The sequence below is a fragment of the Rutidosis leptorrhynchoides genome, chromosome 11 (assembly GCF_046630445.1).
Source record: "Rutidosis leptorrhynchoides isolate AG116_Rl617_1_P2 chromosome 11, CSIRO_AGI_Rlap_v1, whole genome shotgun sequence".
NCBI lineage: Eukaryota > Viridiplantae > Streptophyta > Magnoliopsida > Asterales > Asteraceae > Rutidosis > Rutidosis leptorrhynchoides.
The window spans coordinates 382,079,446-382,151,534 of NC_092343.1; the positions used below are offsets into that span (position 1 = coordinate 382,079,446).

At 33.9% G+C, this 72,089-nt stretch overlaps 3 protein-coding genes and 1 pseudogene across 3 annotated transcripts; 1 reads left to right on the forward strand and 3 right to left on the reverse strand.

Moving 5' to 3' along the window:
• Window positions 1-3,524: 3,524 nt before the first annotated feature.
• On the forward strand, window positions 3,525-5,654 carry LOC139876858 (splicing factor U2af small subunit B-like; annotated as a pseudogene).
• Window positions 5,655-11,836: 6,182 nt separating this feature from the next.
• On the reverse strand, window positions 11,837-13,941 carry LOC139875992 (uncharacterized). The gene is made up of 6 exons (XM_071863289.1): window positions 13,752-13,941; window positions 13,292-13,533; window positions 12,978-13,199; window positions 12,311-12,403; window positions 12,113-12,217; window positions 11,837-12,031 (listed from the first exon to the last, which is right to left on the reverse strand). Exons 1-6 carry the CDS (start codon window positions 13,939-13,941, stop codon window positions 11,837-11,839), a joined length of 1,047 nt encoding a protein of 348 aa, XP_071719390.1.
• A 304-nt stretch (window positions 13,942-14,245) lies between these two features.
• On the reverse strand, window positions 14,246-28,553 carry LOC139875993 (uncharacterized). The gene is made up of 5 exons (XM_071863290.1): window positions 26,585-28,553; window positions 15,811-15,868; window positions 15,373-15,726; window positions 15,169-15,274; window positions 14,246-14,917 (listed from the first exon to the last, which is right to left on the reverse strand). The coding sequence occupies exons 1-5, from the start codon at window positions 28,551-28,553 to the stop codon at window positions 14,246-14,248; spliced, it is 3,159 nt and encodes a 1,052-aa protein (XP_071719391.1).
• A 19,687-nt stretch (window positions 28,554-48,240) lies between these two features.
• On the reverse strand, window positions 48,241-50,408 carry LOC139875994 (uncharacterized). Its single transcript, XM_071863291.1, has 3 exons — window positions 49,538-50,408; window positions 49,022-49,385; window positions 48,241-48,877 (listed from the first exon to the last, which is right to left on the reverse strand). Exons 1-3 carry the CDS (start codon window positions 50,406-50,408, stop codon window positions 48,241-48,243), a joined length of 1,872 nt encoding a protein of 623 aa, XP_071719392.1.
• Between the last annotated feature and the right edge of the window lie 21,681 nt (window positions 50,409-72,089).

Consider the following 72,089-nt stretch of genomic DNA (forward strand, 5'->3'; position numbering starts at 1 on the left):
CCGCAAATCTCCTAAACATGTATCTTATATCGTTGGAAAGGTATTTTAACAAGGAATACAACTAAACACTTTTCATAGATCATAACCGACAATTTCCAAATCGAAAACATCATCAAAGTTCATCATTTTCAACCAAAAATCAAAGAAACGCATTTTATGATTCGGGAACTTTTAACATACAAATGATATGCCGTTTTGAAGATAATAACGCATACATTGCAACTAGACGCATATTCCAAGTTTCAATAAACATTTACTACGTCAAAATCACTAGCCACATTATCGTTTCAAAAATCAATTTCGACACAAATGAGACTTATGATTCACTAATCAAACGCTAGCATACATCACACCATTTCGAAGCTATTTACGCATACAATTTAACTAGTTAACTAGCATACATTCAAACAAGTGTCTCAACTAGCATTCAACCGCATCAAGTTCCTACCAAAACGATAATCGATTCACCAAAAACACATTTCATGTTATTGAGCTAGTTTTTCATCATCCAACATATCAAAACGAAGCTAATGAAGTAACTAACACCTTTAACACATACCCTTTATCTTATAACATCATTTGAGCAACCAAAACTCAAGATTAAGCTAGACCCATTTGGGTGTTCATGTCATATTTTCAAAACACGAAGAACGAGCATACAAATTACATACACGACATCCCTACGAGCCATAGACACTAATTAACCACTTGACAAGTCTAAAAACGAATTTAACAAGTTAGGGTTTCATGAGAAATTCTTACCCCATGCCATGAGACTAGTATCAAATCGAAGAGGATGAAACGAGGATTCCAAAAGTACAATTTGTTTTGATGTTTGATTCCTTGCTTGAATTTGGATGATGATTGAAGATGATGAATAATTTAGGATGGGAGTTTTTGGTTGAGAGAAAAGAAGAAAGAAAAAGAAATTAAATGTGGAGGATGGTGGAGAAGTAGTTGACTTAGTCAACTACTAGTGAGTAGTTTGGCCATTTGGTAAAAATGGTCCCTCAATTTTAAGCCGGGTGCGTAATTTAACCAAACGAGATATTTTAAAACGCTAGAGTAAACGAGTGGTGTTAAAATTGAATAGCGGAAATATTATGAACGTTAGTCAACGGAAACTACGAATTTAAATAACGAAAGATATTATAAAAAAAAAAAAAGAAGACGGTGTTAAAATTAAATTTTAACGGAAAAACACGGGATGTTACAATATACATTTTAACTGAGTCGTTAAGTCATCGTTAGTCGTTACATGTAAATGTTGATTTGAAACCTTTAAGTTAACGATCTTGTTAAATGTTGTTAACCCAATGTTTATTATATCTAATGAGATGTTAAATTATTATATTATCATGATATTATGATATATTAATATATCCTAATATGATATATATACATTTAAATATCGTTACAACGATAATCGTTACATATAAGTCTCGTTTCGTAATTCTTGAGTTAGTAGTCTTGTTTTTACATATGTAGTTCATTGTTAACACACTTAATGATATATTTAAATATCATTTTATCATGCTAAATATAGTGAATCAATATCTTAATATGATACATATGTATTTAGTAGACGTTATCGTAACGATAATCGTTATATATATCATTTCGAGTTTCTTAACTTAGTAATCTCATTTCTTATGTATATCACACATTGTTAATATACTTAGTGAGATACTTACTCATCATAATCTTATATCAACCATATATATATGTCTATATATATACCACAACATGTAGTTTTTACAATTTTGTAACGTTCGTGAATCGCCGGTCAACTTGGGTGATCAATTGTCTATATGAAATTTATTTCATTTAATCAAGTCTTAACAAGTTTGATTGCTTAACATGTTGGAAAGATTTAATCATGTAGATAACAATTTCATTTAATATATATAAACATGGAAAAGTTCGGGTCACTACAACATTACCCACCTGTTAAAGAAAATTTTGTCCCGAAATTTTAAGCTGAGGTAGATGGAGGAGTCGGAAAAAGCTGAGGATACTTCTGCATCATTTGATCCTCTCGTTCCCAAGTAAACTCAGGTCCTCATTTGGCATTCCATCGTACTCGAGAGATCGGAATCTTGTTGCGTTTCAAAGTTTTGACCTCACGGTCCATAATTTCAACAGGTTCTTCCACAAACTGGAGTTTGTCATCAATTGTAAGTTCCTCAGGTGGTATGATAAGTTCAGGTGCAGCAAGACACTTCTTCAAGTTTGACACGTGGAAGGTAGGATGAACTGAGCTCAATTGTGCTGGTAGATCCAAACGGTAAGCAACGGGTCCAACACGTTCCAAGATTTCAAAAGGACCAATGTATCGTGGGTTCAACTTTCCACGTTTTCTAAAACGAATCACACATTTCCAAGGTGCAACCTTCAATATTACACGGTCGCCCACGTTGAATTCAAAGTCTTTACGTTTACGGTCAGCATAACTCTTTTGACGATCACGGGCCGTCTTAAGTCTAGCTTGAATCTGGGCAATCTTCTCTGTTGTTTCGTGGACTACCTCGGGTCCGGTGATTTGCTTTTCGCCTACGTCAGCCCAACAAATAGGAGATCGGCACTTGCGGTCATACAACGCTTCAAAAGGTGCGGCATTAATACTCGAGTGATAACTGTTGTTGTACGAGAATTCGGCTAACGGCAAATGCCTTTCTCAGGCCTTTCCGAAATCAATGACACATGCACGCAACATGTCTTTCAATGTCTGAATCGTTCGTTCACTTTGCCCGTCGGTCTGTGGGTGATAAGCAGTACTCATGTCGAGACGGGTTCTCATGGCTTCTTGTAAGGAACGCCAAAATCTGGAAGCAAAACGGGGATCGCGATCTGAGATGATCGATAAAGGTACACCATGACGAGATACAACCTCTTTGATGTATAAGTGAGCAAGTCTCTCCATCGTATCAGTTTCCTTCATAGCTAGAAAGTGCGCAGATTTGGTAAGGCGGTTAACAATAACCCAGATGGTATCGTATTCGCCCACCGTCTTTGGTAGCTTGGTGATGAAATCCATTGTTATTCTTTCCCACTTCCATTGCGGGATTTTCGGTTGCTGAAGTAACCTAGAGGGCCTCTGATGCTCGGCTTTAACTTTCGAACAAGTCAAACACTTACCAACATAAGTTGCAACGTCTTTCTTAAGATTCGGCCACCAATACTGTTCTTTAAGATCGTGGTACATTTTACCCGCTCCGGAATGAATCGAATATCTCGATTTGTGCGCTTCATTAAGTATAAGGTTTCGTAGATCTCCATAAAGAGGTACCCAAATTCTTCTGACATAACATTGGAGTCCAGACTCTTTAACCTCGAATCGAGAGACAAGAATGTTCAAATGTTCATGAAATATATTCTCCTCCTTGAGAGCCTCATCTTGAGCTACTCAGATTTGGCTGTTGAGATTCGAATGGATGGTGATGTTCAGTGCTCTACACGTAGAGAGTAATCTACAACATTGGCCTTGCTAGGATGATAAGGAAGTTACGTTGGTAAGCGTCAGCTAAATCAAAAAGGATAATTGATTTTGATAAAATAAACTCACACTCTCCCCCAAAATCACTGGAACCCTAATCCTAGCCGCTGCTACAACGTAACAATGGCGGAGCACTTGGCGTCCATTTTCGGTACTGAATAAGATCGAGTGAACTGTCCTTTTTTACTTTAAGATCGGAGCTTGTCGCCATGGAGATCGATGCTCAAGGCTTCACATAAAACCTAGCATCAGCGTCCTGATAGCATCACTCCTGGTGTTGATCCCCAGGGCCAACCTCTCGATCCTAGCAAAATCCAGGATCACTTTAAGGTTCGTTATCATTTTAATTCTTAATCGTACAAGTATACGCAGAATTTTATTATTGTTGTCTTCAAATTAGTATGAATTTGATACGTCTTCTTTTGTGTTTGGTAAATTTAATATTTAGTTTATTACAGTGAGATATTATGATGATAGATGTACAATTTTAAAACCCTAGGTCTGTATAGGTGTGGTTTGCAGTTATATCATGAATCTGTGTGAGGATAGATGCTTGATTCTTCAGGAATTAGTATATAAATGTGTTGTACTAACAGAAATTGGATTATGAAGCTTTTAACTGCTATATTAGATGTTGTTTTGACAATTCTATTGTGGTATAGGCCACAATTTGAGTTCGCTTATGGCTTTTTGTTATGCGCTGAATTCGATCTTTCTTATGCAAGGTCTGAAACAGTTGAATACAGTATATACTTTCGCTGTTGAATTTCAATGATTCTAGCCAAGTTTAAGAATTATGTTGATTATGCAGGACTTTTATGAAGATCTGTTTGAAGAGCTGGGGAAGTATGGCGAGATTGAAAGCTTAAACATATGTGATAATTTGGCTGGTCTGTTTGTAACTAAACTTGAATTGACTATTTTCTGTTTAAAAAACCCATTCTAAGATGAAATTATCTTGTTATGTGTATAGGTGGGAAATGTATATGCACAGTTTAGGGAAGAAGAACATGCTGCTGTCGCTCTTCAGAATCTGAGCGGGAGGTATTATGCTGGTACAAACATGTTCTTTCTTGTTTGTAGTGTTAGTATATGATTCTAGTATTGTCTAGGTTTATAAAAGTTCAAAGCAGTTATATAAGTTCGAAGATAGGGGTGGATTACGATTGACTCATAACAAATCAATGTGTTGACATCTATGCATACTTATTTGACACTAGTATTCGTATGACCTTCTGTTAACTTAAGAATATACTTATGATTTATGTCGTTTCAGTATTTGCTGATCATTAACTTTTTATGGTGATGGATAATTGTATTATTCATCTTTTTACACACTGAATTAGTGACCTGAGATCACTGATGTTATGCTTGTTTTCTTTATAAATATTTGTAACATAAAGCTTATCTTTACATATAAAGAATGAGTGATACACTTGAATATGATTTGTTTAACATGAAATATACTTTTTTCTTCAGGCCGTCCAATTATCGTTGACTTTTCTTCAGTGACCGATTTTCGTGAAGCTACATGTAGGGAGTATGAAGAAAACGTATGCAATCGAGGTGGTTATTGCAACTTCATGCATTTGAAGAAGATTAACAAGTGAGTTGACTTTTATATAACATCCACACTTTTAACAGAGATAAAGAACAAGCTAAATCGGGCCATGAAACCGTCACTAGTAATGAGAATAGTGATAATGTCAATGGTGATTTACGTAATGGAGATCGAGATCGTGATCAGCTGAAGCCGGAACAAGGAGACGAAGGTTACGATTACTGATCAGATTGGAAGCTATTAGGTTTGTTTGCTTTACCTGTTTTTTTGGTTATATGTGTATGTGAACGAGTCTAAATAGATGAAGAATATGAATTAAGTTTTGAAAAAATAGTACCCACTTAGAAGATATGGCTTACGGTCGGTTTTCAACTGTGCAGGAGTACAGGGTACAGGTTGACTGGTCAAATCTATTTTCTACTTTTCTTCCAGTTATACCCTTTTAAAAATTGAATAAAGATTATAGGGGAAGACCGAGAAAGAATCACTAGCTGTGCCTAAATGACTGAATTGCCATCTTTAATAAAATTTTAAACGGTAAATGGACGAGCGTTACCACCTCCAGGGAATAGGTTATAACATGTGTTATGATACACACAGGGCTTTTCTTTTTAAAAAAAAAAATTGAGATCTTACATAATTTACTAGTTTTGCAGGTTCAGGTTTTCTGGATGGGTCCTTATGTTTTTTTTTGCCGTTTACCATTAATATATTCATATAGGTTATCTTATCTTCATCTCTTGGGTTATAATGTTTCATGAAGTGAAGTGAATTCGAGGTGATCAGAATACGAATGCCCGTTTTAAAGAACTAGTGATGGTAAAGTTAATTACAAGTTGTTTTGTATTTGGAATATTTTGTTGATGTTTTCAGAATTTTTTTTATATACTGCTTTTGTATGCTTTCACTTCATTTTAATCAACAATTTCAGTTTGATTTGTGGTTTCTGTGAGCTATTAACATATAGCTGACAAAATATGATATTTGGGTTTAAAACTTATGGTAAAAGTTGTGAGATAAAACCATTGAAAGATTTGACATTATTGATTTTTTTAGACTCGTTAATCCTTTCTATTACCCAAGCTATATTTATTCTTTGTTGTTTTTGCGAGATGGTTGTGTTGAGAAAAAAAATGTTCATAATTTGTTTGAAGAATTTGAAGTTAGTCTGACGTCAAGAAATCATATAATGTGTGTTTTCTATAGTTTTGAAGGAAAACCATATTTCATATTTATGTGGATCTATTTTGGAAAGAGTTAAAGTTGGAAACGTGTTTTTACAAATTCAGATAAAGGAGCAACAAAGATTAATTATGTTTTTTTTTTTAATACTTATTTGGATTTGGATGCATTCCAAGTCTTGTTATGGAGATTTGAAGGAATTTGATAGGAATCGAGTTATGGAATGGAATGGAATGGAATGGAGTGGCTGTTGTATTTCTAATAGTTATAGCAAACTACTTGTATAAAAAGTAATTGCAACAATATTAGTGATTATGTAATAGAAATGTGAAATTTTATTTAATAGATGCAAATGTATTAACGATAATAATCAAAGATTATGAATAGTCATATGATTAATCTGTGCCTAAGCCACTAGGCCAATACCTAGACTTTAAACAAAATTAAAAAGATTATTAAAGTCAAAAATAGGCTACGAACTTACACAAATGTACCAATGTCGCTCACAAACTCATTTCCGTTCTACTGTCGCCTACAAACTTATAAAAAATGTGATGATGTTAACATTTTGTTACCGGTTACCTGCTGAACCGGTAAAGTTAATTATTTAACTTTTTTTATTCATTTTATATGTCCCGATGTCGCCCATATACTTTCAGTTGTGTTCCGATGTCGCCCATATACTTTCAGTTCTGTTCTGATGTCGCCCATATACTTCCAGTTCTGTTTTGATGTATCACCGACGTGTCATGACTACTTAGAAGCCATTAGCCACGTATCAACCATTTTGGTTGACGGTTAAAAAAGGTATTTTGTTTATATTAGCACATTTTTTATAAGTTTGTAGGCGACAGTAGGACGAAAATGAGTTTGTGGGCGACATTGGTACATTTGTGTAAGTTTGTAGCCTATTTTTGACTTTAACCCAAGATTCAATGGATACCTTCCTCACACAAACACACTCAAAATGTCAGTAGATCACGAGAAATTTTTTTTTTTTAAATTGGAGCTTTAATGTAAAAGATATACAAATCTCATTTTACTTTGATTTCTCCCATATATATATATATATATATATATATATATATATATATATATATATATATATATATATATATATATATATATATATATATATATATATGGGAGAAATCAAAGTAAAATGAGATTTTTATATCTTTTACATTAGAGCTCCAATTTAAAAAAAAAAAAAATTCTCGTGATCTACTGACATTGTATAGATTCATAAATTTTTTGTTTTCTTTTTCAACAGGAGCTTAAAATGCATGTGATGTATGTTAACGTGTTTTGAGATTTTTTTGAGTTTTTTATTTTAGAATTTAGCCCGATTTAGAGTTTAGGGTTTAGGGTTTTCTGGTTTACTCCGTAAACCCTCAACCCTAAATCCTAAACTATAACCCCTACACCCTAAACTCTAAACCGTTCGTATTTAAAACTCGATCTAAAACCCTAATTTCTAAACCCTAAACCCTAATTTCTAAACCCTAATTAATAAACCCTAAACACTGTTTTTTTTAATCAAAAGTCAATTTTTCTTTGTTTTTTGTTAAGATGCATCTGATGCATGAAAAGCAGTTAACATGCATCAAACAGCGGATAACATGCATCAGATGCATCTTAACCATCCAGTTAAAAAAAAAAAAATCTGAATCTACACAATGAAAATAGACACCAGTGATTTTGTTTTTTTAAATCGAAGATGTAGAAAAAAAGATATAAAAATCACAAAATCACTTATCCTCTTATCCCACTTAGCGCTGAATCTCTCCCATATATATATATATATATATATATATATATATATATATATATATATATATATATATATATATATATATATATATATATATATATATATATATATATATATATATATATATAGTGGTAGGATCAATGGGGAAGTAACCAATTAGGGGAACCGGGGAAAGAAAAAAAAATTCATTTTTAAAAAAAACTTTGTTCACGAACATTATAGACTGGATGAATATATGAACATTTAAAAAATACACTTTGTGACAAATGTTTTTATTTTGACGGGAAAACGCGAGTAGGTCAGAAATTTCTGCACAACGTTAAAGGACATAGTGACGATCGGAGGGCCATAAATCCTAAACCGTAACTCGGATTAAGACGAGTCCTATATGAAAAGTTATCTACTCGAAAATTTCTATCTAAAAATCAAGGTTAGAACAGCCCAGGTCTACTGGTCTATTACAGAAACATCAGATCAGTAGCTTTTGGACAGAAACAGTAGGTTTAAAAGGGTTTCGGTGGTCTTGGTGCTTGATGTTCATCATGGTTCTCATCCTTGATGCATATAGCTTCAAGTGTACAACTCATTGATGTATCTACATCATCTTAACCAAGTCTTGACCATCATAACCCTAGTGCAAGTCTAAGACATGAAGCACAACTCACTTAAGAGTTGCATGTAGTTTGATGAACCAAAGTTACATCAAAGTCTTAGGTTTGACACTTACATGAACTATAAGACTAATAATAAGTTACAAACTTGAAAATGAACTTATGAAATCAAGATCTTAAAATGTAGAACATAGTTCTTAGTTAGATCTTGAAGATCCAAGACTCAAAAGTCTAGAAAAGCATAAGTATACAAAGTTATAATTAAAAAGTTTCCTTTATATGTTCTTGAACTTTAAAGTTAACCTTAAGTTCAAGATTAATGAGATCAAAGTTAACTTGTAACATCTGACCAACAAGAACATAAATCATGAAATTAAAGTGCAAGAATGAAGTAGTAAACTAAGTAAACAAGTAAATTATTCATGGTTGTTCATACTTTAAAGATTCAAACCAAAGTTTGATCTTTAGAAAGTAAACTTTAAAGTTTACTTCATGAACTTCAAGTATGTCTTTCAACCATGAACTTTATAATCTTTTGAAGCAAATAAGGTAGAACATAACTAGATAGATTATGTTCTTGTTGTTCTTGTTATAACAAGATAAAAATGAAGAATAAACTAGGTAGTTTGATTCTTGAAAAACAAGTAAGTAAGTAAATAAACAACTACTAGTAATCAACATAAGTAACAAAAGATTTAAACAACAAAGAATGATGATGATGAAGAGTGCTAGAAATCGGTTTTACAAGAAGGAAAGAAAGGAAGAAACTTCAAGTTTACTTACAAGAACTTAGAGAGAAAAAGTGAGAAAGAAAGTTGCAAGTTTGTGTGTGTTTGTGTTTGAATGAGATAAGCAAGTGAACAAGTAATGTAAAAAGATTTTGAATCCCCTCTAACCCTTTGAAGGGTCATGGTTCTGCAGCAAAAAAAGGGGGGTGGCTAAGTTTAATGGTTATTAGCATGTAAAGTTCATAAAGGTGGTTAATGGGTGGAGTTACATGGGGAACACATGCAAACTAGATTCCTATTGTATGAAACTAACTAGTTACAATTTAAGGTGACACTTACATGATCTTAGTGGACTAACCAAGTTCATTAATAATGTAGGGTGGGCTTAGAAGCCCAACATCAAGAGTCCATTACACTAATAAAGCCCAAGTTCACTTAAAAGCCCAAGTATGTATGTAATTAACAAGTTAATCCGATTAAAAGCCCAAGTAACTAACTAATAACCTTAGTTAATTAAAATGATTAATAAAACTAATCATGAATGCAAATAATATCTTAAAATATTATTCGTGAAAGTTCCGGGTGTCACAAAGACGTTTCGGGCAATTAAGGTCAAGTACGTTAAGTCATGGCAACATGTAAATGTAATAACATACATTCGTTTTATCACACGTATTAATAATAATAATTATTAATAAAATAACATTGGAAATTCCAGGGTCGTTACAGTTTAGAAATTTAAGGTTTAAGGTTTAGATTTAGGGTTTGGATTTAGGATTTAGATTGAGTTTTTAACACGAACGGTTCAGAGTTTAGGGTTTTGGAACACTAAACCCTAAACCCTAAACTCTAAATCGGACTAAATTTTGACAAAATGTACTTCACAAAACATGAAAAAAAAAACGTTCGAAGATTAACATTCTTCATGATTAATATTATCTTGAATGTAATTTTTGTCGATAGTTTTCCCGCCTAAATAATAACATTCATCACGAAGTGTCTTTTTCAAATGTTCATATTTTCGTGTGATCTTGATGCCTGAAATTTTTTTTCGAAAAAAACAAAAAAAATAAAAAATTTGCTTCCTCCCGCTTGGTTACTTCCCCATTATATATATATATATATATATATATATATATATATATATATATATATATATATATATATATAGAGAGAGAGAGAGAGGCAGGATCAATGGGGAAGTAACCAATCGGGGGGAAGCGGGGGGAAGCAAATTTTTTTTTTTTTTTTGTTTTTTGAAAAAACTTTGTTCACGAACATTATAGATTGGATGAAAATATGAACATTTAGAAAAGACACTTCGTGATGAATGTTATTATTTTGGCGGGAAAACGATCGACAAAAATAACATTCAAGATAATATTCACTACAAATAAAATTACATTCAGTGGCATACAAAATGTGCCACAAAATGCTTGAAAAGTGCCACAAAAAGATGTTTCGGGAATGTGTAGCACACAAAAAAGTGCCACTACAAGTGCTACCACTAAAGACCTTTAGTGGCACTTTTTGATTGTGCCACACATTACAATCAGGACATTAATGGCACTTTTTGATTGTGCCACACATTACACTTGAGACTTTAGCGGCACTTTCTGGTTTTGCCATTACACGTTTGCGGATTCTAGTGGCATTTTTTTGGTGTGCCACTGTATATATCTGAAGCTGTAGTGGCGCTTTCTGATTGTGCCATTACACATTTTGTGGACTTAGTGGCATCTTTTGGTGTGCCATTATACATATTATAAACTAATGACACTTTTTAATTCTGCCGTCGTAAACTGTCATTAATGGCACTTATATTTTGTGTCACTATAAACAAATATGATTTTGTGATAAATTATTTGTGCCATAAAACTTGTCTAATTTAGGAGTTTCTATAGTTTTAATGGCATATATTGTTATAAGTAATTAATAGACTTTTTGCCACTGAAACATTTAAATATTTATATGATATAATATATAATATATTATAATAAAAATATACCAATTAGAAATTTATTACGATAATAATAAACCTTGAACTTGCATATAAGAAAAGTTTGATGTTATTGCAACAATGTTGTCAAAAATTCAAAATAGATAAATAGCTCAAACTTAAACTAGTCAATATGTGTAACAAGGTAAAAAAAACCAAATCTACCACATAAACCATAACTAGAATATAGAGTTTAACTTGCAACAAGACGATTCATAGCGACTTCAAGAAGGTGTTGAGGTTTAGTTAAGTGGAGGAGAGTTGCTTGGATTGGATGAAGATGTATCAGGGATCTGAAAATAAGATTATGAAAAGCTATAGTATTGCATTAGGTAAATATGAAATAACACCCGTAGTAGGAATAAGTTTACCTGTATGTTCAAAGTGCTAAGTACTCCAGATAAGTTTTCATTTGGAATATGCTCTTGGAAGAGGTTTACCAAGACGCTCACGATATTCTTTTGATGAGCCAACTCAGTTTTTAGTTATTGCACATCATCTGAATCAGTAGAAGATGAATTACTAGATGAAGCAAAACGACTCTCTTTTACTGCCGGCATCCTTCCTACACATCGATTATACCCCCTTTTTTCCGGACCTTTCACTTTTGAGTAGTCATCATTGGAATAATCAGATTCTTGTCCATTTGTTGAGTCCCTCGGTAAAGCTTGCAGTGAAGCCTACATTAATTAATAATTATATTAACTTGAAAAAAATGTAACTATATGTGCATATGTATAAATATATATATATATATTTACCACAACTTCAGCAGCCTTATCATCCACAATAGTTCCATCTTTACGAGTATGACTCTTAATGTAAATTTCTCCTCGTGTTGGGTATTTACCATTATTTTTTAAGGCCTGATAAATAAGAATCAATACTGTGACGTATCCATCATAAAGCATATAACTAAACAAGAAAATAATAAAATTAATAATAAGATCCAAGTTTACCTCTTCGTGAGCAAGTCGGGCAAATGATTTAGTCCCGGTAACATGAGGCTCGTGCATCATTGAGCGACTTCCTTTCCTTACCTCGCACATATTCTATGAACCATACACATTTTTTAAGAAAAGTTAACAAATGCTTATAGAAAAAGTACATCTGAAACACATGTTGAACTTTCAAACAGTTTTATACGCTTTCAGATTCTCTTACAGGAGTGTCTAATGTTCGAAATACAAAAACATTGAAGTATCGATTGTAAAAAAGGAACACACAGTAGGACAATTATTTGATTTTATATCTCTGAATATAAACTGCGATTACTACTCTCTTAACCTAAAAAGCATGAAATCTACTTCTATTTAAAACTTCAATAAAAATAATAGAAAGCGATATTCTAGGACCACTTGTTTACTTGGCCCATGTTTAACAGATCATATTCCACGTTCCTATTAACTCGGTCAAATCTTGTCACATTTAAAAATTGCTCCAACAGTGTCATATTAACTGATAGAAGTTCAAACGTAGACCACCAATATTTTAGGTTATGGCAAAGATAAACTTAATTAAGGATTTGCAATAGCACAAACATTTACCATCATTGTATAACACCGTAATAGAACCCTTACCTATAATGTAGAAGTCTAAAACCAAGTAAAAGACGAAAAAAAATACCTGGTGTTCCGGAGTAAACCAACTAGTCGCAAGTTTTTTAATTTGTTCCGGGTTCACCCTATTATCCTTTGTAGCTTCATTCACAATTTGATCAATGTCAAGACTCTTATCAAATCCTCGTGCTTTTAGATTACCTTTCCAGGTCCTCCACTTTTTCCCCATGTTTTGCATAATCCATTTCTTGATCCCACTTGTTTCAGCCGGATGAATTATAAATTTTGCCTACGAGTGACATTAATTACCTTAATTTATATAGATGTATGTATGTATATGTCAGTAGTGAAACACGGAGAAGTAAGTTAAAATTCAAATACCTTAACAAGGGTATACATGTCCTCTTTATTTTGCGGGGGAACCTTTCTCCAGTCGGGATATTCAATGCTAACATGTTCAGCCATCCTCACAAGTGTTCCAAGGTATTGAACGAGTTCATTTCCTTCATCTCCTACTGGTTTCCCATCCTTGTTAAATGTTACTCGTATTTTTTGACCACTTTTCATGTTCCATGTCTCAAACTTTTGAGTAGGACCTCTAGGCTTCTTCCGAGTAACTGATACTTATGAATATATAATGCGTTAAAAATTTTAATCTACAAACGAGAATAATCAGTAGCCAAATTAATTACATTTGCTCATGTTATCAATGTGTAGCACATTAATTACATTTGTGCATGTTACTAATATGTGAGAGCAGGCTAACATATGACAGTGTTTATTTCCGAGTTTTGGGAGTGCCAAACAAAAGACGCAAAATGCAAGTGGTAGGACTACATACCTTGTTCAACATTTTCCTCATTGTTAGACGCATCATGAACAGAAGATTCTGGATTACTATGATGCCCTCCTTCAGAATTTATCGCATCAGCTTGAGTTTGAGTACTTTCACGTCCTTCAGTTTCGTTGAGGTGCTGCTCTTCTACAGGGTCATCACTAGAAACAATACAAAGTCTCTTGCGTTTCGCCATCCTGTGAAAAAATTTATACACAACATATTGAATTAAAGCACATGATATAAACAAAATAGTTGTAGTCCTAGCATAGTTGCTGCAAAAGAAACTATAAATATCACATTAGCAAACAGTGTGCTATAAGATAAATAATTAAACTATGTGGAACAAATAATCTACTAGAAAACAATGTCCAATAAAATTCTACAGAACATATTACTATAAGATTACTCTATTATTATTTTCTTTGAGGTAGCTTAGGATCCATCTTAACTACTTATATATTAGAAATAAATAATCAATAACTAATATCACCAAATATTTAGTCATTTTCATTTTCGTCATCACTATTGACATCAAGATCCATTTCTTCTGTAACGTCCATCCCATCATCACCATCATCCCCAATTCTATGCAAGTTGGGTACAACAGATGTGCTATTATTTGGATACCCTATAACCTGATCATCACCAGCTCCCATGTCAAATACATCTCTAAGTTTTACATGTCTCACAACCTCCCAATCTTTATTCTTAGGATCTATGGCATAGAACACCTTGTCAACTTGTGATGCCAAAACAAATGGATCATCAGTTATATTAGCGCCGGTGTGTGTTTTGTAGGAAAAGTTCACCAATTTCACACCATCAACTATCTTGCAGCCTCTATTAATATCGACCCAATCACATTTAAATAATATTACTCGTATAAGTCCAGAGTAGTTTAACTGGATAATGTCATTCAATTTCCCATAGTAGTTTACCGTGCCATTGACAGGCCTTCTATCCCGACTACTAGCATAACTTGCACCTTCCACAGTAACAACTACACCACTATTCTGAGTTTTTAGATACTTCTCTCTTTTTTTCGTGTGAAACCGGTAACCCTTTACAAGATAACCTGAATATCGTTTCACTGTTTTAACTGGGCCACGCGCAAGCCACTTTATCTCTTCGGTGACTGATTGATCTCCTTGCACTTCCATACGTGCAACCTGTAATAAATATTACTAACATCATATTCACATAGCTATTACGCACAGACACAGACACAGACACACACACACACACACACATACACACACACACACATACACACACACACACACACATATATATATATATATATATATATATATATATATATATATATATATATATATATATATATATATATATATATATATATATATATATATATATATATATATATATATATACATACATAGCATGGGATCAAAATTACCCTTTTCTGAAACCATTCACTGAATTGTTGGCAGTGAATCTTCTCAACTTCATACTCAGGTATCCGACGAGATCGGGTTTGTCTCTTAATTAGCCCTTTATGTTCCCTACATATATATATATCATCTCTAAATTAATAGGTGACCTATAAGAAAACAGTTAATATGTAAATATACAAAACATTTGTAGTCATGATTTATCTTACTCTCGAAAAGGTGTAACTGAATCAACATTAAAAAGCACATAACGATGTGCTTGAGCGAGTGAGATCTCATCAATTGCTGAATTTGAAGACCTTTTTCGAATTGATAATCGAGAACACGATTTACGTCCTAATGGTCTGCCAGGACAAAAATTGTTGGATTCCTCAAGCTCATTTTGCTCATTTTGCTCATTATCATCAACGTCATCATTCCTAACAGATCTAGTAAAGATGGTTTCAACTCCTTTGAGATATCTAGAGCAAAATGTCAAACTTTCTTGAGCTAAGTAACCTTCAGCAATTGAACCTTCAGGATGAGCTCGATTGTTCACATACGACTTAAGAGTAAGAAGGTCCCTACACAGTTAGAAAAAAATAATCAATTCACAATTTTAGAAAAATAAAAATATTGTAAGAAATGTTTAAAAACTCATTATTTACCTTTCAATTGGGTACATCCAATGAAAAGCTACAGGACCTCCAAGTTTCACCTCCTTGACTAAGTGTATCACCAAGTGAACCATCACAGTAAAGAAGAATGGCGGGAATATCTTCTCCATTTTGCACAAAGTGTCATAACCCGACCTTAACCATAAGGACGAATACAATAACATATGATTTCATCACGAGGTATTGACCTCTATATGCGACATTTTTCAAAAACAGCATTCGTTTTTACAATACAAACCATAGCTTTTATTACAAATACAAGGTTTAGACAACTTAATAATGATTATCGTTTACCGATAATCTTAGACTTAGAAACTTTACATGTGATAATAACAATACGACCTCCAACATATTTTACATTACAAATCCTCCGATATGCAGTTTTATTTTTGACACAAATATGCATACTCAAGATCTTGCTTAAATTCAACATGTTGCAGCGGAAGCTTTTAGTTATCACCTGAGAATAAACATGCTTAAAACGTCAACATAAAGTTGGTGAGATATAGGTTTAAAGCCGGAAGCGTTATGAATATAGACCACAAGATTTCATATATAAACGTTTTAATAAAAATATTCTAAGTTATTGAGCACTTGATAACCATACTTAACATTTAATCAACGTCGCATATTCCCTTTATTATGAAATCTTACTACACCGTACCAAGTGTAGTCACCGAAACGAAGTACTGTGCAACCGTTGAATACTGGTCGTCCAGTCCGGTTGGGGTTGTCAGGCCCGATAGATCTATCAACAGGATTCGCGTTTACAATACCTCATGTAAATAGTAGTTACCAAGTTACAGGGAAGTATGCCAGTGGTACAACTCAACGTAGAATATATTTTTTAATCACTTGTGTCCATAACGTAAATCATAAAATGCATGTATTCTCATCCCGAAATATTTAGAGTTTAAAAGTGGGACTATATACTCACTTTTGTCTTGAAGGTATTTAACTCGACTTGGTCTCCGATAGATATCACGAACCTAACCATATATATATAATATATCAACATATTTTCTTTTCAAGTAATCGTTACATATATATATATATATATATATATATATATATATATATATATATATATATATATATATATATACTTTTAATACTTTTAATATTTTTTTTAGTCCGTAGTTAGCAGTCCGATGTTAGTGGTCCACAATTAGTTGCTTAAATAAAATAAATAAAGACCCCATCGTATTCGTGTTGATCAGAATTAATCTTGACCCATGGTACCATGTTGTCAAATGACGTGTTGCGTACATAAAGTACCGTGTTGTCAAATTACGTGTTGCGTACAATCATGAGGTCTTATGATTAATCTTCTCGTGTTGTTTACGGGTGGTCCTGAAATATATAAAATAAAATCATAAGTAAATATATATTAAATATTATGTTAATTAGCCAAGATATGATTAACCCGATTTTGTCATAATATGATATATTACAGGTCTTGAAGTGTTTTTAAAAATCAAATTAGAAGGATCTATTTAGTTTGCGAACAAGTTTGAAATCACTCAAACTATGTTCTTGTTGTTAAAATTTTATAACACAAAATAAAATAGCTATATAAATATGAATCGAATAAGGTTATGAATAAGGTTTCTACCTCAAGTTACTTGGACAAAGCTACTGGAAAAGGTAAGAAAAATCTTGGAATCAAAAGAGTGGTGGAGTGGGATTGAAAGATTGGAAGTAATCTCCTTGAAATCGGATGACTATATTGATACGTTCTTGAGTAGGTAAATGAAGAGAGATTAGGGAGTGAATTAACTCGAAAGAAAATTGGAAATGAAATTGTATGTGTGTGTGTGCAAAATAGCATGATTATGGGATGGATATATAGGAGATTTAGTTTGTTTTCTTGCACAAAAGTCACACATGAGGTTAAATGGCTGGTTCCCACATGTAACATCATGTCTAGTGGCTGATCATTGAAGTTTATTGTTGGTATATACCAATAGTAAATACGTATAGAAGCTATGTATGATACAGTTACATATACCCTTGATATACTTGTAGAAATTTTGAGGAATCGGAACGAGAATTCAAATATGGACGGGTTTATAACTGTAAAAGAGGCTCAAAACTGGGCTTTTATTTTTGGGTCAAACCGGGCCAAAATAAAATTTTAAGACATTTTTAATAAAGCAATGTTAGCCACCCCTTGGACCCCGCTTATCGGGGGCGCTGCCCCCGAACCCCCGTCATAATCAAGATAAGTTCAAACAAGTGTGCACTCCACACTTATCAAGATTATTTTGGTTACAAATTAATCGCATTACACTTAAATCATATTGGTGACATAGATCACCAACACATTATATATTGTAAGTATATATGTCAAAGAATGTTACATATAGTTATCGTTTTGATAACTTAAGTTAGTGGTCTCAAAGTATACTTATAACTCATTGTTGTTAGTTCACAATGAAATGTTAAACCATCCTTAAATCATGTTAAATATGTATAGATATGTACATATACATAATCGTATAATTATCGTGTGTTATATAGTTCGTGATATCATCGGTCAAATTGGACGGTCAAACGTTGTGTGAAACTCTTTTCAAAAACATAAGTCTCAACAGTTTGGATTGCTTATCATGTTGGTAAGGTTTATTTTATGTAAATATTAATCTCATAAGTATAAAACGATCGGAAAAATCCAGGTCGTTACAGTACCTACCCGTTAAATAAATTTCGTCCCGAAATTTTAAAGTTGTACCTATTTTGCGTTGTCCGGAAACAAATGTGGATACTTTTGTTTCATCTGATCCTCTCGTTCCCAAGTAAACTCGGGACCCCTTCGAGCATTCCAACGAACCTTAACGATTGGTATGTTGCTCTGCTTGAGTCGTTTAACTTCACGGTCCATGATTTCGACTGGTTCTTCTATGAATTGTAGTTTCTCATCGACTTGGATTTCTTCAAGAGGAATGGTGAGATCTTCCTTTGCAAGACATTTCTTGAGGTTTGAGACGTGAAATGAATTATGTACCCCGGTGAGTTGTTGTGGTAACTCGAGTCGATAAGCTACCGGTCCGATGCGTTCGATGATCTTGAACGGGCCTACATACCTTGGGTTCAGTTTACCCCTTTTTCCAAAACGTATTACACCTTTCCAAGGTGACACCTTTAGCATAACCATGTCACCGATCTGAAACTCTAATGGTTTCCTTCGAACATCGGCGTAGCTCTTTTGGCGACTACGGGCTGTTTTCAATCTCTCCTTGATTTGCACTATCTTCTCAGTAGTTTCATGGATGATCTCGGGACCAGTTAATTGTCGATCTCCTACTTCATTCCAACAGATAGGGGATCTACACTTCCTTCCATACAGTGCTTCGAATGGTGCAGCTTTAATGCTCGCATGATAACTATTATTATACGAGAATTCTGCTAATGGTAGATATTTATCCCATCCATTTCCAAAATCGATCACACATGCCCTGAGCATGTCTTCAAGAGTCTGAATTTTTCTTTCACTCTGCCCGTCAGTTTGCGGATGGTATGCGGTGCTCATATCCAAACGGGTTCCCAGGGCCTCCTGTAGTGATTGCCAAAACTTTGATGTAAATCTACTATCACGATCGGATATAATGGAAATAGGTATTCCATGCATTGAAACAATTTCCTTTATGTATAATCGTAATAGTTTCTCCATTCTATCCGTTTCCTTTATAGGCAAGAAATGTGCAGATTTGGTGAGACGATCAACTATTACCCAAATGGTGTCATAACCCCAGGCAGTCTTAGGTAACTTTGTGATGAAATCCATGGTAATACCATCCCATTTCCATTCTGGGATTTCTGGTTGTTGAAGTAACCCTGACGGCTTCTGATGTTCTGCTTTGACGTTGGAACAAGTTAAACATTCCCCAACATATGTTGCAACATCTGTCTTTAAATTAGGCCACCAATAATGCGTCTTAAGATCTTGATACATTTTTCCAACTCCAGGATGTATCGAGTATCTTGTCTTATGTGCCTCATTCAATATCAACTTCCTTAATCCACCCAACTTCGGTACCCAAATACGGTTTGCAAAATATCGAATTCCGTCTTCCCGCATAACGAGATGCTTCTCATACTTCTTCATTATTTCATTTCCTATGTTTTCTTTAGTAAGAGCTTCTCGTTGAGCCTCTTTGATTTGTGAGTTGAGATTCATGCGAATTTTTATGTTCATTGCTCGTACTCGAATTGGTTCCCATTCCTTTCTGCTTAGAGCGTCGGCTACTACATTCGCTTTCCCGGGATGATAGCGAATCTCACAATCATAGTCGTTTATCAGGTCGACCCACCTACGTTGCCTCATGTTCAGCTGTTTCTGATCGAAAATATGTTGAAGGCTTTTATGATCAGTAAACACAGTGCATTTAACTCCATATAAATAGTGTCTCCATATCTTCAATGCAAACACTAATGCCCCCAATTCTAGATCATGCGTCGTATAATTCCGCTCGTGAATCTTCAATTGTCGAGATGCGTATGCAATAACTTTCTTTCGTTGCATAAGGACGCAACCAAAACCTTGTCGCGAAGCGTCACAATATATCTCAAAATCATCGTTCCCTTCAGGTAACGATAAAATAGGTGCCGTGGTCAACTTCTTCTTGAGTAATTGAAATGCACTCTCCTGCTCAACGGTCCATTCGTACTTCTTCCCTTTTTGTGTTAACGCTGTCAATGGTTTAGCTATTCGGGAAAAATCTTGAATAAACCTTCTATAATAACCGGCTAAACCCAAAAATTGGCGTATCTGCGTTGGTGTCTTAGGAGTCTCCCATTTTTCAATGGCCTCAATTTTAGCTGGATCAACCTGAATTCCTTTGCTACTAACAACGTGGCCAAGAAATTGCACTTCTTTCAACCAAAATGCACACTTAGAAAATTTGGCGTATAACTGTTCTTTTCTTAACAATTCTAATACCAACCTTAAATGCTGCTCATGCTCTTGCTCACTCTTGGAATAGATAAGAATATCGTCAATGAAAACGATAACAAACTTATCTAAATACGGACTACAAACTCGATTCATGAGGTCCATGAATACAGCTGGCGCATTAGTCAACCCAAACGGCATGACCAAAAATTCATAATGACCATAGCGTGTCCGAAAAGCAGTTTTCGGAATATCTTCTTCTTTGACACGTAATTGATGATAGCCCGATCTTAAGTCGATTTTCGAGTACACACATGATCCTTGTAATTGATCAAATAAGTCATCAATTCTCGGTAGTGGATACCGATTCTTGATAGTTAACTTATTTAATTCACGATAATCTATACACATTCAAAAAGATCCATCTTTCTTCTTGACGAATAAAATCGGAGCTCCCCACGGTGAAGTGCTCGGTCGAATGAAACCGCGGTCCAGTAATTCTTGTAACTGGCTTTGTAACTCTTTCATCTCAGATGGTGCAAGTCTATATGGAGCACGAGCCACTGGTGCAGCTCCTGGTACTAGATCTATTTGAAATTCTACAGATCTAAAAGGAGGTAATCCCGGCAACTCTTCAGGAAATACTTCACGAAAATCTCTTGCCACAGGCACGTCGTTGATGCTCTTTACTTTTTCCTTCATTTCAACTTTATTAACATGTGCTAGGATAGCATAGCACCCTTTCTTCAAGCACTTTTGAGCTTTCAAACAACTAATGAGTTTTAGCTTTGAGTTACCCTTCTCTCCATAAATCATTAATGGCGTTCTATCCTTACGAGGAATGCGAATTGCCTTCTTGGCGCACACAACTTCAGCTCCTATTTTGGACATCCAGTCCATGCCGACTATTACATCAAAACTTCCTAATTCTACGGGTATCAAATTAATCTTAAATGTTTCTCCGGCTAAATTTATTTTACAATCACGGCAAATTTTATCGGCTTTAATTAGTTTACCATTAGCTAACTCAATCATGTACTTAGCATCTAAAGGTAATGATGAACAATTCAATTTAGCGTGAAAGTCTCTACACACGTAACTTCTATCGGCACCAGTATCAAATATAATAGATGCGGATAAGTTATTAATGGTAAACGTACCCGTAACAAGCTCCGGGTCTTCATACACCTCCCTAGCATTAATAACAAATGCTCTTCCACGTGCAGATCCGTTATTCTTCTCTGGATTCGGGCACTGACTCTTATAATGACCCTGTTTCCCACACCCATAACAAGTAACAGTGGCCAAGGCAGTTCTATTTGCATTGGTGGCAGGAGTCTTGGTACCGTTTGTATTTGTAGCGGGAACCCTACAATCTTCGGCAAGATGACCTTTTCGATTACAATTGTTGCACACCACATTACAATAACCAGAGTGATGTTTGTGGCATCTGTTACATAAAGGATTTCGTCCCTTGTAACCTGAGTTCGAACCGCTACCTGCACCTTGCGTGATTTCTTGTTTCTTGTTGGATTGTTGATGATTACCTTCCCACTTTCTTTTGTTTCCCGATGTCTTGACATCGGTGTTCTTATCCAGAATAATCTGGTCCATCAACTCGTTCGCCATGGTGATAGCTTCATGAATAGTCTTGGGTTTGGATGCTGTAACATTTGCCTTGACCTTTTTAGCAAACCGTCTTTGTACAGTTCAATCTTCCGTTCTTCGGTTGGTACCAATTCGGGACATAGCAAAGCTAATTCCATGAATCGCTGATTGTAGGTGGTGAGTTCAGTACCAACAGCTTTCAGGCTTCGTAATTCAGCTTCCAACTTCCTAACCTCGTTCCTTGGACAATATTCGTTGATTAGCATTGTTTTGAATTCTTCCCAAGGAGTATCATAAGCTACATCTCCTCCTACGGCCTTCACATAGTTTTTCCACCATGTGAGTGCACTATCTTGTAGGGTGCACGATGCATACTTGGTCATGTCCTTCTCAATACAACCACTAATTTTAAACACAGACTCAATCTTTTCGATCCACCGGGTTAAACCAACCGGTCCTTCTGTTCCACTGAATGATGAGGGCTTGCAACCTTGAAAAGTTTTGTAAGTGCACCCCACACGAGGATTTGGGTTAACTGCAGCACCTCTTGCAGCCTCGACCCATAACATTCTATCGTTCACTCGCTGATTGATGAGTTCCTGGATTTCTTGTTCCGTCATTCGGTTCAATCGCGCCATAATCTTCAACAAGAATGAAAAAAAATAATTATTCACATGGAATATTATAGATGTAGTATGTATTTACAGTACATCGTAGCTTATTAATAATATGAACCAGTTATTATTATAAAAGCCTTTTCTTCTTATTAGCGTTTTATAATTATATCTAGGGTAGTACCTACCCGTTAAAGTTCATACTTAATAGCTTAGTACAAAAATCAATTACTACCACCCAAATAATACTTAACCATGGAAAATTATTGCATTTCACACTTCACTATTTTACATATGCTTATCTTACATCAAAAATTAAGTAAACCACACTAGTAATATTATTCAAAACATTATATGATCCCATGGTTTAAAACAACAGCGCATCTTTTAACCCAAAGTGTTTGTGTTCAAAGAAATCGCTTAAAGGTTATCCTGGTTGTCTCCCTGCGTTTTGGCTGAGGAACCGAAGAACTGGATGTCGGGATAGAACTAATAGGAATAGCGGGAATAGGTGTGGAAGTATCTGGTGGAGTTGGTGCCACAACATCCTCTCTAGACTCGGGATTTAGATTTTCCATTTCAGTAGCCTTTCGTTTCTTTCCTCGTTCGAACTTGTCTTTCGTAATTTCCTGTATTTCTTCCTCCTCAGGATCACTTTCCGGTTCCTCTTCAATTGATTCATCCGGAACTTGTGAGTCTTCCCCAAAGGTATCGTTTTCATCATCAGATAGATTAATGACTGGAACACCATCTGAAGAGTCTGGTTCGGAGTCGCTGAATGTGATAATAAGTTCTAAGCCAGACATCTATCACATAACAACTAGCACGTTAATATCACATAATATTTACATATTAATTTTTAACCAACAAGGATAAGCAATAGTTTTCGAAATCAAACACGGTCAAAGTCCAGACTCACTAATGCATCCTAACAAACTCGATAAGACACACTAATGCAAATTCTCTGGTTCTCTAAGACCAACGCTCTGATACCACATGTCATAACCCGACCTTAACCATAAGGACGAATACAATAACATATGATTTCATCGCGAGGTATTGACCTCTATATGCGACATTTTTCAAAAACTGCATTCGTTTTTACAATACAAACCATAGCTTTTATTACAAATACAAGGTTTAAACAACTTAATAATGATTATCGTTTAGCGATAATCTTAGACTTACAAACTTTACATGTGATAATAACAATACGACCTCCAACATATTTTACATTACAAATCCTCCGATATGCAGTTTTATTTTTGACACAAATATGCATACTCAAGATCTTGCTTAAATTCAACATGTTGCAGCGGAAGCTTTTAGTTATCACCTGAGAATAAACATGCTTAAAACGTCAACATAAAGTTGGTGAGATATAGGTTTAAAGCCGGCAGCGTTATGAATATAGACCACAAGATTTCATATATAAACGTTTTAATAAAAATATTCTAAGTTGTTGAGCACTTGATAACCATACTTAACATTTAATCAACGTCGCATATTCCCTTTATTATGAAATCTTACTACACCGTACCAAGTGTAGTCACTGAAACGAAGTACTGTGCAACCGTTGAATACTGGTCGTCCAGTCCGGTTGGGGTTGTCAGGCCCGATAGATCTATCAACAGGATTCGCGTTTACAATACCTCATGTAAATAGTAGTTACCAAGTTACAGGGAAGTATGCCAGTGGTACAACTCAACGTAGAATATATTTTTTAATCACTTGTGTCCATAACGTAAATCATAAAATGCATGTATTCTCATCCCGAAATATTTAGAGTTTAAAAGTGGGACTATATACTCACTTTTGTCTTGAAGGTATTTAACTCGACTTGGTCTCCGATAGATATCACGAACCTAACCATATATATAATATATCAACATATTTTCTTTTCAAGTAATCGTTATATATATATATATATATATATATATATATATATATATATATATATATATATATATATATATATATATATATATATATATATATATATATATATATATATATATATATATATATATATATATATATATATATACTTTTAATACTTTTAATATTTTTTTTAGTCCGTAGTTAGCAGTCCGATGTTAGTGGTCCACAATTAGTTGCTTAAATAAAATAAATAAAGACCCCATCGTATTCGTGTTGATCAGAATTAATCTTGACCCATGGTACCATGTTGTCAAATGACGTGTTGCGTACATAAAGTATCGTGTTGTCAAATGACGTGTTGCGTACAATCATGAGGTCTTATGATTAATCTTCTCGTGTTGTTTACGGGTGGTCCTGAAATATATAAAATAAAATCATAAGTAAATATATATTAAATATTATGTTAATTAGCCAAGATATGATTAACCCGATTTTGTCATAATATGATATATTACAGGTCTTGAAGTATTTTTAAAAATCAAATTAGAAGGATCTATTTAGTTTGCGAACAAGTTTGAAATCACTCAAACTATGTTCTTGTTGTTAAAATTTTATAACACAAAATAAAATAGCTATATAAATATGAATCGAATAAGGTTATGAATAAGGTTTCTACCTCAAGTTACTTGGACAAAGCTACTGGAAAAGGTAAGAAAAATCTTGGAATCAAAAGAGTGGTGGAGTGGAATTGAAAGATTGGAAGTAATCTCCTTGAAATCGGATGACTATATTGATACGTTCTTGAGTAGGTAAATGAAGAGAGATTAGGGAGTGAATTAACTTGAAAGAAAATTGGAAATGAAATTGTATGTGTGTGTGTGCAAAATAGCATGATTATGGGATGGATATATAGGAGATTTAGTTTGTTTTCTTGCACAAAAGTCACACATGAGGTTAAATGGCTGGTTCCCACATGTAACATCATGTCTAGTGGCTGATCATTGAAGTTTATTGTTGGTATATACCAATAGTAAATACGTATAGAAGCTATGTATGATACGGTTACATATAACCTTGATATACTTGTAGAAATTTTGAGGAATCGGAACGAGAATTCAAATATGGACGGGTTTATAACTGTAAAAGAGGCTCAAAACTGGGCTTTTATTTTTGGGTCAAACCGGGCCAAAATAAAATTTTAAGACATTTTTAATAAAGCAATGTTAGCCACCCCTTGGACCCCGCTTATCGGGGGCGCTGCCCCCGAACCCCCGTCATAATCAAGATAAGTTCAAACAAGTGTGCACTCCACACTTCCCCAAACTTGTTCGATATTTATCAAGATTATTTTGGTTACAAATTAATCGCATTACACTTAAATCATATTGGTGACATAGATCACCAACACATTATATATTGTAAGTATATATGTCAAAGAATGTTACATATAGTTATCGTTTTGATAACTTAAGTTAGTGGTCTCAAAGTATACTTATAACTCATTGTTGTTAGTTCACAATGAAATGTTAAACCATCCTTAAATCATGTTAAATATGTATAGATATGTACATATACATAATCGTATAATTATCGTGTGTTATATAGTTCGTGATATCATCGGTCAAATTGGACGGTCAAACGTTGTGTGAAACTCTTTTCAAAAACATAAGTCTCAACAGTTTGGATTGCTTATCATGTTGGTAAGGTTTATTTTATGTAAATATTAATCTCATAAGTATAAAACGATCGGAAAAATCCGGGTCGTTACACAAAGTGACCGCAACTTTAGAATCAAGAAACTGAATATCGAAGTCGGATAAATCTTTGTAGCAAATGATTCTAAAAAAGTCACAAAGCTCAATTATAACTGAGCTTACATGGTCGGGCAGAGTTCCTCGTAATGCAATAGGCAGATACTCTTGCATCAACATATGACAATCGTAACTTTTTAGACCAATTAATTTTCTATCGTTAAGTTGAACACATCCGGAGATGTTGGATGAAAATTCATTAGGAGGCTTTATTAATTTTAAGGTATTTAAGAACATGATCTTCTCATCTCGAGTCATTTGGTAACATGCTTTTGGCATGAAAGAAGTGTCACTCCTAGGTCGTTTCTTTGGATGTAATTCTTTTCTTATACCCAAGTGTTGTAAGTCAAGTCTGGCTTTGTAGTTATCTTTTGACTTCCCCTCTTGTCCTAGTATAGTCCCTACAATGTTGTCACAAACATTTTTTTCTATGTGCATCACATCAAGATTGTGTCGCAACAACAAATGCTCCCAATATGGCAACATGAAAAAAATACTTTTCTTTTTCCACGGACCACCGTCAACAATATCTACAAGAAATCCCTTGTCATCTAACTGTTGTAGAACCTGCTCCCCTGAAGGACAAATGGGTGCCACTCTTAATTCTTGACCTCCCATAAATGACCTTGTATCTCTACGCCAAGGATGATCAGTTGAAAGCCATCTCCTATGACACATATAACACCACTTTCTTCCATGAGTTAGCCATTTAGAATCAGTATCAAACCCACAGGAAGGACATGCACGTTCTCCCTTTGTGCTCCACCCAGATAGATTGGCATAACCCGGAAAGTCTGAAATAGTACACAAAAGGGCTGCCTTCATTTGAAAAATTTGTTTTGTTGAAGCATCGTACGTCTCTACTCCAACCTCCCAGAGCTCTTTTAACTCTTTTATAAGAGGTTGCATGTACACATCTATCTTGTTTCCCGGACCTTTAGGACCAGGTATTATTAAAGATAGAATGAAATTTGGTTGCTTCATTACCATCCAGGGGGGCAAGTTGTATGGAATAAGAAAAACAGGCCAAATACTATGCGTTATATTCATAGTCCTGAATGGGTTAAAACCATCACTTGCTAGAGCTAAACGAACATTGCGTGGATCACTAGAAAATTCGGGATACTTTTGATCAAAATGTTTCCATGCTAGAGCATCAGCCGGATGTCTTAATTTTCCATCTTTTATGCGTTCATCATGATGCCACTTCATAAGATTAGTTGTCTTTGACGACATGAACAGCCTTTGGAGTCTAGGCTTTAAAGGAAACCATCGTAATATTTTTGAGGCTTTCTTCTTTGGAAGACTTGTTTCTTCTTGTGGATTTTCAGAAACTTTCCATCTAGATGAACCACATGTAGAGCAATTTTCTTTATTTTCATTCTCCTCCCAAAACAACATGCAACCATTTGGACATGAATGTATTTTTACATATCCTAAACCTAGATTTGACATCATTTTTTTCACTTGTTGTGTTGTTTTAGGCAGCAAATTACCTTCAGGTAACAAATCACTTAGAAACTCCAACAACATAGAAAATGACTTGTTACTCCATCCATTTAAGCACTTAATGTGGTACAAATGTACCACACAAGATAATTTGTTGACTTTAGAATTAGGATACACCTGTTTTTCGGCGTCTTTAAGTAGATCATCAAGTTTATTTCGCCCTATCTCTATAGGTTGATCATTACTCGTATTAGTATCACCTTCTTCTAGACCATCTCCACAAGAAATATCTGTTGGGAAAAGATCATTCAACATGTTGTGCATGTCATGCTGAGCTGTCTCGTCTTCCCCATTATGAATGGTATTCGAAGATGTAGCAACAGATCCTTCTCCATTATATACCCATTTTAAATACTCTGACCGAAAGCCCCAATTTAAGAGGTGATAAAAGACATCATCCCTTTTCAAATAATACATATTTAGACAGCGTGAACACGGACATAAAATCTTCCCATCGACACTTGACCTCTCGAAGGCAAAATTTAAAAAAAATTGTACACCACTAGTGAAAGACTCACTTGATCTTGGGGCAGTATAAATCCATGATCTTTTCATTACTACTCAACAACTGTTGTAAATAACAATTACGTACGTTTACTCGATTTTCATTTTCAACAATTGTTTTAGCTATAGCTTAATTAATTAGCAACATGAACACCTAACAACATGACTTTTTATCGATAACAACTACATATATAAGAATTAATAGCAAAGATTTGTACTTAAATTAAATAAATTTATTAGTAGATTTTACAATCATACTAAATTAACAAAACAACTTTTATAAAATTACATATTATATGTGATTTATATTCAAAAAATATCAATGTTTAAAGATATACTCGATTCACCAATAATAATATAACAAAAAGCAGACACCCTTCTATTTAGGAGATTAATTAACGATCCATATATCACTTAACCAATAACAGAGTGCAATCAAACACTATTGATATCATTTTATAGGAATAGTACATCATCAAACAAATCACGTTTAATCAAATTAATATGAAAAAAAATTAACTCAACTATTCACTTATTAGGCTATTAACAAAGCAATAATAATAAAGAAAAAATATACTTACACCATGAGAAACTACCTGAGTATACAGATCATTGTGATTTTCTTCCAAGAGACTCTGCGGAATGAAAAGAAAAGTATTGATAAAAGATGTAATTCAATTGAGGGGATGTATATAAATTTTAGGAAGTTAGAGAATTTTAGGGAAGTGGAGAAAATTAAGGAACGTGAGTCTCAGAGGGAAAATTCTCATACTCCCGCCAAGATTTTTAGCATTATTTTTAACAAGTGACTAATGTAGCATAATCTACAATCTTATATTAAAATAATAAAATTAAAAATCTATAAATTCAGGATATATGGTGATATGGTGGATACAATTCCTAGTAGCAAACTTGCAGGAAATATGAAAATAAAATATCATCGTAATTAGAAAAATTAAAACTTACATCCTATTTGAGTTATTCGATAAGTGAATTAACTTAGAAAATCTTCCATCACTTTCAATCTTTATCAATTTCATTAATATCAAAAAATGTAATCACTTTAGGTTTAGTTTTAATTTTATGACCAGGAGCTAGAAAAGCTAAATTTAATGGCACTTTACCATCCCACGGTCTCTGTGCGGTCGGTGTTGCGAATGGTAAGAAGCCCTGCTAACGACGAATAATTGGCTTCCCTCGTAGGATTTCATATTTAGTGTGTTGAAATTCGATTGGAGCGTCAAGAACACAATGGTCACCATCGGATGTCTTGACATTTGAAGAATTTGAGATGACAGAGGAGGTGGGTTTGGGGTGTTTAGGGGTTTCGGTGAGATGCATGTTTGAGAATTGAAATTGGGGGTTTGGTGGCAGTGGTAGATGAGGAAATTGATTTAGGAGGATGAATCACCAGGAGGGAGGAGATGAAAGACAATTAACTTAATAAGTTAAAAAATAATAAATAATATTCAACTTTATAAACATGTTAACATTACAACTTTCGAATTTTTTTATAATGTATGTATCTTTTATATATATATATATATATATATATATATATATATATATATACATATTTTGAAGTTTGGTATATATATATATATATATATATATATATATATATATATATGAGAGAGGATCCTGAGAATTTTTTTAGTGTGAGAACTCTAGGAACTCAAAAATACACTGAAATTCGAACAAAAAGGGACATGGACGAGCAAAAAAAGCAGACGGACCAACAAAAATCACCATAGTCGAACAAAAAAAAACACGGACGAACGATTTTTTTTTGTTCGAATTACCAAAATGTAGAACACATTTTTGTTCGACTATCAATATTTTTGTTCGACTACCGCTGTGTTCTACATTTTTTGTTCGACTGTCAAAAATGTAGAACACATTTTGTTCGACTATCGCATTTTTTGTTCGATTATCACCTTTTTTGTTCGGCCGTGTTTTTTTGTTCGTTCTTCCCATTTTTTGCTCGAATTCCCCATTTTTTGTTCGTCTGTGTCTCATTTTTGCTAGAATTTCCCTTTTTGCTTGAATTTCAGTGTATTTTTAAGTTCTCTGGGTTCTCACACCAAAAAAGTTCTCATTTGATCTCTCTACTATATATATATATATATATATATATATATATATATATATATATATATATATATATATATATATATATCAATACATTTTAATTAAATTATCTTAATCTTTATAAATGAAACATGGAACTTATCTACTTATTATCTATTTCCTCCATCCCATATTAGTTGTTTCTAAACAAAAAACACACAACTTAAGAAAATATCATAAAAATATCATAAAAGTACATGTCATAATATTAGTGTACTTTCTTTTTACATTCATGTTTTACCCCTTACTTTTTCTTTCTCCTTTAATCCTATCTACATACATTAAGACCATTTGTATCGGTACCAAGTGACGGCATCACTTGGTGATGTGGCGGAGAAGAAACGCCAGAATCTGGCGTAACAAGGCGTCACTTGGTGGTGTTTCTTTGGCGTCAGTTGAAAAGAGACGGGAGAAGAAACATGTGTTTCTTGTTTTTTTTTTGTTTTTTTATAAATTTAAAAATATCATTTTTATTCCCTATTAATACTTAATCCAATTATATTTTAACACATCATCACAATACTCCTAACCAACAAACACATCATCAATTATCGTTGGAACCTTTCCGCTAAGGGGATAGAGATTAATTCGGTTGTTTGTCCACTTTGCAATAATAATATTGAGACTCGGGATCACTTATTCTTCGATTGTGACTTGGCTAAAGAGATTTGGCTTAGAGTTCGAGTGTGGCTTGACTACGCTCTTCCTATTTGTTTTTCATGGGATACTTTCATTACATGGTTAGAGGGTTATTTGGCGGTTTCAGAACGAAGTTTTTTTTAATAATTCTTTTTGTAATAGGAGTAACTTATTTGATGGCATTCATTTATATATTATCGTTTCGTTGGATTAAAAATAGAGGTCATCTAGTTTCGAATTGAAACTCATGTTTATCTATGTCATTGTAATTATCCTTAGCGCCTTGCTAGGGATCGTTTTATTTATTTAATTGATTTTTTGGACGTAAAAAAAAAACTATCAGTCAAATGTATAATTGATTATATATATGAGTAAATACAAAATATGTAAAGTTAATCAATTAAATATACATTAACTTATATATTTCTTATCAATTACTTCTTACTAATATACATAAGCATTAATGGCAAATATGAAATTTAATTGCCACTAAAATGAGCGTACGATAATGACATACATTATTTGTGTCACTAATATATATGTGCATTAATGACATATAATATTTGTACCACTGATATGTATATGAAATCACGGCATATATGAACTTATGCCACTAAAATGTGTGTACATCGATGACATATAATATATGTGCCATTAATATACATGTAAGATAATGGCATATATATAATTGTGTCACTAGTACACATGCACTTTAATGGCATATACGAAATTGTACCACTAAACTGTGCGTACTTTAGTGACATATAATATTTGTGCCACTAATATACATGTGAACTAATGGCATATATGAACTTATGCCACAAAATTGTGTGTAAATTAATGGCATATAGTATTTTTGCCACTAATATACGTGTGCAATAATGGCATATATGAAATTGTGCCACTAATACACATACACTTTAATGGCATATATAAAATTGTGCCACAACTATTCATGTACATCAATGGCACAATGTTAAAAATGCCACTAAATGTCATTTGTAATTGGTGGCATACACCAAAGTGCCATTATAAGCTACATATAATGGCACATAAATGAAGTGCCATTAAAAATGTATGCCACTAAATGTCATTTTATTTGTAGTGATTGTTCGTGAAGAATGTTAACATTTTTTTTCATGTTTTGTGAAGTAAAATTTAGCCCGATTTAGAGTTTAGGGTTTAGGGTTTGGTGTTTTGGGTTTATTCCATAAATCCAAAACCTTAAACCCTAAACCCTAAACTCTAAACCGTTCGTGTTAAAAACTCAATCTAAATCCTAAATCTAAAACTTAAACCCTAAATTTCTAAACCTTAATATCTAAACCCTAAAAACCCTAATATCTAAAACTTTAACATACGCTCGAAAAACACGATAATTGTTATATATTACTTTTCGAGCGTTTTTCCGCCAAAATAAAAACATTTATCACAAAGTGTCTTTATTAAATGTTCATATTTTCATCCAATCTATAATGTTCGTGAACAAAGTTTTTTCAAAAAACGAAAAAAAATAAATTTGCTTCCCCCTCCCCCCGATTGGTTACTTCCCTCTTGATCTTACCACTATATATATATATATATATATATATATATATATATATATATATATATATATATATATATATATATATATATATATATGAGCAGGATCAATGGGGAAGTAACCAATCGGGGGGAAGCGGGGGGAAGAATTTTTTTTTATTTTTTTTTCATTTTTTTTGAAAAAAATGTTTCCGGCATCAAGATTACACGAAAATATGAACATTTAGAAGAGATACTTCGTGATGAATGTTATTATTTAGGCGGGAAAATGATCGACAAAAATAACATTCAAGATAATATTGTTCGTGAAGAATATGAACGTTTTTTTTCTTCATGTTTTGTGAAGTAAAATTTAGCCCGATTTAGAGTTTAGGGTGTATGGTTTAGGGTTTGGTGTTTTGAGTTTATTCCATAAACCCAAAACACCAAACCCTAAACCCTAAACCCTAAACTCTAAACCGTTCGTGTTAAAAACTCAATCTAAATCCTAAATCTAAACCCTAAACCCTAAATTTCTAAACCCTAATATCTAAACCCTATAAACCCTAATATCTAAACCCTAATATCTAAACCCCAATAGCTAAAACCTCAAAATACGCTCGAAAAACACGATAATTGTTATATATTACTTCTTCGAGCGTTTTCCCGCCTAAATAAAAACATTTATCACAAAGTGTCTCTACTAAATGTTCATATTTTCATTTCATCTATAATGTTCGTGAACAAAGTTTTTTCAAAAAACGAAAGAAAAAGTTTTTGCTTCCCCCCGAATGGTTACTTCCCTCTTGATCTTACCACTATATATATATATATATATATATATATATATATATATATATATATATATATATATATATATATATATATATATATATATATTAAAACAAAATGGAAATTCAAGGAATGCCTTCCTCACAAAAAGACATCATGAAAACTATAATCTTTATCTAACATCTCTTCATCATATCCTTTCATTTTTCAGGATATATCAAAAACAAATTATGAATGAATAAATACTGATTACATTTACATTTATTTACTGATATATATATATATATATATATATATATATATATATATATATATATATATATATATATATATATATATATATATATATATATATATATATATATATATATATATATATATATATATATATATATATATATATATATATATATATATATATATGTAGCAATTAACAAACATGAATAAGTTAAATAATACCGTACGTTAAATTATATAGAGAGATTGAAAATTAGAAGTCTTTTGTCCAATCTTAACACTTCATGAAGGAGGAAATATTTCTCTTCAACGACTCAGTCTCTCACAACATTTAAAATGAATTGCGTAGTTGCATATTTACATTTAAAGATCATTTGATTATATAGAAACCAAGTACATATGGTGCAATCAAAATCACTCATAATCCCTTGAACAAATGAGAGAGGGTGCGGGTGACATTCCAACGTATGAGTTCCCTCAAACTTTATATTCAAAAATGGATGGACACCGTTTCTATGACTATCGTGAGAGATAATTGCGTTTTCATATTGAAGTATAAGAGAAACACAATCAGTATGCATAGATTGAACACACGTGTGACAATGATAGAACCATGATTCTGGGTTGAGCACATTCTCACAAATTTCGCAAAAATAATCACTTTTATGATTTTCGATTGGAACATAGCTGAGATCCAAGGGATGCTTATCAATTTGTTGTCTAATTGAACGAGGAGATAAATAAGCACATTTAGGATGTAGATGAAACTCACAAACATTACAACTGAATGAGGACGACCAATACACAATATCTCCACAATTGTTACAAAATTTGGCCATTTTTCCAAGAGTTACTCTTGAAAGAAGGTGTTTGGGATGAGCATCGTGTGTGATTTTGTCAGGCAAAAGTCGACAACTAACATCAGTTATGAATTCACATTCGATACAACTGTAGGCAAAACCATTACAAAATAAGTTACATGTGGAACACCGGAAAACATTGAAGAAAAATTTTGAGCTTCTTGTTATGAGAATAAGAGTATAGTATGGTTCATTTGTTGTGGGTGGTTTTTAATTTCAGTAGGCAGTCGCGTGCACCACTCGTGAAGCACAAAGTTGCAATGTTGTTGTTGTTCCTTGTTTGCACACTTGTAAAATGGAGTGGATGTTATTGGTCTCAAACATCCATTGCATAGTAGCTCAACTCTCTTCATTGGATCATGACATGATATCGAATAAATTTTTGAAGAAGTGGATGACGTATTGTCCTCATTTTTAACAAGAATGAGGGGGTGTTCATGAGAGTCATGTTTTAAGCTCCCCGTATCAGATCCAACTATCTTGGATCCAATTTGTTTGTGAAGTAGTAGTTTGGGTATGCTATAACTTTGATCAAGGAATGGAAGATGGAGAAGATCTGGATGATCCGAATCTTTATAATTTTTAACCAGTTTTCCAAGCCCTATTATATATTAAAATGAAAATGAAAATGCCATATCAATAAGGTTACTACGTGTTCTATGAAGTATATATTAATTATTCAATAAGTTGCTAACTAGTTAATGAAGAATAATAAGAAAATGAAAGATGTAAAACGTTAAAGTATTTAATGACCTGGAGATGAGACGATGGACATGAATGGTTCTCTTCTTGATGTTGCACAATCCAGATGTACAAAATATCTACATTTCTCACATTTATAAATCCAAAGATTATAATCGTCACTTATGCATCGAAATTCCTCTTTTACAAACAAACTATCCTCCTCCTCCTCCTCCTCCTCGTCTTCTTTTTCTTCATCATTATGTGGCTGTTCCAACTCCAAATCAATGAGCTTCAATGGATGCTCGTGCCCAAGTACCTCCAATACATTTATGTTTTGCGATGTCATGATCTAAATGTGAGTTTAGACTTCTTAATTAGGTTTTTTGTTGCAAATATGAAAAAAGAGGTAACTTATATCCTTGTGGCAAATTGAGATGCATAGATTATATATACAAGCAATCTCTTTTATATAATATGTAGTGTTCCTTCAAACTAAAGGCATTCATATTCCAAATAGAAAAAGTATTTGTTCTTTACTTGTATTTATTTCAAGCATCTTGTTAGCTTTTTTCTTTTTTAAACTTTTGTGTTTCTTTACACTTAAAAATATAATTTAAAAAATATACTAGATGCATCTTTGTAACGATTACAACAAAGTTATTTTCAACATATATAAGCTAGATACATCTTTGATCATGATCTCAGCCGAAGCCGGAACAAGGCAAATGGAGGTTATGATTACTGATCAGATTGATATTTATTCGGTTGGTTTTTTTTTTCTTCTTCTCTACTCTTGGTTATACGTGTCTTGTTTTTTAAGTGAACGAGTCTAAATAGATGAAGAATAAATCTTTGAGTTCTAGATATATATATATATATATATATATATATATATATATATATATATATATATATATATATATATATATATATATATATATATATATATATATATATATATATATATATATATAAAATATGAATAAGTTTTACAAAAAAAAAAGAAAAAACATTGCCCACTTGGAAGATATGGCTCACTGTCGGATTTCGACTGTGCAGGAGGAGTACATGGTACAGGTTAACTGATCAAAATCTATTTTCTACTTTTCTTTATATACTATTACATTTGACTCATTTAGTGCTCCTCATTTAGACGTGCTCAGCAACTAACACGTCTAATTAAACAAAAGGAACACGTCTAACTAATGTTTTTTTATTAAAAAAAGGAACACGTCTAAATAATAGTCGGAACACGTCTAATTAGAAACCTACAACACGTCTAAATAAGTATAACACTTCTAATTGGTAACCACGTCTAATAATTTTACCAGGAACACGTCTAATTGACAACACGTCTAATTAACAACACCTCTAATAAGTTCAACCAAGAACACGTCTAATTGACAACAGTTCGGGTTTCCTGCCCGAAAGCGCGTGCGTGCGTGGCAAATGAGAGTATTCGATGCCAACAACTTGCCTTTCAAAAAAAAAAAAAAAAAATGGTAACCACGTCTAATAAGTTTTAACCAGGAACACATCTAATTGACAACACGTCTAATTAGTTAAACCAAGAACACGTCTAAATAACTTACCATGCATACGTCTAATTAAGTAACATGAACACGTCTAATTGGAACACGTCTAAATAACTTACCAGACACACGTCTAATTAACCTAACACATCTAATATGTTAATAGGAACACGTGTACTTTAATCCTAACACTAACAGGCGTACGTATGCATCAGCAAATTAACAGGAAGTTAGTTAATATTAACGTATGAGGTTAGAAGAGATCGAGTCGGAGTTTGAATTATATTAGGAATGAGTAATTTTCTCAAAAGATAACTATCTCTTTCTCTTTATATTATAATAACAAAACAAATAATAGATCATCAAAAATTTCAAACACTAATCTTAATCTTCCATTATCATTAACATATATAATCTACACCATCCAAATTTTCTAATCACCATTATGACCTCATAATCACCTTTAGTAGTTATTTAATGACTAAAATACCCTTGAAATTAAAAAAAAAGACGGGATCAAGATGGTAAATTAGGGTTCTGCAAAATTGAATTCATTCACGATCAAACAAGAAAAACAGCCTGATTTCCTCTCAAAAAATACACGACGGATCTTCAAAATCAAGATTACATCTTCATTAACCTAAATCGATTTCGCATATCGTAACAGTACAAGAAGAAGATATGGTTTGATTTTGATCTCAGTCAAACAATAATATTAAACGGAGACCGATTAACTTCCAGTTTCATAAATCGTTAGCACTCAAGGATCGATTTTCTGTTGAAGGGGAAGAAATTCGTCGAATTATCTGATTGATTCGTTCAAATTTAATATATGCAAGGAGGTACCAAATTTGAATTTCAGGTTAAATTCATGATCGCATCTTCGCGCATAATAATTTAGGGTTTTTATTAGTCATGATGATTGCAGGTAATTTCAACAAATCTTCGTTGATCGTCGATGATGTAGCGGTGATCAATATACACGAAGATATATAGGTTTATTCTATCGGTTCATGTAATCATATATGCGATTATTGGATGAAGATTACCAATTAATGAAATTGGTAATTGTTATCAAATATATAGAGGTTGTGTAATATTAAACGTATTGTTGATTCTCGATTCGATAAATTTTGTCCATACTAATCTGATTTAGGAACAAAAGTGAATTTTGTATACACAAATTCATCCATAATAATTTTATATTTTGGTATCAGCTAACAACAACTACATACATGAAAGAAAAGTATAATTCTCAGTTCCTATTCTATGAATTTTAAATAATTGATAAATCGTATTTTTTTTTCCAGGTAAAGCTCTGCGCAATGATGCTAATTATTTAAGCATCATTACCTGTTATCAGATTCAATAGGCATAATCATGTTAACGACACTTTATAATCAAGGTATATATTATACACCTTACTTCATTCTCATTTCAATGTTAATGTGCTAAATTATGTACTTAGTCAAGGATTCATATATTAGTATATATTTACAATATTTAAACTGTATTTTACAGGTTTAATAATAAAGATATACATATATTGTCATATATTTAAGTTTCATGCTTAATTTATAAATTATTATTGTTACACAAAATGATTGATGAAATTGTTATTAATCAAATATTAATCCTTTCACAAATGGAATGTCAGTATTAATGCCAATTGTCAATATCCATTTCCATATTTATGGGCGCGTAACAAGTATTGTTTCTTGATTTTGTGAGTTTTAGGGTTCTACTAATGTAATTAAAAGTAGTCGAAGATTAATGGGGTGGAACTAATAATAGTGTTTTTTGAAGTGTGTACAAGAAACCAGAGGTATTAGTTGGACAAGGTTTCAAGTGTAAAGGTTAGCAATGTAAACTTATTTATTACTATTTCTTAATCAAATTAATGTTTGTTGCTCATTAATATTCATGGATTGCTTCATTTTTTAGTGACTTTACTAAGTGTGCGTATCACTTACAAGCTCTTCATAGGTAACTTTCTTCAAAATTTTAATACAGTGAAATATACCAAATATAAATCTTACAGATGTCCTTATTTGTAGTACTTCCAAAACTATAAGATCAGCTAGATGCAAATAAGGAAACATAATATTGGATTTTAGAGTGGTGTTATGGGCTACTGAGGTTTTAAATCATGTTGTTGGGCCACACATGGTGGTTTGAGTTTGAACATGGGTGATACTCAGGACTCCATAATTAGTCAACAATTCAACTATAAGTTGCTATGGTACTTATTACTGCTGAAACTTCTAATTATGCTAACATGTATTTATTTTTATTGATGAAACAGTTAAGATGAAAGTTTCGGGTTGAATTAAACAGGTCCTTTGAGATCTTTAATCCTATAATCTGTTATATTATTTAATAATAGTTTTTGTAGCTCTAATTATGGACTCACTTTTATTTGGAATGATGCAGGCTGGTAGTTGTTTTGCAAGCAAATATAAACTATTTTTCTTACATATAGCCATATAGGCTCCTAAATTGCTACGGTTTGAAGCCAATGCGACCCATACTGAACAATGACATATTTTTAATCCCGAACCTGTCTTGATACGATACCCATTCTGCTACTTTTACTTTTATTTGTTTTTGCATACGCATTCATAATAAGTATTATCTCTGACGAAACATTAATCTTCTCTTTTGCTCCAATGTTTTAATGATATCCATTCATGTAGTAAACAAAGGGGAGCATACCCAACAACTCTATTTTCCTAATCATTTGGGCCGTGCGTTAGACTTTCTGTCACTCTACTAACTATATGCACAGCTTCCGGTGATGTGTTGCAAGGGCATTTTATATTACCTAAAACATGCTTATTAGTGAAAGTGTTTATTTCTAGGACATATTTTTTGATGAATTTGTTTTAGTTAGACTTCTATCGAAAGGGCTTTTAAAATTGCTGAAACTTGATTTTTAGTTAGACTGTTTAGTACAACATATTTTAAAATGTATCTTTAGTTAGTGATCAATAAACTAACTTGATGGGTTGTTGTGGTAGGCAAGGACATGTGACCATGTGGGTAGTGTTGTCTTTTGGAGTATTTCATGATCAGTATTTAGAAGCTGATTCTTGAAAAGGAACTAATGGTGGTAAAGCTCAAAAGTTGGTGAGACTGATCTAAAGTCTATCGATATATCAATCTCTACTTTCAAGTTATTAAGTACACATTATTTAATCAAGAAATCCACTTGATCCATTTCAAATAAGGAAATTGTATTGTCTGTTATATGACAATCCATTACTTTCTGATGTGGAGGTAAAATTGAGACGCATGTTGATTGAATTAATGGGATGCTGATAAAATACTAAGAACCCAGGTACATATTGTATTTTGAAACTAATATACGATACTCGGGTTTTAGTGTTTGGACAAACAAATTTTTTATCTAATATATAATCAGATACGCTATCACTATACAAAAATTACACACTTCATTGGTTTTTGGAATCAGTTTACTCAGACTCGTGTTTGTTAGGATTTTGCGTACAAAGACGAAAAAGTAGTCATTGATACAATAGCTGGAGTGTTGGGAAATATGACCCCAACCCAGTTTAACCTAAACTTATATCCTTTTTTTTTTTTTTTTTTTTTTGTAACTATACGGTCATTAAATGATACATTGGCATGATCATATATGGTATTTTGTCATTTTTGCATGTGAACTAATAATTTTGTTGTTTTTAATTGCTACTAACTAGCTATCTCTTTATACATAGCAATCGATTTTGTTAACTTGTTAGCAATCAATGACTAGATTGATTCAGACATTTTCATTGCTACTAACTACCTACCTACCTCTTAATGAGTATGTATCCTTCTAATTAACTTTCTTTTACAATAGAGATTCTGCAAGTTAGAAGAGTTTCTAATATAGTTACATTTACAATGGTTCTAGGGGAGCTTGCACTGCTTACCCACGAGCAATAGGACGGAGGCAATTTTGAAGGTCTGGAAGGTAATTATTAATCACTCTAGGTTGTAAAATCTGATTATAGTTGTTTGCTTTTAATGCAGTTGGATGCTCAAAGCAATGATTAACAACTTACATAACGACCATATATAATTATTGCTGATAGGTAGATATTGTAAAAGGGTTAGAAGGAAATGGTTCAAATGGGTATACAGGCTCAAATGGGTAAACGGGTTCAAATGCATTTTTAGCTGCTCTTTAAAGTAACTTTTTGACTCACTGATATTATAATTATTTTTTTTTATTTTTTTGGCAAAAAACTGAATTAAAATTGATAACAATTTTTCACCAATAAGTGAAAAATTGATAGATACAGCAAAAACCAACATGGACTTACATAGTACATGTCCATTTGGAACATACTTCACTAATTTAGACTAATCTATGGACTTACAAAGTACATGTCTGTGGATAGATATGGGGAACGAGATAAGTGTGACCTGATGCCCTAATCTATGGACAAAAGTGTGCACATGGGTTTGATTTTCAACGTTATCGATTAACCCAATTTCCGTCAAATCTCAAATGGAGATACCCTAATTCTTTTGATTTATGCAATTTTAAGCATCGAAGATTCTAAACCGTCGATTATGGTAAGTGATTTACTGAACTATTATTAATTTTGATTAAAATTTCTTTCGATTTTTTAACTGTATTTCTATTGTTTAGGAATTGGTGGCCATGATGGAAGTGGATCAGCTGATTGGATTTATGCTGGTACTGGTGATCAAGATTAACAAATGCATCTTTTTACGAACTCAAAAGTTTTGGTTACCAATGTGAATGTCCTAACTGAAGATCTTCAACAAAAAATCATCAAACGGGTCTCTTTTGATAGTTTTGGTTTGAGTCGGTTTGATCCACGTATCATTGAAATTTTATTGTTGCTATAATATTCCTTTTGAATTACGAAATATATCATATAGCTGTAACAGGTGGAAGATAAAACCATAGGTGGCAAAATGGGAAAAAGACGAGTTAGGTATTAAGTAGGTTCAAGTCAGGTTTTTTACAGTACGGTTCGAGCTGGGTGGGTCAGTTTTACTAAAAATTTGTTGTTAGACTCATCTATGAACTAAAGCATATTTTTTTAACATCAAAATGAACTTAAGTAAATAATTAAAGTTTAAAATTGGTTGAGATTTGAAATGATTTCTTTTTAGTTCATGTCTATGCTCAAATTTATTTCCTGGTATAGTAATATTAGTTCCATCTGATGTAAGAATCATACCACCTGAAATGTATTATGACTTTCTTTCACATGTACTTAAAATGATAGTTGTATGATAGGTGGTGATGATATCGGGTCACTTTCTGTAATATATTAAATGCTCGAGTCTGAAGCGGCTATAGGGGTTTTATATTTTCAACAGCCATTGCTTCTCCTAAGGTATTTGTTAACTCTTTCTTTTGCATGTCTTTTTACAAAGCTAAATCCGCTTTACATCGCTTCATTGCATAATGTGTGTGTGTTTTTAAATATTTTAGTCTGAAGTCTTTTACTATAATGCATAAGATTTTCATGAGTAAACATTCACATATAATGCATAAGATTCTCATAATTAAACAATCAAATATGTTCTGTTGGCAGCACACTATTACTTTTATAGGGGTCGTATAATTCAAGGAGCCGAATTAAATAACTTCTACAACATCGGTGTGTAAGTGTTGTGGTTTTCGAATTATTATTCTTTTACATGCTTTCTCTTTTTCCGTTTGGTTTTTTGTTCGTTAGATCCTTTTGGATGTGTTGATGTTGTGTTTCTTTTATTGTAGTTTTGTTGTGTTTCTTTTGTTGCACTTAAAATACCGACAATCATGGAGTAATATGTTGGAAACATGACCTAAATCTAACTAAAAAGTCCATGCTTACCAATATTATGATTTTCAACTTCATGTTTTTTGGTTTTTAAGGTTGTAACTTGAAAAAGGAATTGATATATCCACCATCCAAATTACTTCTTCCACCATAAACTGTGCATTAACAGGTTGTACTGTATAACTAAATAATGCATATGTGTAGTGGATGAAGTAATTTGGATGGTGGATATATCATTAACCCTTGAAAAATAGACGCGTTTATGGTTTAACTGTGTTATTTGTTTTCTAGACTATAACTTGCTTGGTTTATTATGAGTAATTGAACATTACTAGCGAAACAGTTTTGATTTCTTAACAACCTAACAAATAGTATATAAAAAATAATTATTCTAAAATTTTAAATTTTGATTCGTCCCTAAAAATTCCCTCGAATTCGCGGGTCTTAAACTAGTTAAATATAGTAATAAACAAATAAACCATAAACTTACAATCTTACTCCGTAGATGAGTTTTTCCAAAACTATAATTCAAAAAAAAAAAAAAATTAAATTTCATCACGCTGATCCGCTTTCTGCTTGAGTAACATATCACTAGTAATAAAATCAGTTGTGTAGCGACCCAACAAAATCGCCATTGACGGCGCCGTTAACTTAGGTTCCGTTAACTCGGGTACCGGTTCCGGATTTTCGAACGCCTTTTCGTATAATTTAATATCTTGTACTTTGCGTTCCGCAACTTGTACTTTTGTCATTTTTAGACGTTTCTTATCAATAAGTTGAACCACTTGGATTGTATCTTGTACATTTGAGCTTTTTGGACGTTTTTGTCTTCAAATCATCGTTTTCGCCTTTTGTCTTCGCACTTATTTAATATAAACGATTACAACTTAAAATAGAACAATTACAATAAATAATTTACATATTGGGAGGATATTGCTACAAAATATATGTTCATTTGGAGCACTATCAAATATCCCCACACTTGAACGTTGCTTGTCCTCAAGCAATACATAACTTGAAATAATATAATACATCACACGAATCACTTCTTTATTCTTCACACTTTGTACATCAGTGGTTTTGATATGGCGGTATAAATAATGATAGTAACGATAGAACCATGGTTAAAGGTGGGTGTGTCATCCACAGTTGCCTCGGGTTTAGGTCAACGACACTTGCAATCAAATAGCCGATTTACTTTCGGTTTCCAAAGCAAAGTGCACATTTGAAAGGCGGTTTACAGTCCCACATGACTATGAAAATGTAGATCCTTAAGGAAATTGGATCTTTATGAAAACATTTGATCTTTTGAAAATTCAATCTAGCTTTTACCCTAGATAAGTTTTCCGGAATAACCCTTCACCGGTGTTTGCAAAATGATTTTTTTTGTGGGTTTTGTGGATTTCAGATTTGAAAATTTTAGCTCAAAACTTATGGTTTTGTGTTACCCACTTGCTAACCTTGTATTAGGAAAGCAACACGTCCAGTTTACTTGTCCCGTATATTACCTTTCGGAAAACTACCGTCCGGTTGTAAAGGAAAGCGATGAACAAGCAACTGTTAAGGCAATGTCCCGTGACTTGCTTTTGATTATGGTCTATAAACGTGTCGGATGCTAGTACTATCCTTTGTAGGAGCAATAGTAAAGATCATCCTATGATTTTTCGGTCTGGCACAAGGTCCTGTCTCCGACCATGCTATGCAACCACCGTTCTTACGGTTGACACCCGATTTGGTTCAGGTGACCTAATGAATTCCAGGTGAATTCCTAAGATTTTACGTTCAATGGTAATGAACGCATTGAAATTAGGTTTTCAGAAAACAAATCGGTTTTAATTTTGATCAAAATATTTTCTCGTTCAAGCTCGAGTTTAGATATCATTGAATTCCATGAGTTTGTAATTCTCAATCTTTAAGGTCAATCTCAATGATTGAGTAATATCAGGCTTAAAAGCTGATTTTTAATCTTTAAGGAGATTATTCTTTCTGGGGATCTGATTCATTAGTCTTATCAAGCTAATTTGCACGGTGCCCCCCATTGTACGAGATAAATCCTTCTCATGGTTAGGATAAATCTGACCACTTGGCGACCCTGTTTGATGCTGAGGTCCGTGGATTTCCTGCTGATTTTAGTGATGACTTTTCTAGATTTTTCGTCAACCTACAGCTGGTCTGGACGACAACTTCTTGACCTAAATCAAGAAGCGCGTGTCTTTTTTGGAAGACTTTACTTCTTTTTAATGATGGAATTGATTCATCGTGTAGATCCATCTTTTCTTTTCTTTCATCGGGTAAAATAGTTAATTTAGTCCAAAACAAAAGCACCTGCAATAAACTTTACAGAAACATGTGCTAGATAGTTTTTAATTGAACAACTAGGTATATTCTCCCCACACTTAGTTTCTTTCTTTGCCTTTTTATTCTCTTTTATTCCATTTTAAATGAATTCAAGCATTTTAGGGTGTTTCTCAATTTATGTCCTTTCCGAGGTAACGATAATTTCGGTATTAACACCTAGTTTTCACCGTTCATAAATATATATAAACATATAAATTCATATAGTTGAAAATTTTTCAAATTTTCATAAAATTTGGCAAATAAATCAAGTATAAACCCGAGAGAATTTATAATCCTTCCCCACACTTGAGATCATGCAATGTCCTCATTTGCATGAAATCAGACTCTAATTATAAATTCATGAGGGTGATTAGTGTAGAAAAGTGATTGAAAATACCCAGTTTGTAATTACAAAGCTCATCGAATGATAGATGGCGCGCCTCATCGTTCATTCCTTCTTGTTTTATCACAAATGCTTTTTTTCAAAAACGACTGCTTTTCTGAACTGTTTACTAATATTTGAAAAAGCGTCTTTTACCCTAATCATGCATTTTTATTAACGAGTTATGTATAGTCTCAAACAGGCGCCGAGATGTTGGTACAAGAGATTTGATTCTTTCATAATGTGCCTTGAATATAACAGACTTTATGTAGACCCTTGTGCATATTTCAAGAGGTTTGGGGACAATGATTTTGTCATTTTGCTGTTATATGTAGACGACATGTTGGTTGCAGGCCCTAATAAAGATCGTATTAATAAGTTGAAGGCTCAATTAGCTAGGGAGTTTAAAATGAAAGACTTGGGTGCCGCAAACAAGATTCTAGGGATGTAAATTCACCGAGACAAAGATAATAGGAAGATTTGGCTTTCTCAAAAGAATTATTTGAGGAAAATCTTGGAGCGTTTCAATATGCAAAATAGTAAGCCAATCTCAACCCCACTTCCTACTAATCTCAAGTTATCCTCCGTTATGTGTCCTAGCAGTGAATACGAGAGGAAGGAGATGTCTCGCGTACCATATGCATCAGCAGTGGGAAGTTTAATGTTCGCAATGATATGTACAAGACCAGACATTGCACATGCAGTGAGAGTAGTTAGTCGGTACATGGCGAATCCTGGTAAAGAGCATTGGAATGCGGTAAAGAGGATCCTAAGATACATTAAGGGTACCTCGGATGTTGCATTATGTTATGGGGAACCGGAATTTATTGTCAAAGGGTATGTTGATTCAGATTATGCAGGTGATATGGATAAAAGTAAATCCACCACCGCGTATGTTTTTACACTTTGTGGTGGAATAGTAAGCTGGGTTTCAAAACTGCAGTCAGTTGTAGCCACGTCAACAACAGAGGCAGAATATGTAGCAGCTACTCAAGCTACTAAAGAGGCAGTATGGTTGAAGATGTTGTTGGAGGAACTCGGGCACAAACAAAAAAATATCACTTTATTTTGTGACAACCAGAGTGCCTTGCATCTTGCAAGGAATCCGGCATTTCATTCAAAGACAAAGTATATACGAGTTCAGTATCACTTCGTTCGTGAGAAAGTGGAAGAAGGAACCGTAGATGTGCAGAAAATTCATACTGGCGACAATGTGGCTGATTTTCTAACAAAGTCAATCAACCGTGACAAGTTTGTTTGGTGCCGTTCCTCGTGCGGCCTAGCAGAAACGTAAGCAACATCATTGGCAAGGAAGGATTATCGTGTGAAGATTAATTGAGCTTCAATCAAATCTTCAAGTGGGAGATTGTTGAATAATAAATGAGGAATGGTTGGTGTTGAATGGTTGGTGGGTTGGTATGGTCAATTGGCACATGCATTTTGTGGTACAAAGAAGACTTAATATTGCCTTCCATGTTTGACAATTTTGGCCATCACAAGTACTATAAATACATCATCATACAGGTACATTAAGATCATCCCAAAATCAATAATTCTTTCTTTCATGTACTAAAAGATTAAATAGAGAATTCGTGAGTGTAGTCCCCTAATTACAAGAGATATAAAGATTAGTACTTATCCTTGTAATTACAGAGAAGTGTAATTCCTATTATTCTTATTAGTGAAACGTTTCTTTCCTTGCCCGTGGTTTTTACCCTATTGGGGTTTTCCACGTTAAATCTCGGTGTCTCTTTTCGCTATTTCAATTATTACTAGCGATTTGCTATAATTCGGTGTCGCTTTTCTCAACAAATTGCAACCTTTATTAAAACTTTCATAAGTAAATTGGCCAATGTCGCCACCTCGAGGGTATAGGTTATAACTTGTGTTATGATACATGCAGGGATTTTTTTTTTCTATTTAGAAATGTGATCTTACATAATTTACTAGTTTTGCAGGTTCAGGTTTTCTGGATGGGTCCTTAATTTTTTTGCCGTTTACCGTTATATTTTTATACAGGTCATCTTATCTTCATCTCTCGGATAATAATGTTTTATGAAGGGAAGTGAATTCCGAGGTGACCAGAATACAGACGGCCCGTTGAAACCACTGCTGATGCAGCTAGTGTGGTAAATTTAAATTCAAGTTGTTTTGTATCTGGAATATTTTGTTGATGTTTTCAGATTTTTTTATTTACTGCCTTTGTATGCCTTCACTTTATTTTAATGAACAATTTCAGTTTGATTTGTGTTTCATTTCATGTGAACTTAGCAACATATAGGTTACCGAATTTGAAGTGTTTGTGTATCTTACAATAATCTGTCTTGGAGATATAGCTGAGGAACTATGATATTTGGGCTTAAAACTTATGGCTAAAAATTGAGTTAAAACCATTGAATTGTAATATTAGTTATGGCAATTAAATTGAAGAGTTGGTGGTCATAATGAAAACTATAATCTTTCTCTAACATCCCTTCATAATAATTATCCTTCCATTTTTCAGAATATATCAAAAACAAATTATGGATGAACACATACTAACTACATTTACATTTATTTACTGTGAGAGATATATGCAGCAATTAACAAACATGAATAAGTTAAATAATACCGTACGTTAAAATATATATAGAGATTGAAATTAAAAGTCTTGTCCCCAATCTTAACACTTCATGTAGGAGGTATTTCACTTGAATGACTCAGTCTCTCACAACATGTATAATGAACTGCGTAGTTGCACAATCCACATTTAAAGATCATTTGATTCATTAGAAACCGCCTACATTCGGCGCAATGACCATCACTCATAATCCCTTGAACAAATGAGAGAGGGTGCGGGTGACATTCCAACGTATGAGTTCCCTCAAACTTTATATTCAAATATGGATTGACACCGGTAGCCTTTTCATATTGAAGTATGACAGAAACACAAGCAGTATGTACAGATTGAGCACATTCGTGACAATGATAGAACCATGTTTGCGGGTTGAGTTCAGTCTCACATATTTCACAAAAATAATCACTTTTATGATTCTCGACTGGAACATAGTTGAGATCCAAAGGATGCTTATCAATCCTATGTCTAATTGAACGAGGAAATAAGTAAGCACATGCAGGATGTAGATGAAAATCACAAATGTTGCAACTGAATGAGGACCGCCACACAGGAAGTCCACATTTTTTACAAATTTTGTAGCCTTTTTCAGGAGTTACTCTTGAAAGAAGGTGGTTGGGATGAGCATCGTGTGTGATTTTGTCAGGCAAAAGTCCACAACTAACATCAGTGATGAATTCACATTCGATACAACTGTAGGCAAAACCATTACAAAATAAGTTACATGTGGAACACTGGAACACGTTGAAGAAAAATTTTGAGCTTCTTGTTATGAGAATAAGAGTGTGGTTCATTTGTTGTGGGTGGTTTTTAATTTCAGTAGGCAGTCGCGTGCACCACTCGTGAAGCACAAAGTTGCAATGTTGTTGTTGTTCCTTGTTTGCACACTTGTAAAATGGAGTGGATGTTATTGGTCTCAAACATCCATTGCATAGTAGCTCAACTCTCTTCATTGGATCATGACATGATATCGAATAAATTTTTGAAGAAGTGGATGACGTATTGTCGTCATTTTTAACAAGAATGAGGGGGTGTTCATGAGAGTCATGTTTTAAGCTCCCCGTATCAGATCCAACTATCTTGGATCCAATTTGTTTGTGAAGTAGTAGTTTGGGTATGCTATAACTTTGATCAAGGAATGGAAGATGGAGAAGATCTGGATGATCCGAATCTTTATAATTTTTAACCAGTTTTCCAAGCCCTATTATATATTAAAATGAAAATGAAAATGCCATATCAATAAGGTTACCACGTGTTCTATGAAGTATATATTAATAATTCAATAAGTTGCTAACTAGTTAATGAAGAATAGTAAGAAAATGAAAGATGTAAAACGTTAAAGTATTTAATGACCTGGAGATGAGACGATGGACATGAATGGTTCTCTTCTTGATGTTGCACAATCCAGATGTACAAAGTATCTACATTTCTCACATTTATAAATCCAAAGATTATAATCGTCACTTAAGCCAAGTCCACATACTCTGCATGGAGGAAAAGAGTACTTGATTTGATCTTTACGCGGGAAAGAGTAAGAAAGTGTGAGTGGGTGAGGATGGTAAAAATCTTTTTCTGTAGCTTCTTGAATTAACAATTTCTTGGTTAAAAAGGCACAATCACTATGTAAAATGAAACTGGAACGTACGATACAACTATAAAATATTCCTTTATGTTCCTTCCCACAAGCGTTACAATCACACAGAATGGGTTTAGGGGTAATGCAAACCAATGCATGTGGATGGCTAGGATGATATAACTCTTTTTCTATAGCTCCCAAAGCACACTTTATATGAACTTTAGATTCATAGCACAGACGGCTACACATGTAAATCACTTCATTATACTTCACACCACTTCGACAAACACTACATTTATTACTACCATCGTACCACCAGTTTTTTATTATTAGTTTAAGTGGGTGATCAGGATGGTGTGATGTAGGTTCTAACGTTTCCAGAGCTTCTGCACAAAATTTATGGAGTGAATAATCACATGATGACTTTATACATTTATAGTAATACCTATGGTATTCACTAATATCTTGATCACACCGGCCACATATGCATCGAAATTCCTCTTTTACAAACAAACTATCCTCCTCCTCCTCCTCCTCCTCGTCTTCTTTTTCTTCATCATTATGTGGCCGTTCCAACTCCAAATCAATGAGCTTCAATGGATGCTCGTGCCCAAGTACCTCCAATACATTTATGTTTTGCGATGTCATGATCTAAATGTGAGTTTAGACTTCTTAATTAGGTTTTTTGTTGCAAATATGAAAAAAGAGGTAACTTATATCCTTGTGGCAAATTGAGATGCATAGATTATATATACAAGCAATCTCTTTTATATAATATGTAGTGTTCCTTCAAACTAAAGGCATTCATATTCCAAATAGAAAAAGTATTTGTTCTTTACTTGTATTTATTTCAAGCATCTTGTTAGCTTTTTTCTTTTTTAAACTTTTGTGTTTCTTTACACTTAAAAATATAATTTAAAAAATATACTAGATGCATCTTTGTAACGATTACAACAAAGTTATTTTCAACATATATAAGCTAGATACATCTTTGATCATGATCTCAGCCGAAACCGGAACAAGGCAAATGGAGGTTATGATTACTGATCAGATTGGGATTTATTCGGTTGGTTTTTTTTTTTCCTTCTCTACTCTTGGTTATACGTGTCTTGTTTTTTAAGTGAACGAGTCTAAATAGATTAAGAATAAATCTTTGAGCTCTATTAATATATATATATATATATATATATATATATATATATATATATATATATATATATATATATATATATATATATATATATATATAATATGAATAAGTTTTACAAAAAAAAAAAAAAAAAACATTGCCCGCTTGGAAGATATGGCTTACTGCCAGATTTCGACTGTGCAGGAGGAGTACATGGTATAGGTTGACTGATCAAAATCTATTTTCTACTTTTCTTTATATATTATTACATTTGACTCATTTAGTGCCCCTCATTTAGACGTGCTCAGCAACTAACACGTCTAATTAAACAAAAGGAACACGTCTAACTAATGTTTTTTTATTAAAAAAATGGAACACGTCTAAATAATAGTCGGAACACGTCTAATTAGAAACCTACAACAAGTCTAAATAAGTATAACACTTCTAATTGGTAACCACGTCTAATAAGTTTTACCAGGAACACGTCTAATTGACAACACCTCTAATAAGTTCAACCAGGAACACGTCTAATTGACAACGGTTCGGGTTTCCTGCCCAAAAGCGCGTGCGTTCGTGGAAAATGAGAGTATTCGATGCCAACAACTTGTCTTTCAAAAAAAAAAAAAATGGTAACCACGTCTAATAAGTTTTAACCAGGAACACATCTAATTGACAACACGTCTAATTAGTTAAACCAAGAACACGTCTAAATAACTTACCAGGCACACGTCTAATTAAGTAACATGAACACGTCTAATTGGAACACGTCTAAATAACTTACCAGACACACGTCTAATTAACCTAACACATCTAATATGTTAATAGGAACACGTGTACTTTAATCCTAACACTAACAGGCGTACGTATGCATCATTAAATTAACAGGAAGTTAGTTAATATTAACGTATGAGGTTAGAAGAGATCGAGTCGGAGTTTGAATTATATTAGGAATGAGTAATTTTTTCAAAAGATAACTATCTCTTTCTCTTTATATTATAATAACAAAACCAATAATAGATCATCAAAAATTTCAAACACTAATCTTAATCTTCCATTATCATTAACATATATAATCTACACCATCCAAATTTTCTAATCACCATTATGACCTCATAATCACCTTTAGTAGTTATTTAATGACTAAAATACCCTTGAAATAAAAAAAAAATACGGGATCAAGATGGTAAATTAAGGTTCTGCAAAATTGAATTCATTCACGATCAAACAAGAAAAACAGCATGATTTCCTCTCAAAAAATACACGACAGATCTTCAAAATCAAGATTACATCTTCATTAACCTAAATCGATTTCGCATATCGTAACAGTACAAGAAGAAGATATGGTTTGATTTTGATCTCAGTCAAGCAATAATATTAAACGGAGACCGATTAACTTCCAGTTTCATAAATCGTTAGCACTCAAGGATCGATTTTCTGTTGAAGGGGAAGAAATTCGTCGAATTATCTGATTGATTCGTTCAAATTTAATATATGCAAGGAGGTACCAAATTTTTATTTCCAGGTTAAATTCATGATCGCATCTTCACGCATAATAATTTAGGGTTTTTATTAGTCATGATGATTGCAGGTAATTTCAACAAATCTTCGTTGATCGTCGATGATGTAGCGGTGATCAATATACGCTAAGATATATAGGTTTATTCTATCGGTTCATGAAATCATATATGCGATTATTGGATGAAGATTACCAATTAATGAAATTGGTAATTGTTATCATATATATAGGTTTTGTAATATTAAACGTATTGTTGATTCTCGATTCGATAAATTTTTTCCATACTAATCTGATTTAGGAACAAAAGTGAATTTTGTATACACAATTTCATCCATAATAATTTTACATTTTGGTATCAGCTAACAACAACTACATACATGAAAGAAAAGTATAATTCTCAGTTCCTATTCTATGAATTTTAAATAATTGATAAATCGTATTTTTTTTTTTGCAGGTAAAGCTCTGCGCAATGATGCTAATTATTTAAGCATCATTACCTGTTATCAGATTCAATAGGCATAATCATGTTAACGACACTTTATAATCAAGGTATATATTATACACCTTACTTCATTCTCATTTCAATGTTAATGTGCTAAATTATGTACTTGGTCAAGGATTCATATATTAGTATATATTTACAATATTTAAAGTGTATTTTACAGGTTTAATAATAAAGATATACATATATTGTCATATATTTAAGTTTCATGCTTAATTTATAAATTATTATTGTTACACAAAATGATTGATGAAATTGTTATTAATCAAATATTAATCCTTTCACAAATGGAATGTCAGTATCAGATGTTTGACTAAATTAATGCCAATTGTCAATATCCATTTCAAGATTTATGGGCGCGTAACAAGTATTGTTTCTTGATATTGTGAGTTTTAGGGTTCTACTGATGTAATTAAAAGTAGTCGAAGATTAATGGGGTGGAACTAATAATAGTGTTTTTTGAAGTGTGTACAAGAAACCAGAGGTATTAGTTGGACAAGGTTTCAAGTGTAAAGGTTAGCAATGTAAACTTATTCATTACTATTTCTTAATCAAATTAATGTTTGTTGCTCATTAATATTCCTGGATTGCTTCATTTTTAGTGACTTTACTAAGTGTGCGTATCTCTTACAAGCTCTTCATAGGTAACTTTCTTCAAAATTTTAATACAGTGAAATATACCGAATATAAATCTTACAGATGTCCTTATTTGTAGTACTTCCAAAACTATAAGATCAGCTAGATGCAAATAAGGAAACATAATATTGGATTTTAGAGTGGTGTTATGGGCTGCTGAGGTTTTAAATCATGTTGTTGGGCCACACATGGTGGTTTGAGTTTGAACATGGGTGATACTCAGGACTCCATAATTAGTCAACAATTCAACTATAAGTTGCTATGGTACTTATTACTGCTGAAACTTCTAATTATGCTAACATGTATTTATTTTTATTGATGAAACTGTTAAGATGAAAGTTTCGGGATGAATTAAACAGGTCCTTTGAGATCTTTAATCCTATAGTCTGTTATATTATTTAATAATAGTTTTTGTAGCTCTAATTATGGACTCACTTTTATTTGGAATGATGCAGGCTGGTAGTTGTTTTGCAAGCAAATATAAACTATTTTTCTTACATATAGCCATATAGGCTACTAAATTGCTACGGTTTGAAGCCAATGCGGCCCATACTGAACAATGACATATTTTTAATCCCGAACCTGTCTTGATACGGTACCCATTCTGCTACTTTTACTTTTATTTGTTTTTGCATACGCATTCATAATAAGTATTATCTCTGACGAAACATTAATCTACTCTTTTGCTCCAATGTTTTAATGATATCCATTCATGTAGTAAACAAAGGGGAGCATACCCAACAACTCTATTTTCCTAATCATTTGGGTCGTGCGTTAGACTTTCTGTCACTCTACTAACTATATGCACAACTTCCGGTGATGTGTTGCAAGGGCATTTTATATTACCTAAAACATGCTTATTAGTGAAAGTGTTTATTTCTAGGACATATTTTTTGATGAATTTGTTTTAGTTAGACTTCTATCGAAAGGGCTTTTAAAATTGCTGAAACTTGATTTTTAGTTAGACTGTTTAGTACAACATATTTTAAAATGTATGTTTAGTTAGTGATCAATAAACTAACTTGATGGGTTGTTGTGGTAGGCAAGGACATGTGACCATGTGGGTAGTGTTGTCTTTTGGAGTATTTCATGATCAGTATTTAGCAGCTGATTCTTGAAAAGGAACTAATGGTGGTAAAGCTCAAAAGTTGGTGAGACTGATCTAAAGTGTATCGATATATCAATCTCTACTTTCAAGTTATTAAGTACACATTATTTAATCAAGAAATCCACTTGATCCATTTCAAATAAGGAAATTGTATTGTTTGTTATATGACAATCCATTACTTTCTGATGTGGAGGTAAAATTGAGACGCCTGTTGATTGAATTAATGGGATGCTGATAAAATACTAAGAACCCAGGTACATATTGTATTTTGAAACTAATATACGATACTCGGGTTTTAGTGTTTGGACAAACAAATTTTTTATTTAATATATAATCAGATGCGCTATCACTATTCAAAAATTACACACTTCATTGGTTTTTGGAGTCAGTTTACTCAGACTCGTGTTTGTTAGGATTGTGCGTACAAAGGCGAAAAAGTAGTCATTGATACAATAGCTGGAGTGTTGGGAAATATGACCCCCACCCAGTTTAACCTAAACTGATTTCCTTTTTTTTTTTTTTGTAACTATACGATCATTAAATGATACATTGGCATGATCATATATGGTATTTTGTCATTTTTGTATGTGAACTAATAATTTTGTTGTTTTTAATTGCTACTAACTAGCTATCTCTTTATACATAGCAATCGATTTTGTTAACTTGTTAGCAATCAATGACTAGATTGATTCAGACATTTTCATTGTTACTAACTACCTACCTCTTAATGAGTATGTATCCTTCTAATTAACTTTCTTTTACAATAGAGATTCTGCAAGTTAGAAGAGTTTCTAATATAGTTACATTTACAATGGTTCTAGGGGAGCTTGCACTGCTTACCCACGAGCAATAGGACGGAGGCAATTTTGAAGGTCTGTAAGGTAATTATTAATCACTTTAGGTTGTAAAATCTGATTATAGTTGTTTGCTTTTAATTCAGTTGGATGCTCAAAGCAATGATTAACAACTTACATAACGACCATATATAATTATTGCTGATAGGTAGATATTGTAAAAGGGTTAGAAGGAAATGGTTCAAATGGGTATACAGGCTCAAATGGGTAAACGGGTTCAAATGCATTTTTAGCTGCTCTTTAAAGTAACTTTTTGACTCACTGATATTATAATTATTTTTTTTATTTTTTTGCAAAAAACTGAATTAAAATTGATAACAATTTTTCACCAATAAGTGAAAAATTGATAGATACAGCAAAAACCAACATGGACTTACAAAGTACATGTCCATTTGGAACATACTTCACTAATTTAGACTAATCTATGGACTTACAAAGTACATGTCTGTGGATAGATATGGGGAACGAGATAAGTGTGACCTGATGCCCTAATCTATGGATAAAAGTGTGCACATGGGTTTGATTTTCAACGTTATCGATTAACCCAATTTCCGTCAAATCTCAAATGGAGATACCCTTATTCTTTTGATTTCTGCAATTTTAAGCATCGAAGATTCCAAACCGTCGATTATGGTAAGTGATTTACTGAACTATAATTAATTTTGATTAAAATTTCTTTCAGTTTTTTAGCTGATTGGATTTATGCTGGTACTGGTGATCAAGATTAACAAATGCATCTTTTTACGAACTCAAAAGTTTTGGTTACCAATGTGAATGTCCTAACTGAAGATCTTCAACAAAAAATCATCAAACGGGTCTCTTTTGATAGTTTTGGTTTGAGTCGGTTTGATCCACGTATCATTGAAATTTTATTGTTGCTATAATATTCCTTTTGAATTACGAAATATATCATATAGCTGTAACAGGTGGAAGATAAAACCATAGGTGGCAAAATGGGAAAAAGACGAGTTAGGTATTAAGTAGGTTCAAGTCAGGTTTTTTACGGTACGATTCTAGCTGGGTGGGTCAGTTTTATTAAAAATTTGTTGTTAGACTCATCTATGAACTAAAGCATATTTTTTTAACATCAAAATGAACTTAAGTAAATAATTAAAGTTTAAAATTGGCTGAGATTTGAAATGATTTCTTTTTAGTTCATGTCTATGCTCAAATTTATTTCCTGGTATAGTAACATTAGTTCCATCTGATGTAAGAATCATACCACCTGAAATGTATTATGACTTTCTTTCACATGTACTTAAAATGATACTTGTATGATAGGTGGTGATGATATCGGGTCACTTTCTGTAATATATTAAATGCTCGAGTCTGAAGCGGCTATAGGGGTTTTATATTTTCAACAGCCATTGCTTCTCCTAAGGTATTTGTTAACTCTTTCTTTTGCATGTCTTTTTACAAAGCTAAATCCGCTTTACATCGCTTCATTGCATAATGTGTGTGTGTTTTTAAATATTATAGTCTGAAGTCTTTTACTATAATGCATAAGATTTTCATGAGTAAACATTCACATATAATGAATAAGATTCTCATAATTAAACAATCAAATATGTTCTGTTGGCAGCACACGATTACTTTTATATGTAACAGACTGAAACCCGGGCTAGTTGTAAGTTGCCTATTTTGCCCTTAGGGTTTGTGCTTAGTCTTAAGTGCTTTTATTTTAATTATTTTATTAGTGTTTTATTATAATTGTGTTGTGACAAGGGTCTCAGAACAGGTTTGTTTATTTTATTTGGACCTCGTTTGGGCTACCTAATCTTGTGCGAAAGATTTTAGATAACTGGTAAATACCCGTGTGTGATGGGGTATTAATTTTTAACACATAAGAGTGTAATATCTGGATGTTTCCATCCATTTCACCTAATTTTCCAAAAATAAGAACGTACCAAACTTCATCCCTTCACAAACCCTAATTGAATCTAAGTCTTAAATTGGATTGTGAGGCTTTAAGGATTGATTCATATCATCCTTGTGATCATTTATCCAGGTTTGTTAGCTTGAATTCGTGCTTTAATTCATAGAAATTGGGTTTTGGGTGTAAATGAGTTTTTGATGATTTTGAGCTTGAATCTCCATATTATGTGTTTATATGCTTAATTGATGTTAGAAATAGGTTGTATATATGTTTAGTAAATTTCTTGTGCTTAAAATTTGGTCAAAAACACTTAGAAATCGAGTTTTTGGGGAAGAAATCACAAAATCAGCGAAATTGGTTCGAAACCCAGTTTGCTACAGTACCCGAGTTGCTACAGTACCGCGTTGCTACAGTGTCACTATTTGCTACAATGTCACTATTTGCTACAGTGCCGAGTTGCTACAATTCCCGAGTTGCTACAGTACCCGAGTTGCTACAGTGTCACTATTTGTTACAGTACCTTTTATGAAATTGAAACTGGCGTAACTTTCAAAACGTAACTCCGTTTTTGATGAATAAACTATCGTTAGAATCGTAATAAAGAATACTTTTCAATGGTGAGCTTTTAAGAAACTAGATCAAACTGTTTTTGGGTCGGAAAAGGAGTTTTAGTGTGTATGTCGTGTTTTGCACGCACCTGTATGCCATTATTGAATGGAGTCATGATGTAGACTCATAAAATTATGAATATATGGTGTTATGACCTAGTTTATAGTATGATTTGATTATACTATTGATTGAGATATGTAAATTGACTTCGTTGTGTTGTTATCAGGTGATAAGAACAAGGAAGAAGCTCAGAAGTAAGATAACTGAGCTGTAGCTGGTAATCAGTGAGTGGGATTATCTCCGGGTGTAGTATAGAGTAGCAAGTTGTGCTACTATGTTATACTGTTATAGTTGCTATGCTTAGTAGATATGTTGTAATAATGATCATCGTAGAGTTGCCATGCTAGTCGTAGGAACAGTTGTTCGTAGTGATAGTTGCTTAACAGTTGTGTGCACAAGTTGTAGTTGACTGTTGGAACCTATTGTTGTTAGGTTCAGCTCAGAGAGGTCAACCTTGTTGTGGTTGGGTCCAGATTGCTACTGTTTGTTGGGTATAGTACTGAATGACGCATCACCTGCGTGTGGATTTACTATACGGGAGATTCAGTAGTAAGGACTTTCGGTAGACGCTAGACTGATCAGCTAGTGGTCGTGTGCTCGTACAAGCCGCCAAGTCTCTAGTTGAAGCATAGTTGCTAGTTGATTGTTGCCAGTTGATTGTTGCCAGTTGATTGTTGCCAGTTGATAGTTGCTAGTTATTAGTTGTCAGTTGCCTGTTATGGATTGTTGTAGTTGCTGTAGTTGTACAAGTTGGTACTGTATGCTAGATCTGTTAGATGATTCCATTCACTTAGCCTCGTGCTAACCCCCCTCACCTCCTCCCTTGCAGGTTTTCGATCTTAGTGCTGGTAGGGACGGGAGTTGGGTTGACGATATGTTTGACAAGACGAACTCTGATGTCTTAACTTTTATAAATATGTAACTAGTTGTTTAACGTAACACCGGTGGTTTGTAATAAGTAACTAGCTAATGATTTGTGATAATCATGTTCGTAATTAATTAAGGGTATTTATGTGAATTAAGACTTCCGCTGTGATTTAAAAAAAATCAGGGTGTTACAACTTGGTATCAGAGCATGGTTTGGCAGCAAATACGTACGCGTATTTTGTTCCCAAACCCTGAGGCAAGTCAAACATGTCTGTGGGAGTGGGGGGCTAAGTGAAAATAGGATATACGTGAGTTAGTTGTGATTGAACTAACTATTATCCACTAAACTTTTGTGTGAGATGTTTTGTAGCACAGGTATGGCTGATAGAAACGTAACTGGCCCCTCCAACCCCGGAACATTCAGAGCCCCAGAAGAGGGTGTTGAGTCGGATGATGATCAGACAAGTTACATCCTTCAGTTAGAAAGCAAGCTAAAAGAGGTTGAGGACAAAATTAATGAGCTTGAATTGGCGAGGCATTCTGGAAATGATGATACACCACCTGGATTCCCAACCGCGCAATCCCAAACGATACCTAATGTGCCCCAGAACCAGTTTCAGAATCAAATACCTAACCAATATTATATGCCACCACAAAACACCTTTACTTACCAAAATCCCATGATGATGAATCCATACCAAATGCAAATGTTCCATCAACCTTACATACAACCACCCAAAAGATGTACTTATAAGAACTTCCATGATTACAAACCCTCCAAGTTCTCTGGAAGTACGGATCTGACTGTAACTCTCAATTGGTTGCGAGAAGTTGAAAGGGCATTTGAAGCGTGTCAGTGTGAACCCGAGTTGAAGGTAACATATGCTAGTAGAATGTTGAAAGGTAGGGCTATGATTTGGTGGGATTCTTTGATTTCCAGTATACCGAAAGAGCAAGTGAGTATGATCACATGGGAGCAGTTTTATGGGAAGGTGTGTGAACAGTATTGTAATCCATTTGATATGAACCGAATCAAGACCGAGTTTCTTGAAATGAAGATGACACCTCAAATGACGATCGATGAGGTAGTAGAGAAGTTTATGGATAAACTGAGGTTTGTACAACAATGGGTGCCTGACGAAGCATCTCGTATTCAGCATTTTGTTAATATTATTCTGCCAGAGTACCGAACTTTTGTTAGAACATCTACATCATTGTCTCAAGCTGTTGTGATGGCTAAGATGGTAGAAAGTGATGTTCAGGCCACCAGAAACAGAATGTTTGGTAATGTGCTACAACAAGGTGGGCAAGTATCTGGTCAATTAGGATCTAAATCCAAGAAGTCTAGTGGGTTTAAATCGAAGAGTAAAAATGGTCAGAGTAGTACTGGATCTGGATCAGGTAAAGGAAATTGGTGTCACACGTGTCGATCTTCTCACAGTGGTCAGTGTTCTGAGGCTACAAGAAGATGCTTAAAGTGTGGTGTTGTTGGGCATGAGTCTTCAGCATGTCTGTATCCAAATAGTGTGTGTTGGACTTGTCACAAACCAGGGAATCATGCAGTTAGTTATCCGTCGAAGAGTGGTAGTTCCTGGGCAGGGTCAGGGGCGCGTTCAACATCAGCTGGAGGGTCAACTACCTCGAGTGGGCAGAAGAGGAAGAACCCTTCAACAGCAGAGGCTAGAGCTTTTCAGATGTCGGTTGAGAATGCTGTGACAACCGACGAAGTGATCACCGGTATGTTTCTAATCAACTCAATACCTGCTCGCGTATTGTTTGATTGTGGTGCCAATAGGTGTTTTATGTCCTTAGATTTCTGTGCTAAGTTGAATTTACCAGCTACTGTGTTACCCAAGCCGGTTAGTGTAGAAGTAGCAGATGGTAAGACCACACCTGTCACAACGTATGTGACTGGGGTTTGTATAGAGATTGAAGGGAAGTCTTTCCCGGTGACTTGTTTAGTGTTACCTATTCCTAGCTTTGATGTAGTACTAGGAATGGATTGGTTGAGCTCGCTTAGGGCTAATATTAAGTGTGATAGGAAAATGATTACCTTTCGTTCGACTGATGGAACCCGTATTGTGGCCCGAGGGGAGCGGGGAGGGTATAATTTTCCGTTGATAACCATGATGAAAGCGAAAAAGTCGATGGCAAAGGGTTGTGAATCATTTCTTGCATATGTGATTGATGCGAAGAAAGAAAAGAAAACAGTGGCCGATATTCCGATAGTATCAGAATTTCCCGAAGTATTCCCAGATGAGTTACCAGGTCTGCCGCCGGTAAGGGAAGTCGAATATAAGATTGAGTTAGTTCCTGGAACAACTCCAGTTGCAAAATCTCCATACCGATTAGCACCGTCTGAAATCCGTGAAATGATGTCACAGATTCAAGAACTATTAGATCGTGGGTTTATCCAACCGAGTTCTTCACCCTGGGGTGCTCCGGTATTGTTTGTTAAAAAGAAAGATGGGTCAATGCGTATGTGTATTGATTATCGTGAATTGAACAAAAGAACAGTGAAGAATAAGTATCCGTTACCTTGAATAGATGATTTGTTCGATCAGTTACAGGGTGCTTCATTCTTTTCTAAGATAGACTTACGATCCAGATATCATCAGGTTCGTGTTGCTGAATCAGATATTCTGAAAACAGCGTTCAGAACAAGGTATGGTCATTATGAATTTCTTGTCATGCCATTTGGGTTGACGAATGCGCCAGCAATCTTCATGGATCTAATGAATAGAGTGTGTCGCCCGTTCTTAGATAAGTTTGTGATTGTGTTTATAGATGATATACTAGTGTATTCAAAGACCGAAAGTGACCATGCTGAACATCTGAGACAGGTTTTGAACATGTTGAAACGTGAACAACTATTTGCAAAATTTTCAAAGTGTGAATTTTGGTTACGTGAAGTGCAGTTTTTGGGTCATGTGATTTGTGCCGAGGGTATAAAAGTTGATCCGACAAAGATAGAAGCGGTAATGAATTGGAATTCTCCGAAGACTCTGACTGAGATTAAGAGTTTTCTGGGATTAGCCGGTTATTATCGCAGATTTATCAAGGATTTCTCAAAAATAGCGGGTCCGTTGACTAAGTTGACTCGTAAAGATGTAGCCTTTCGATGGACTGATGAACAGGAAAAGGCTTTTCAGATTTTGAAACAGCTACTGTGTCAGGCACCAGTATTAGCTTTACCAGAAGGTTCAGACGACTTCGTGGTATACTGTGATGCATCATTTGCTGGGTTGGGTTGTGTATTAATGCAAAGAGATAAAGTAATCGCCTACGCCTCACAACAGTTGAAAGTTCATGAGAAGAATTATCCAGTGCATGATCTTGAAATGGCTGCAGTAGTGTTTGCTTTGAAACTGTGGAGACACTATTTGTATGGAACCCATTGTGTTATATGTACATATCACAAGAGTTTGCAGTATATCTTCTCACAGAAAGAATTGAATATGCGTCAGAGACGATGGCAAGAGTTGATCAAAGATTACGATTGTGAAATTAAATACCATCTGGGTAAGGCAAATGTGGTTGCAGATGCGCTAAGTCGTAAAAAGTCAAGTGAAAATGTGAAATTTCTTCGTTTGAATATAACTTCAGATTTGATTAAGAGCTTAAGAACCATTCAGGCCTGTACTTTAGAGGACGCACATATTAAATCTGAACAAATGACCAAATGAAAAGTGGACTTAATTGATGACTCACGTGGACTAAAGACCTTAAACAATCGTGTTTGGGTGCCTAAGCTTGGAGATTTGAGGGATTTAATCATGACGGAAGCTCACAAATCCAGATTGACAGTACATCCGGGTAGTAATAAGATGTATCATGATTTGAAAACAGTGTATTGGTGGCCAACAATGAAATCAGATATCGCCCGTTATGTCGAAAAGTGTCATATATGTGCTCAAGTGAAGGCAGAACATCAGAAACCTTATGGTTCGTTACGTCAGTTACAGATTCCAGAGTGGAAATGGGAACATATAACGATGAATTTTGTGACCAAATTACCTCGAACTCAGAAAAGACATGATATGATTTGGGTAATAGTGGATCGTCTAACTAAAAGTGCTCATTTTCTTGCTACTCGTGAGACAGCTTCGTTAAGTGAGTTAGCCGAATTGTATGTGAAAGAAATAGTTAGTCGTCATGGTGTGCCGTTATCGATCGTTTCAGACAGAGATTCCAGATTTGTGTCAAATTTTTGGAATAGTCTTCAACAGAATCTAGGTACACGTGTGAATTTAAGTACAGCTTATCATCCTCAGACAGACGGACAGAGTGAAAGAACGATACAGACTTTGGAGGATATGTTAAGGGCTTGTGTGTTAGATTACGGTGGTTCGTGGGATGCACATTTACCGTTGGTGGAATTCGCGTATAATAATTTATATCATTTGAGTATAGGGATGCCACCCTATGAAATGTTATACGGTCGTCGTTGCAGAACTCCGACTTGTTGGTTAGAAGCCAGGGAGAAACAGTTTGCAGGTCCCGAAATTGTTCAAATGACAGCCGAAAAAGTTGCAATTGCGAGAGAAAAGTTAAAAGCCGCTAGAGATAGGCAGAAAATGTATGCTGATCCGCGTAGACGTCCGGTAACCTTTAATGTGGGTGAACGAGTGTATCTGAAAGTTTCGACGTGGAAAGGGGTTATCAGATTCGGTAAACGTGGTAAGTTAGCACCGAGATTTATTGGTCCGTTTTCGATAAGTGAAGTGTTGAATGATCAGACTGTGGTGTTAGAGTTAGCCGGTATTCATAATACATTCAACGTGTGTTATCTTCGTAAGTGTAAAGTCGACGATGAAACATAACTTCTTCCTTTAGAAGATTTAAGGGTCGATTTGAATAAGAAATTGGTGGAAGAGCCGGTCCGTGTGGTTGACCAAAAGGTGACTAAGCTGAGAAAGAAAGAGATTCCGATGGTGTTGATTGAGTGGAAACACAGTTTGGGATCTAATCTTACGTGGGAAACGGAAGAGTTGATGAGAAAACGCTATCCTCGTTTGTTTGACCAAGACCAGATTCCGAGGACGGAATCTTCTTAAGGGGGGTGGATTTGTAATAGACTGAAACCCGGGCTAGTTGTAAGTTGCCTATTTTGCCCTTAGGGTTTGTGCTTAGTCTTAAGTGCTTTTATTTTAATTATTTTATTAGTGTTTTATTATAATTGTGTTGTGACTAGTTTGTGACAAGGGTCCCAGAACAGGTTTGTTTATTTTATTTGGACCTCGTTTGGGCTACCTAATCTTGTGCGAAAGATTTTAGATAACTGGTAAATACCCGTGTGTGATGGGGTATTAATTTTTAACACATAAGAGTGTAATATCTGGATGTTTCCATCCATTTCACCTAATTTTCCAAAAATAAGAACGTACCAAACTTCATCCCTTCACAAACCCTAATTGAATCTAAGTCTTAAATTGGATTGTGAGGCTTTAAGGATTGATTCATATCATCCTTGTGATCATTTATCCAGGTTTGTTAGATTGAATTCGTGCTTTAATTCATAGAAATTGGGTTTTGGGTGTAAATGGGTTTTTGATGATTTTGAGCTTGAATCTCCATATTATGTGTTTGTATGCTTAATTGATGTTAGAAATAGGTTGTATATATGTTTAGTAACTTTCTTGTGCTTAAAATTTGGTCAAAAACACTTAGAAATCGAGTTTTTGGGGAAGAAATCACAAAATCAGCGAAATTGGTTCGAAACCCAGTTTGCTACAGTACCCGAGTTGCTACAGTACCCGAGTTGCTACAGTAGCGAGTTGCTATAGTGTCACTATTTGCTACAATGTCACTATTTGCTACAGTGCCAAGTTGCTACAGTTCCCGAGTTGCTACAGTACCCGAGTTGCTACAGTATCACTATTTGCTACAGTGTCACTATTTGTTACAGTACCTTTTATGAAATTGAAACGGCCGTAACTTTCAAAACGTAACTCCGTTTTTGATGAATAAACTATCGTTAGAATCGTAATAAATAATACTTTTCAATGGTGAACTTTTAAGAAACTAGATCAAACTGTTTTTGGGTCAGAAAAGGAGTTTTAGTGTGTATGTCGTGTTTTGCACGCACCTGTATGCCATTATTGAATGGAGTCATGATGTAGACTCATAAAATTATGAATATATGGTGTTATGACCTAGTTTATAGTATGATTTGATTATAATATTGATTGAGATATGTAAATTGACTTCGTTGTGTTGTTCTCAGGTGATAAGAACAAGGAAGAAGCTCAGAAGTAAGATAACTGAGCTGTAGCTGGTAATCGGTGAGTGGGATTATCTCCGGGTGTAGTATAGAGTAGCAAGTTGTGCTTGTAGCGACCCGACCAAATCATGTTTGACGGCGCCGACTACTTAGTTCCCGTTACGTGGTCATAAGTCTTTATCATGACGTTTGACCAAAATTGAAATGTCCCGTTCTTATTGATTAAAAACGTTCCATATTAATTGATTTCGTTGCGAGGTTTTGACCTCTATATGAGACGTTTTTCAAAGACTGCATTCATTTTTAAAACAAACCATAACCTTTATTTCATAAATAAAGGTTTCAAAAGCTTTACGTAGATTATCTAATAATGATAATCTAAAATATCCTGTTTACACACGACCATTACATAATGGTTTATAATACAAATATGTTACATCGAAATCAGTTTCTTGAATGCAGTTTTTACACAATATCATACAAACATGGACTCCAAATCTTGTCCTTATTTTAGTATGCAACAGCGAAAGCTCTTAATATTCACCTGAGAATAAACATACTTTAAACGTCAACAAAAATGTTGGTGAGTTATAGGTTTAACCTATATATATCAAATCGTAACAATAGACCACAAGATTTCATATTTCAATATACATCCCATACATAGAGATAAAAATCATTCATATGGTGAACACCTGGTAACCGACAATAACAAGATGCATATATAAGAATATCCCCATCATTCCGGGACACCCTTCGGATATGATATAAATTTCGAAGTACTAAAGCATCCGGTACTTTGGATGGGGTTTGTTAGGCCCAATAGATCTATCTTTAGGATTCGCGTCAATTAGGGTGTCTGTTCCCTAATTCTTAGATTACCAGACTTAATAAAAAGGGGCATATTCGATTTCAATAATTCAACCATAGAATGTAGTTTCACGTACTTGTGTCTATTTTGTAAATCATTTATAAAACCTGCATGTATTCTCATCCCAAAAATATTAGATTTTAAAAGTGGGACTATAACTCACTTTCACAGATTTTTACTTCGTCGGGAAGTAAGACTTGGCCACTGGTTGATTCACGAACCTATAACAATATATACATATATATCAAAGTATGTTCAAAATATATTTACAACACTTTTAATATATTTTGATGTTTTAAGTTTATTAAGTCAGCTGTCCTCGTTAGTAACCTACAACTAGTTGTCCACAGTTAGCTGTACAGAAATAAATCGATAAATATTATCTTGAATCAATCCACGACCCAGTGTATACGTATCTCAGTATTGATCACAACTCAAACTATATATATTTTGGAATCAACCTCAACCCTGTATAGCTAACTCCAACATTCACATATAGAGTGTCTATGGTTGTTCCGAAATATATATAGATGTGTCGACATGATAGGTCGAAACATTGTATACGTGTCTATGGTATCTCAAGATTACATAATATACAATACAAGTTGATTAAGTTATGGTTGGAATAGATTTGTTACCAATTTTCACGTAGCTAAAATGAGAAAAATTATCCAATCTTGTTTTACCCATAACTTCTTCATTTTAAATCCGTTTTGAGTGAATCAAATTGCTATGGTTTCATATTGAACTATATTTTATGAATCTAAACAGAAAAATTATAGGTTTATAGTCGGAAAAATAAGTTACAAGTCGTTTTTGTAAAGGTAGTCATTTCAGTCGAAAGAACGACGTCTAGATGACCATTTTAGAAAACATACTTCCACTTTGAGTTTAACCATAATTTTTGGATATAGTTTCATGTTCATAATAAAAATCATTTTCTCAGAATAACAACTTTTAAATCAAAGTTTATCATAGTTTTTAATTAACTAACCCAAAACAGCCCGCGGTGTTACTACTACGGCGTAAATCCGGTTTTACGGTGTTTTTCGTGTTTCCAGGTTTTAAATCATTAAGTTAGCATATCATATAGATATAGAACATGTGTTTAGTTGATTTTAAAAGTCAAGTTAGAAGGATTAACTTTTGTTTGCGAACAAGTTTAGAATTAACTAAACTATGTTCTAGTGATTACAAGTTTAAACCTTCGAATAAGATAGCTTTATATGTATGAATCGAATGATGTTATGAACATCATTACTACCTTAAGTTCCTTGGATAAACCTACTGGAAAAGAGAAAAATGGATTTAGCTTCAACGGATCCTTGGATGGCTCGAAGTTCTTGAAGCAGAATCATGACACGAAAACAAGTTCAAGTAAGATCATCACTTGAAATAAGATTGTTATAGTTATAGAAATTGAACCAAAGTTTGAATATGATTATTACCTTGTATTAGAATGATAACCTACTGTAAGAAACAAAGATTTCTTGAGGTTGGATGATCACCTTACAAGATTGGAAGTGAGCTAGCAAACTTGAAAGTATTCTTGATTTTATGTAACTAGAACTTGTAGAATATATGAAGAACACTTAGAACTTGAAGATATAACTTGAGAGAGATCAATTAGATGAAGAAAATTGAAGAATGAAAGTGTTTGTAGGTGTTTTTGGTCGTTGGTGTATGTATTAGATATAAAGGATATGTAATTTTGTTTTCATGTAAATAAGTCATGAATGATTACTCATATTTTTGTAATTTTATGAGATATTTAATGATAGTTGCTAAATGATGGTTCCCACATGTGTTAGGTGACTCACATGGGCTGCTAAAAGCTGATCATTGGAGTGTATATACCAATAGTACATACATCTAAAAGCTGTGTATTGTACGAGTACGAATACGGGTGCATACGAGTAGAATTGTTGATGAAACTGAACGAGGATGTAATTGTAAGCATTTTTATTAAGTAGAAGTATTTTGATAAGTGTATTGAAGTCTTTCAAAAGTGTATAAATACATATTAAAACACTACATGTATATACATTTTAACTGAGTCGTTAAGTCATCGTTAGTCGTTACATGTAAGTGTTGTTTTGAAACCTTTAGGTTAACGATCTTGTTAAATGTTGTTAACCCAATGTTTATAATATCAAATGAGATTTTAAATTATTATATTATCATGATATTATCATGTATGAATATCTCTTAATATGATATATATACATTAAATGTCTTTACAACGATAATCGTTACATATATGTCTCGTTTAAAAATCATTAAGTTAGTAGTCTTGTTTTTACATATGTAGTTCATTGTTAATATACTTAATGATATGTTTACTTATCATAGTATCATGTTAACTATATATATATCCATATATATGTCATCATATAGTTTTTACAAGTTTTAACGTTCGTGAATCACCGGTCAACTTGGGTGGTCAATTGTCTATATGAAACATATTTCAATTAATCAAGTCTTAACAAGTTTGATTGCTTAACATGTTGGAAACATTTAATCATGTAAATATCAATCTCAATTAATATATATAAATATGGAAAAGTTCGGGTCACTACAGTACCTACCCGTTAAATAAATTTCGTCCCGAAATTTTAAGCTGTTGAAGGTGTTGACGAATCTTCTGGAAATAGATGCGGGTATTTCTTCTTCATCTGATCTTCACGCTCCCAGGTGAACTCGGGTCCTCTACGAGCATTCCATTGAAACCTTAACAATTGGTATCTTGTTTTGCTTAAGTCTTTTAACCTCACGATCCATTATTTCGACGGGTTCTTCGATGAATTGAAGTTTTTCGTTGATTTGGATATCATCTAACGGAATAGTGAGATCTTCTTTAGCAAAACATTTCTTCAAATTCGAGACATGGAAAGTGTTATGTACAGCCGCGAGTTGTTGAGGTAACTCAAGTCGGTAAGCTACTGGTCCGACACGATCAATAATCTTGAATGGTCCAATATACCTTGGATTTAATTTCCCTCGTTTACTAAATCGAACAACGCCTTTCCAAGGTGCAACTTTAAGCATGACCATCTCTCCAATTTCAAATTCTATATCTTTTCTTTTAATGTCAGCGTAGCTCTTTTGTCGACTTTGGGCGGTTTTCAACCGTTGTTGAATTTGGATGATCTTCTCGGTAGTTTCTTGTATAATCTCCGGACCCGTAATCTGTCTATCCCCCACTTCACTCCAACAAATCGGAGACCTGCACTTTCTACCATAAAGTGCTTCAAACGGCGCCATCTCAATGCTTGAATGGTAGCTGTTGTTGTAGGAAAATTCTGCTAACGGTAGATGTCGATCCCAACTGTTTCCGAAATCAATAACACATGCTCGTAGCATGTCTTCAAGCGTTTGTATCGTCCTTTCGCTCTGCCCATCAGTTTGTGGATGATAGGCAGTACTCATGTCTAGACGAGTTCCTAATGCTTGCTGTAATGTCTGCCAGAATCTTGAAATAAATCTGCCATCCCTTTCAGAGATAATAGAGATTGGTATTCCATGTCTGGAGACGACTTCCTTCAAATACAGTCGTGCTAACTTCTCCATCTTGTCATCTTCTCTTATTGGCAGGAAGTGTGCTGATTTGGTGAGACGATCAACTATTACCCAAATAGTATCAAAACCACTTGCAGTCCTTGGCAATTTAGTGATAAAATCCATGGTAATGTTTTCCCATTTCCATTCTGGGATTTCGGGTTGTTGAAGTAAACCTGATGGTTTCTGATGCTCAGCTTTGACCTTAGAACACGTCAAACATTCTCCTACGTATTTAGCAACATCGGCTTTCATACCCGGCCACTAAAAATGTTTCTTGAGATCCTTGTACATCTTCCCCGTTCCAGGATGTATTGAGTATCTGGTTTTATGAGCTTCTCTAAGTACCATTTCTCTCATATCTCCAAATTTTGGTACCCAAATCCTTTCAGCCCTATACCGGGTTCCGTCTTCCCGAATATTAAGATGCTTCTCCGATCCTTTGGGTATTTCATCCTTTAAATTTCCCTCTTTTAAAACTCCCTGTTGCGCCTCCTTTATTTGAGTAGTAAGGTTATTATGAATCATTATATTCATAGATTTTACTCGAATGGGTTCTCTGTCCTTCCTGCTCAAGGCATCGGCTACCACATTTGCCTTCCCCGGGTGGTAACGAATCTCAAAGTCGTAATCATTCAATAATTCAATCCACCTACGCTGCCTCATATTCAGTTGTTTCTGATTAAATATGTGTTGAAGACTTTTGTGATCGGTATATATAATACTTTTGACCCCATATAAGTAGTGCCTCCAAGTCTTTAATGCAAAAACAACCGCGCCTAATTCCAAATCATGCGTCGTATAATTTTGTTCGTGAATCTTCAATTGTCTAGACGCATAAGCAATCACCTTCGTTCATTGCATTAATACACAACCGAGACCTTGCTTTGATGCATCACAATAAATCACAAAATCATCATTCCCTTCAGGCAATGACAATATAGGTGCCGTAGTTAGCTTTTTCTTTAATAACTAAAACGCTTTCTCTTGTTCATCATTCCATTCAAATTTTTTCCCTTTATGCGTTAATGCAGTCAAGGGTTTTGCTATTCTGGAAAAGTCTTGGATGAACCTTCTGTAGTAACCAGCTAGTCCTAAAAACTGGCGTATGTGTTTCAGAGTTTTCGGGGTTTCCCACTTTTCAACAGTTTCTATCTTTGCCGGATCCACCTTAATACCTTCTTTGTTCACTATGTGACCGAGGAATTGAACTTCTTCCAACCAAAATGCACACTTTGAAAATTTAGCGTACAATTCTTCCTTCCTCAATACTTCTAACACCTTTCTCAAATGTTCACCGTGTTCTTGGTCATTCTTTGAGTAAATAAGTATGTCATCAATGAAAACAATGACAAACTTGTCAAGGTATGGTCCACACACTTGGTTCATAAGGTTCATGAACACAGCTGGTGCATTAGTTAAACCAAATGGCATGACCATAAACTCGTAATGACCGTAATGTGTTCTGAAAGCAGTCTTTGGAATATCATCTTCTTTCACCCGCATTTGATGATACCCGGAACGTAAGTCAATCTTTGAATAAACAGACGAGCCTTGTAGTTGATCAAATAAGTCGTCGATTCTCGGTAGTGGGTAGCGGTTCTTGATGGTAAGTTTGTTCAACTCTCGGTAGTCGATACACAACCTGAATGTACCATCTTTCTTCTTGACAAACAAAACAGGAGCTCCCCACGGTGATGTGCTTGGTCGAATGAAACCACGCTCTAAAAGTTCTTGTAATTGGCTTTGCAGTTCTTTCATCTCGCTCGGTGCGAGTCTATAAGGAGCACGAGCTATTGGTGCAGCTCCTGGTACAAGATCTATTTGAAATTCAACGGATCGATGTGGGGGTAATCCCGGTAATTCTTTCGGAAATACATCGGGAAATTCTTTTGCAATGGGAACATCATTGATGCTCTTTTCTTCAGTTTGTACTTTCTCGACGTGTGCTAGAACAGCATAGCAACCTTTTCTTATTAGTTTTTGTGCCCTCAAATTACTAATAAGATGTAGCTTCGTGTTGCCCTTTTCTCCGTACACCATTAAGGGTTTTCCTTTTTCTCGTATAATGCGAATTGCATTTTTGTAACAAACGATCTCTGCTTTCACTTCTTTCAACCAGTCCATACCGATTATCACATCAAAACTCCCTAACTCTACTGGTATCAAATCAATCTTAAATGTTTCGCTAACCAGTTTAATTTCTCGATTCCGACATATATTATCTGCTGAAATTAATTTACCATTTTCTAATTCGAGTAAAAATTTACTATCCAAAGGCGTCAATGGACAACTTAATTTAGCACAAAAATCTCTACTCATATAGCTTCTATCCGCACCCGAATCAAATAAAACGTAAGCAGATTTATTGTCAATAAGAAACGTACCCGTAACAAGCTCCGGGTCTTCTTGTGCCTCTACCGCATTAATATTGAAAACTCTTCCGCGGCCTTGTCCATTCGTGTTCTCCTGGTTCGGGCAATTTCTAATAATGTGGCCCGGTTTTCCACATTTATAACA

Coding starts and splice junctions, on each gene's coding strand:
- LOC139875992 (XM_071863289.1), bottom strand. CDS start 13,941: ATGGCGAAACGCAAGAGACTTTGTATTGTTTCTAGTGATGACCCTGTA. Junction 13,534..13,751: donor TGAGGAAAATGTTGAACAAG/GTATGTAGTCCT, acceptor TATATTCATAAG/TATCAGTTACTCGGAAGAAG. Junction 12,218..12,310: donor CCCGACTTGCTCACGAAGAG/GTAAACTTGGAT, acceptor CTTATTTATCAG/GCCTTAAAAAATAATGGTAA.
- LOC139875993 (XM_071863290.1), bottom strand. CDS start 28,553: ATGTATTATTTGAAAAGGGATGATGTCTTTTATCACCTCTTAAATTGG. Junction 15,727..15,810: donor TGGATGTACCCAATTGAAAG/GTAAATAATGAG, acceptor CTAACTGTGTAG/GGACCTTCTTACTCTTAAGT. Junction 15,275..15,372: donor TCAGTTACACCTTTTCGAGA/GTAAGATAAATC, acceptor ATATATATGTAG/GGAACATAAAGGGCTAATTA.
- LOC139875994 (XM_071863291.1), bottom strand. CDS start 50,408: ATGACATCGCAAAACATAAATGTATTGGAGGTACTTGGGCACGAGCAT. Junction 49,386..49,537: donor GTCCATCGTCTCATCTCCAG/GTCATTAAATAC, acceptor AATATATAATAG/GGCTTGGAAAACTGGTTAAA. Junction 48,878..49,021: donor AACTTTGTGCTTCACGAGTG/GTGCACGCGACT, acceptor TTTTGCCTACAG/TTGTATCGAATGTGAATTCA.